Source organism: Pinus tabuliformis, chromosome Q (assembly GCF_031772625.1).
Source record: "Pinus tabuliformis cultivar Carrire ecotype Pingquan chromosome Q, CPIR1, whole genome shotgun sequence".
In the NCBI taxonomy this organism is placed as follows: domain Eukaryota; kingdom Viridiplantae; phylum Streptophyta; class Pinopsida; order Pinales; family Pinaceae; genus Pinus; species Pinus tabuliformis.
The window spans coordinates 126,708,393-126,780,481 of NC_142296.1; positions in this window are offsets into that span (position 1 = coordinate 126,708,393).

Consider the following 72,089-nt stretch of genomic DNA (forward strand, 5'->3'; position numbering starts at 1 on the left):
GGTTATGAATCCATGGGAATGAGGGTTTGACGCATATTTCAATTTCAAAATTTTTCAACAATATTCAACAAAATTCATGCACGTGCTGCAACCTCCACATAGCGCTTTCTTAAGAAAAGCGAGAAGAAATTTTTATTTTTTTCATTTGTTTTGCAGGAATTTTTTGGACGGCAAGTTTACAAATCAAATCTGAAACTTTTGGTGACAAATTTACAAAACCAAGTAACATATATGGATTCCTTGTGAAAAAATACCCAAATTCAAAAATAAAAATCGACTGATTCAGAGTCTGGATGAGGGAGATATTGCTTATTTAAAATCATCTATGTTGCAAAAAAAATTCTGATGGAAATTTGTCGACGACGACTCTCCTATCATTTTTTGTAGTTTTTGTGCAAAATTTCAGAAAACATACTGCAGATCTACACTCCTCTTGAAAAATCACCCAATTTCAAAAACAAAAATTGGTCAAATCAGAGTTCAGATGAGAGAGATATCGTTGATTTATAATCAACTATTTTTTCAGAAATTTTGTGGCAAGACAGTTGCGGCATCAATATGAGTTTCCAGAGTGTCGAGATAGGGATTTAAATCACATGGGAAAATAAAGAATGGTCATTCCATTTCCAAGAAAGGTTATAATAAATATTTTGAGTTATTTTGACCAAGTTATGCCCATTTTAAATTAGTTTTTATATCTGGAGCAACCTTCGGAGCAGATTCCCTTTGGAGACTTTCCCTCCCACCTCGCTTTAGTAGGCACCTGCTTCACATTCATCAGTTTCAACATAACGACATGCAGTTTGGGTTCTTTGGAAACGTCCCGTCCTACCCCATGCTATGTAGGCATCTTCTACTTCATCAACAGTCATCATTACGGTTATGGGTCAACTGTACAAAATCCTTGTCATTGAAGTCCATTTGCTAAGCCACACATTGTCAGAATCACAGTTGGTCATAAGAATTACGAGGTATCTCTATCCTCAGATCTTCGTTTTTCATGGCTATGGGTCATCCACAAACCCACACTTCATCAAATTCCATTTGCTAGGATGCACATTGCCTGTATTATAGTTGATCATAAGCATTACAAAGTGTCTCTATCCTAGGATCTTCATTCATTATGGTTATGGGTTAACCACACAAAACCATTCTCTTTAGCGGCTCTTCTTATTCAACACAGACTTCTTAGGAGGGAACTTCGCATAATGTGAACCATTGCTTCTTAAGGAGGGAGGAATGATCTAAATGGAAAGTGGCATCTACCCATAGTATTCAATCACCCATGGTATTTATCCACCCATGGTATTCATCCACCCATGGTATTGTAAGTGAAATCTATCCATGCTATTCATTCACCCATGGTATTTACCCACTCAATGGGATTTACCTGTGGTATTGTAACTAAAAAAAGACTATAACTAACAAGTCACATTTTGTAAAAGGACGTATTGTCCACCACAATGTATCTTTTACAATTGTTCTCTATTTTCTTCTGACGTTTCAAATTCTTAGATCTTGGGGGCCTCCCCCCCAAGACTCATTTCACTTTTTTAGGTCTTGGGTACCTCCCATAAAGATTTGGATCAAGCAAGGTCCAAAAAATATCAAAACCAATACAAGCTTAGATGCCTCATAATTTCTTCACCGTACCCACAGGTTTTTTCATGTCTCCATCCACCTGTCAAAGGATCACCTGGAGAAAACCATCTCCACCTTCAACCCTTGGGTTTTTCCTAAGACCACCTCACCTAGGATCCAAAACATATTAGCATCTGAAGCTCAACCAAACAAGTTTCAAGGAACCCACTACATCATGGCAATCTAGGAAATGGCATAAGGCAAGGCTATAAATCACTGTCAATCTAGGAAAATATCCATGCCAATGAAAACAAAAATGACTAGCAAACAATTGGATGAACCATGCATTCAAATCCCAACAAGATAATCAAATATGCACACCTACAAAAATCCTCATGTTGGCTGCTCTTTTCTCTGTCCTTTTCTGCCTTTGCTAGTTGTTGTTCACACCTTCTTCTTATCTGCCACATGAATTCCTCTTTTGCTACTTGATTTCCTTGCTTTCCTCTCCTTATGTCTTTCTTGTCCCTTTCTTGTGTCCAAGTGTTGTAGTATTCTTTCTCTTTTCCTTTCTTCCTCTCTTTTTCCCAAAAGAATGCTAGAATGTTCTCTCTCCAATTTTATTTTCTTCTTTCTCTTCAAATTTTCTTTGCATACATATTATTCTAATATTTTTATCGTTTTCTTGTCTCTTTCTCTTGCCCACCTGTTGAAGTGGAATCTCTTTCATTTTCGTTTATTTCTTTTGCATTTTTGCCTCATGTCCTTGTTGGCATGTAATAATTAACTTTCCATTTATTGCATTTTTCCTCTTGCCAACGCCAATTTCCATAGCAAATAAATAATTAACCACAAGTGGATCCCAATGTAATGTTTTTCTCCTCATTCAACTTGGAATACGTGTGATGCAAGGGCATTCAGCCCAAGCAAAATCATTGTAAATAGTAGACATAGGGGATCATGCATTTTAGGAAATAGTTTTCCTAAGTATCAAGTTAAGGCAATATTTATACCTTTAAGTTTGATTTAATTAGATAATGGGAGAATATGTAAATTCTCTCAAAAATAAATGAATGAGAACATGAGTGGTAGAAGTCAAATCCAACTCTTAAACAGTTCCATGATTCTAGGAACATGAGAGAGCTTTTAGGCATTAAATGGGAAGTTGATAAGAAGACTTTTCTGTTTTAAAACAGAGGAAAAGATGGAATGGATAAAGTCTCAAAGAGAGTTATCTACCACATATGTATGCATGCACAGAGCTTTAGGGATTTTTTTAGAGGGGTGATAAGATCCTCCAATGATCCAATCCAATGCATTCTTATAAATAAGTGAACCTGTGCATTCAATAGGAGGAGGCCACCAATAGTAGAATATGGCCTATATATGTGTGTGTGTGCATGAGACCGAAGTATCTCAATGTAATCTATGATTTTTATTAATATATGCAAGATTGGTTCCTATCTGTGTCAATATATTTAAGAAGTATTTCATGTGTGACTACAGTGAAGTTGTAGGCTCTGTACAAGTACGAACATAATTCTAAAGGACGCAGAGGGAGCATATGATTCAGAAGAATCAAAATGGATCATTGAATCCATTAGAGATCTGCAAGAAGGACAGAGATCAAAGGAGTGCGAGGAGTTTAAGCTCAGAAGGAGGAGTGAGTTGCGAATGAGCAGAGGGCTAGAACCTTTGAAGAACCAAGGTTTCCTGCCGCAGGGGCAGCAATTAATTTTGCCCTGTCTTTTTCCTTGGGACGACAATCTTTTGTTTTTCCCTTTTTCTGCATAAGAAAATGGCGATTATTAGCTATTTTGTGTTACATACTAATCTCATAGATTTTTCCATAATTTCTTATTATTTACCTAGTTCATGATGCAAGGGGATTATCAGTTTTTAAAGAAAAGATGACAAAGTAATCAATAAAACATACCTTCTTCAGTACTCCACACACCCCCTTGCTTACTCTTTTTCATGCCCTCATGAAAACATTGTAGTTAACATGTAAGGTAATGAGAGAGTAAGCTAGAGACGAAATCTCATGTGGTGGTCTACAGCCATGATGCCTAACTAGGTGTTCAAAAATATGGCCTGGCTGGCCCTCAGGCATCTCATACAGGGCTTGGTACCCAGGTGCAGGGTGCCAAATAATTGGACTCCTGAACCTATATCATAACCAAGATGGCCCTGCCCTCAAGATAAGTTCACCATAGAGGCTCAAACGATTAGCGACTAGCTTAAAGTTTTCATAATTAAATGGTTCCCTGAGTTGGATATTCGGATTAGAGGTCTGATATCCAAATTTAGCAGCTGCAATGGCAAGGTCCTTAATGGTAAAGAAGTATTCGATCCCTTGTCGATTGATTGCTGCATGAATGGGTCCTAATGCTTCAATCACACCCTGAGTCCTCATGAGACTCCTGTGTTTATTCCATAACTATAATGGATCTATAGGCTCAGCTCTTACCCATAAGTCTAATCTGTTTTCTTTTCTTTGGAAGGAATTATAGGCTTTAAGCCATTTAATTTGATTAACTCCAAATGAAACAAATGCCTATAGTTGGATATCCCCAACGAAAGGGTCGGGGTTCTGCTCTGTCTCTTGATCTAACACGAGGTTATGCAGATAGAATTCACACAGTAGTCTTTGAACCTTTACTCCATAGTGCTTACAACAATTTATAAAATCATCAATAGTATTAATTTGTATAGGGGCTCCTGCTTTGACAGCCTTAATTTTCAATTGCAAATATCATTCCATTAAAAACAAGGCATAATTCTTAGCAGGGGCTCTACATGCTAGGACGTCAGTGTACAAAGAGCATAAGGTATCCATCTGCTTGATAACTACATCTAACCTATGAGTTACCTTTGCAACTTTCTCTTCTTCCTTTCACCATCCTTCAAAATCCTGGCTTTTGGATATATTGACATTCCTTAGCTGTTGTTGTAATTCTTCATACTTTTCTCAAGAAACCATTTGTTCTGTGAGTTTTTCTACCACTTGCTGAGCTTGCATCAAACCCTCTTGTAGGGTTACTATCCTTGGATCACTTTCCCACGTAGTAGTGGAAAGTGGAAGATTTACTTGAATATTTTTATTGCGTCGCCTCGTGTTTATAGTCTGCATTCCTTTAGAGGACTATTCCTCTGTCTGAACTTCTTTGTCACAGGTCGACATATTGTCTGTTTGCACTTCAACATGGGCAATAGTTGAATGTTGTTCCTTTTGCTTTTGAATGGAAGTCTACACTTCAACAGGGTTTTGAACGGCAGACTGTTCTTCAATAGTGTTTTGAACAACAGACTGTTCTTCAACAGGGTTTTGAACAACAGACTAGACATGGGTCCTCCGAGACTTTTTCTTGGGGGGTCTCACCGGAGTGGTTGCATGTCTTACCCCTGAAGTCCTTTTTGCTCTCTTTCTCATTTTCAAAACCTTGATTTGTTGTTGAAGTCGTGCTATCACATTCAGCAATCTTTGCTATTCTTTTTCGTAGTCTTCTAATTTCTTCTGTTTTCTTAGAAAGAACAATTTTCTGTTTAGTTGGGCCTGGGCTATCACCTTGGCCAATTCCCTGGTTTTCTTCTTGGGGTGCTCCTTCACTATTTTGTTCAGGTTGCTCAGGAGTAAAAACCCTAGCTGGCTCTGTTATTTCCTGGGTGACTTCTTTTTCCACCCCTTCTTCTTCCTGGAATTCTTCTGGTGTAGTCTGGCTGGGAATAGATTGTTCCTCCTCTGTATCACTTTTCTTTCATGTCATCCCTTCATCATGAATAGGATGATTCTCTTCTTCTATTTCCCTGTCGCGTAATTCTTTGGATGCATTCTTGTCCTAAACATAATGCTCTTTTGGTTTTTCTTCAATATGGAGTCCTAGCGGGCTGAGAGGTTAGGCATTCTCACCCTTATTGGCTAGAATTTTGGCCAATTCATCCTCTTGCAATGGGTTTTGAAATGGGTTATCTTCATGTTGCTATGTTTCTTCCTCCTCCTGCCCAGGCTGCTCAGCCTCTTCCTCCATTTCTCCTTCCTCATTTCCTTCCAATCCTTTCTCATTCTCTTCTCCTTCCAATTGCGGAGGTTGCTTATCCCCTTAATCGTCTATCTCCACTAGTTGGCTAGTATCCCCTTGAGAATTTTCCAGCCTCCCTCTAATCCATGCCAATATGATTGATTTTCTCTGTTTCAATGGTCTATCTGGTGTACTAGTGGCATGCTTACGTTTTGGGGCTAGCATAGTCAGTCCCCCTTCTATCATGGCAATTAGCTCTTCCCAGCTGCTCTGTTGCTAAGCAAGACTGTGGCTAACTATTAGCCGTATCAACCCATGGTGACTTACTACCAATTCTACATGTTGTGATTTCCCCATGCTTTAGGTGACATCATGAAGTAATGAATTTAAAAATGTAGGTAAGTTCACAGAGAATTTTTGTTTTAATATAGCTAAGAGTTTAAGGTGTCATGGTCTTACCACGTCTTTCCTGCCTTCACAGGTGATGTAGCTTTGGATGATCTTCACCAATTCTACCCACGACTCACCCAATGTTGCTGGTAGAACTCCCTTTCCTCTGATTGTCAGGTTCTGGCCTTCATCTTGGAAGATCTTCATGATCTTTTGCAGTCGCTCCTTCTTTAGAGTCCACATAGGTTCAGTGGCTGGCAGTCCCGAGACCTCTACAATTACATCATCGGTGACTGCTATGTGTCTCCCCCTTACTGTGGAGTGATATTCTTGCAAATTTTGCAAGAATTCTATTGCTATGGTCTCATTAGATTCCTGTAAACGATTAAGATAAACTAGCCATCCTGCCCTTGCCAGGATTTCCTGTGCAGCATTGGACATTATCAATACCTGTGGTTCTTTCCAAATTGATCTTCCTCCCATGCTTTAACTCACTGTAAAAATGTAGAGACGACAATGGAACAGTAGGCTGTTCAAACTGTTAGAAATAACGAAATAGCAAGGCTCGTTCGAATGCTGGGTTACTTACTAATTGCTACAGGGTATAATACAGAAATGGCTTAGGAACAACAAGCCATGCAGATTGAGAAACAATATACTATTGAGCCTTTCTATTTCCAAGTAAACAATTTTCCGAATAATAGTCTAACACGTATACGAGTAAATTATGAGGTCACCTGCCTCCCCCCTGTAATGCGATAGGCCGCCCTCGACCATCAAATGAGGGAGCAGTGTGCCAACTTGCCATAGTACAGAGTCATAAAGGAACAGCGTATAGCAAAATGCCATGTTTTACAAAAGGAGAAGATTGTCGACATCAAAATGGAGGCCATTATGCTGGCTTGATAACCAATTAAACCATAATGCCATTCACCAGGAAGGAGTGAAAGGTGGGCAAGCCGGCTCATGATGAGACCTCCTGTTCCAAGGACTCTTTATTTTTTCTGATGTGCCTCTTGGATCATATCCCTGGTGTGGTGGCCATAGTGGGAATGCCACTTCAATTTCTTCCTTATGATCATGGTAGGCTGGCTCTTGATGAGACCCCCTATCCTACATTTGACAACCCATAAGTTATATAATCATTTTTCTCTTTTTTTTCTTTTTATAAAGTACTTTCCTATGTATACACAAAGGGTGGTTCAACACTCCTTAAGAGTAGGAATGGTGGAAGAAGTCTTAACATCTCAATAGAAAAATATACCCTTTGTTCTTATTCCTTAATAATGATGAAAGAAGATTATGGGATTTTTTTTTAAAAAAGAACCACCATGATAAAGATAAGTAATCATATTAGTATTAGTAGGATAATGACAACAAAAGTGGTTGATAATTGTGTCCTTTCCTCTTTCCTCTTATCAATTCAAAGCAATTTCCTGTAAAAATAGTGATTTCATATGATTTACTGATTTCGGTATGCTCTAGTTTTGTATCCATTGCATAAGCGTATAACTATGCTCCAAAAATATTCGAAATTATCATATCATAGTTGTCCTTTAATTAGAACAGCAAGGAGAACAATCATCAATAAAAGGAATACGAGAATGTTGTTATTTCAAATAGGAAGAGCAAAAATTACAAGTGTTGTTCCTTTGGAAAAGGAACAGCAAAAAATGCCATTGTCATTCCTTTGGAGAAGGAACAGCAAAAAAATGCAACTGCTATTCCTTTGGAAAAAGGAACAGCAAAAACACAAGTGTCGTTCCTTTGGAAAAGGAACAACAAAAATGAAACGTGTCGTTCCTTTGGAAAGGAAACAACAAAAACCGAAAGTGTTGTCCCTTTGGAAAAGGAACAGCAAAAAACGCAAGTGTCGTTCCTTTAGAAAAGGAACAGCAAAAACCAAAAGTGATGTTCCTTTGAAAAATGAACAACAAAGTGAAAAAGGAACAGCTAATAAAAAAAGTGATGTTCTTTTGGAAGAGGAACAACAAAACGAAAGTGTTGTTCCTTTGGAAAAGGAATAGCAGAAAAACAAAAGTGCACACAAATGTTGTTCCTTTGAAAAAGGAACAGCAGAAAAATAAAAGTTGAAGGAAAGGAATCAACAAGATAGTGAAGGTGCTATTCCTTCTAAAAGGAACATCAAAGTGCAAAAATATGTACAGAGAATAATTTATGCTAACAAAGCAAAAGAATTATGTACAAAATGTAAAAACAGTTAAACCACTTTAATGAACCAGAGGTGAAGAAGATTTCTCTTCCTCCACCAAAATTTTCATGTCGGAATCTTCACGGAGTTGCTGGTAGAAGGATTCCTGAGTAAGTGGTTTGTGGTATAGTCGAACTCGGTGGTCGTTTTCCTTGAAGGTATGTCCAGATCCGTCAATGGTGATTAGGGTAAGGGTGCCATTATCATGTACCTTTTGGATTTCATATGGCCCCAGCCAACGAGTCTGAAGCTTCCCGGGAAATCTTGAAACCTGAAATCGTATAAGAGCACCTAATCTCCTTCGCGGAAGACTTTCTTTTTAATGAGAGCTTCATGCCATTTAGCTTGCTACTGTTGGATTAATGCAGTGTGTTGAAGGGTAGAGAGCCTGATCTCATCTAACTTATTGATTTGTTGTAATCTATTAATATGTGCCTCGTTTAGATCTAGACCAACTTCTTGTGTTGTTCACAATGTTTGGATTTCGAATTCTATGCGAAAAATGGGTTCCTTTTCGAATACCAATTGGCATGGTGAATAGCCAGTAGTGCTTCTCCATGTTGTTTTGTAAGCCCACAAGGCTTCTGGTAGTCTTACAGCCCAATCGCGTCTATGTGATGCAATGGTTTTTGTCAAGATTGCTTCTATTATTTTATTGTTGTTTTCTACTTAACTGTTTTCCTGTGGGTGGTATGGAGTAGTAATTTTATGCTAGATATGGTAGTTCTTTAGTGTTGCGGCACTCTTGTTACTAGCAAATTATGGTCCACCATCAGTAATTATGTCTCTTGGAAGCCCATATCGCACGAATAGGAACTGTATGACGGAATCCTCTGTAGCTCTCGGCAATGCCTCTGCTTCAACCCATTTGGTGACATATTCTGTTTCCACCAGAATATATGTTTTTTGGTTCGAGGATGGGTTAATTGGACCAACAAAATCGAGTGCCCATCGCTTGAATGGTTCAATAACCAATTTTGGATTCAAGGGCATTTCGTCAGACTGACCAGGGCGTCCTGTTCTTTGGAAACTGTCACAAGCTTGGACGAACTTCTTTGCATCTTTGAAGATCATAGGCCAATAATACCCTGTTTGGAGCACCTTATGTCTAGTTCCATTATCGGCAAAGTGTCCTCCACATGGTCTGTCGTGACAAGCTTTCAAAATGTCAAAAATTTCATCCTCGTGGATGCATCTCCTAATGTGCATATCTGCTCCTGTATGGAACAGGTAGCCCCCAATCCAGGAAAATCGATCACTTCGCTGGACAATATTTTTTCATTCATTGGGGGTCAGATATTTCAGTAATTTCCCTACTGCTAAGTAATTTGCAACATCAGCATACCATGGTGTTTTAATAGTGACAGCAAACAGATGCTCATCTGGAAATTGATCTTCAACTGCTGCTGCATCCACAGGTTTGGGCATCCGTGAGAGAAAGTCAGCTATAGGATTTTCTTTTCCAGGGCGGTCCTTGATTGTGATATCAAATTCCTGCAATAAAATCAGCCATCTGGTTATTCTACCATTTGTGATTGGTTTATTTGCTAAATACTTTATGGTAGAGTGATTTGTATACAAGATAACATGATATCCAGTAATGTAATGCCTAAACTTATTGACAGCATGTATTACAGCTAGAAATTCCTTTTCAGTAACGGTATAATTCAATTCAGTAGGGGATAAATTCTTTCTAATATAATAAATTGCATATGGTTTTCTTATCTTCTTCCTGCCCAAGGATTGCTCCATAGCTGTATCTGAGGCATCTGATGAAATTTGAAATGGCAGGTCCCAATTTGGTCCTCTAAGGACTGGGGCTATTGACACAAGCCTCTTCAGATCTTGGAAAGCATGGTCACATGTTTCTATCCAAAGAAAGTCAACATTACCTGTCAATGCATATAGAGGTGCAGCATTATGCGAAAAATGTTCTATAAATCTTCTATAGTAACCAGAAAATCCAAGAAAACTGTGTACCTCTGTTTGAGTGGTAGGAGTGGGAATTAGTAAAATTATTTGAATTTTCGCTAGGTCTACCTATATGCCAGCTGCTGAGATATAATGGCCTAGAATAAGTCCTTCAAACATCATCATATAGCATTTTTCATGGCTCAAACAAAGCCTGGTGGCAATGTAGTGCTGCAAGACCTTTTCTAGTGTGTCCAACGCTAGGTCAAAATCATCTCCGTATGGTGTAAAGTCATCCATGAATACTTCGAGCCCTTCATTTATTAAGTCTGAAAAGATACTGAGGATGGCCCTTTGAAATGTGGTAGGAGAATTTCATAAGCCAAAAGGTAGAACTCTATAGGCAAATGTTCCCCAAGGACAAGTAAAAGTGGTTTTGTCCTGGTCTTCAGGGGCAATCTAAATCTCATTGTATCCAATGAAGCCATCTAAGAAAGGAAAGAATTTCTTTCCTGCCAGAGTGTCTAATACTTGGTAAATGAATGGAAGGGGAAAGTGGTCTTTTTGTGTTGCTTTATTTATTTCTCTATAATCTACACAAATCCTCCACTTCCCATTCTTCTTTGGTACCATGACAAGTGGAGAGACCCATTTACTATCAGAGATAGGATAAATGAAGTTCACATCTAAAAGTTTTTGAAGTTTAGCTTTTACGATGTCTTTTAGGTGAGGATTAAGTCTCCTTTGTGGTTGGCAAACAGGTCTCAGATCTTTTTCTATGTGAATGTGGTGTGTACATAACTGGGGATCAATTCCTTTCATATCAGGGTAGTTGGATGAGCTTCTTTTCTTGCTCAGAAGTCAGGTTGGCATTAATGTTTAAAGTCTTTCCTAGCTCAATTTCTACAATTTTACTATTTGAGACAAGGTAGTAGGTATTGTTTGATCGTGCGTATCTTTAAGAGGATCTTCTTATAATTCATTATCAAATGCTGCCTCTATCAGTGAAATTGTATGCGGGATCTGGTTTTAGTTTGGCTAATAAAATTTTTAATGGCATCATCTTCTGTTTGATCTTTGAAGTCAAGGGCCTCTTCTATGGTTAATGGAGATCTAATATTTTCACTGAGGTATGATACAGGATGCTTGTTAGTTTTTATTATTGTGACACTTGGCTGCGCTGGGGGATATAAAGCTAGATTCTTGATATTTGTCCCCCTAGCTATGGCCATACTGCCTTGTTGGCAACCAATATAAGCATCGGCAATTGCAAGCCAAGGTATGCCTAAAATCAACGGATGTCCATCAAGTCGGTTTTTGGGGTTTATTATCAGAAAATCGGCCGGATACTCCCAAGAGTCAACGGATACCATGACATCATGTAGTGTGCCTTCTGGCTGAACCATAGATCGGTCAGCCAGTTCTAATAAAGTGGAGGTCGATTCTACTGATGTAATGCCCAGTTTTTGGCAAGTGGTGGTTGTTAAGATATTAATTGCAGCTCCTAGATCAACTAAGGCATTTGAGAAGGTTTTTCCATAGATTTGTACAGTTACTGTTGGATTTCCTGGGTCTTCATATTTAACGGGTGTTTCTTTTCTTGATAATAAGTCGGATAGAGTGCCAACTACTTGGACTTTTGGGTTATTTGTTATTTTCCTCATTGGTTTCTTTATACATAGCTCTTTGATAGTCTTTGCATATATCGGAATGTCTTGAATGGCTTCGAGGAGTGGGATTTTTATGTACAAGTTTTGTAGTTCTCCCAGAATGTCAAAATCAGAGTATTGTATAGGTCAAGGTATAATCAAGCATTCTGGGAATGGAGGAGAGGATGTGGTTGCCCCGGATTATGAATTTGTTGTCTAGTCACTTCCTCTTCTTGTGGCGGTTGTTCCATAGGTAATTGATTTTCAACTTGAGCTATTTTATCTCCCTTTATTTCAATGATATGCCGAGATCTTAATTGAAGATCATTACACTCCCTTAGATCAGTTCTTATGTCTGGTGTCTCAATTATTTGAATGGATTGGACCGGTATATTATTTGGATTGGGGTTGGGTTGGGCTGGGAGTTGTGGTCTTAAGTTAGGTGTGGGGTTTTGTTGTAATGCTAGAAGTATAGGTTGAGGGAGCGGGATGGTTCCTACTGGCTGATTCATCGATCTTTGCCAGTTTGTCTGCCAGGCTTGATTCTGTGAAGTAGGAGGAGCCCATTGTGCTGGATATGCATTGTTTTGCCAATATGGTGGGGTATAGGGAAAATTTGGCCAATTGGGTTGGCTTGCTTGATTCAACCATGGAGATGATGAAGGAAATGATTGTTGTGACCAATTCAGGAAGGGAGGTTGATTTTGCCACATTATATTATATTGTTGAGCATGATATTGTGGAGGCTGAAAAGAAGAAGCTGGGTCTAAAAACATACCTGATTGTCGTGGCTGCCATTGACGACACTGATTGAGTAGATACACTGGTTCTGGTTCTTCTTCTGCTTCCTTGTATACTGCTTTCAATCCAGGAAGTGAGGGGCAGCTCTCTGTGGAGTGGTCTTTTGTACAAATGGCACAAAATTGGACTACATCTAATGGACACTCCTTATGGTAGTGTTTCTTTCCGCATCTGGGACAGAAGATTGCCAAATTCTGTTCTGCTTCCGCTTGCTTTTCTTTGGCCTGCATAATATCAAGTTGTGTTGTCAGTGTCCTCAATATGTTAGTTTTAAAATTTCTAATAAATTTCCATTTTCTGCACGAGTTACTCCTTCTGCCGAAATTCTATTATATCTTACAAACTGAAGCGAACAAAGTTCCTTCTTAAGATTAATTACTCCAGAGTACTTGGAATATCAAGATATCCATCAAGATATAAATATTATATATTAAAATGAATAAGAATGAATATGATAATAATTTACAATGAGAACAAGAGGCTTGCTTATATATCACGCAAGCGTCTCTTCATGAAGATTCATGTCCTATTAGACATGCCTCTTCAACCTAATTATTAGTTTAACTTAACTATTATTTATGATTATTATCTTTTACATTGTATTTATATTATTTATATATTTTATTCGTTACATTGCCTCCTTCCTCAAAAAGATTTGTCCTCAAAGCTTGTCGATGAAAAAAAATCTTGATCTCTTTATTGGCTTTGAAATTCTTTCTATTTTGGAATAGTCATCCTCGTCGATACAAGTTGATATGATCTTCTTAGTGACAAAAAAAATTGTCACACCGAGAAGGGATCAGACCATCCCAGATTAACCTTCTGTATAGCATTCTGATCACTGGAATTTTGTGACGACTTGTTAGCATAAGACTGGATTGAGATTACATCACTATTATCCGGAACATCAGTTTGTTGTTTCGGTTCTGACTTGTTCAAATATGTAGCATGGTTGATTCGTCTGTTCTCATGATTCAGATGCCGATATGGAACCTTTTTTGTTTGGTTTTTCCTTACTCGGCATGCAACAATTTTTATAATTTCTTCTGGCAAAGATGTTGAGTTTGTTATGAAACATTCATTGGGGATGTTCATCATTTGAATTGCAACATCCACACGCGTCTTTTCTTCAACTTGCTTGTCTTCTTCATGAGTTGTGACATTCACTGAATTGGTATGTGTTGTTTTGTCATCAACTTGAATTCCTACATTTGATGCTTCCTTCTTGATAAGTTGTTGTACTTGTTTTTCTAATGACTCCTTATCCTTCTTTAGTATCTTAATTTGCATCAGCAATTTTTCACTATGGTTTTTAAGTCGAGAAACTTCTTCATTTTTTTCAATAGTGATTTTGTCAATTTCATTTTGCATATTTTGTAATACTTTTTTACCTTCTTGAGAAATTACTTTTGAAATATCCGATATATCTTCTGGCATTACTGAATTAGGTTTCAGTGTAACATCTTGGAGCGTTATTTTCTTCTTCTTGTAAGAAAATGTTAAAAACTTAAATTCTTAGTATTTAGAATAAAGGAACGTAGAGTTTTCATCCATGGTGATCCCAAAACAATGTCACTATCGTTAAAACATAGGGTTTGCACGGTGAATTGTGAGGTAAAAGTATAATCTCCAATATCTAGGTGTAAACTGCTTATATCGTATTGTTTGCCAAAAAAATTTGTTTCAACTATATTTGATTCAGGAATCACCAATTGATTAGCACATTTATGACTAACATAATTACTTCTTTCAGCAGGACTGATAGAGATTATGATGTCTCTTCCTGCGAGTGATCCTTTGATGTTAAATAGTGTGCGAACACATGTCCTATGGGTTTCAGGAAACCTTTCATTACTAGTCTCCATTTTTTCGTTGATGTTTTTAGGTAAACAATATGTCAACTGGTGCTATTTTTATTATAAAATATCACTTATTTCTCCTATATATATTTTTCAAATATTCTCCTCTTCTTCTCATTTTTTTGGTTCGCTCTTTTAATAAAAAATTTATATAATAATAATTTATATATATTATAAAATTATAACTATATAAAATTTATATATACTTTTTTGAGACCCACTTTTCCTTTTATATGTAACTATATAAGGCTTATATAGTATCCTTTTTTATAATTCTAATAATATTTTTTTCTCGAAAAATTTGGATGAGACGTGACTCTTGGTATGGTTACAATCTTTAGATTTGAACAATTAAAATTATTTAGATCACACTTTTTTTTCTCCAATGTTATCAAAATATCTTTTACTTTTAAAATACCATGGGCTATTACCATGGGTTGTTTTTAAAAACTCCGTTAAAATGTTCTCCACGTAAAAAGTAAAACGTATTCCTTTTGTTTTTTATTTTTCTTTTTTTCCCTTTAACCTTTTAAAATACCATGGGCAATTACCATCGGTTGTTTTTAAAACCACGGGCTTCTCCACATAAAAAGCTTTAAATATACTTGGTATGAGATTTTGTATCCGTTTTGTTTTTTGTTTTTTTACTTTTTATTTTCTTCTTCTTTTTTTAATTTATTTACTTATATTTTTTTTTGGTTAATTTTTTTTTTTAATGGCCAAAGGCCTAAAAAATGGATAATCTCCCAATATATAGCGAAACGCTTCAATTATGATAGCAACAAGGTTGATGATAGGTTGATAGCCAAAGGCTTGGTGATCAGCCAAACGTGGCTCTGATACCAAATGAAGCGAACAAAGTTCCTTCTTAAGATTAATTACTCCAGAATACTTGTAATATCAAGATATCCATGAAGATATAAATATTATACATTAAAATGAATAAGAATGAATATGATAATAATTTACAATGAGAACAAGAGGCTTGCTTATATATCATGCAAGTGTCTCTTCATGAAGAGTCATGTCCTATTATAGATGCCTCTTCAACCTAATTATTAGCTTAACTTAATTATTATTTATGATTATTATCTTTTACATTATATTTATATTATTTATATATTTTATTCGTTACACAAACCGATCATGTTCTGCTAGTTTAGTCTTGTGATGCCTCTCGAGCTCCTGATACATAAATCAATAATGTCAGCAAAAATTTTCCTAATAAATATCTCCTTTCCCCATAATGTTCAGCGTTTCAATCCATTGTTCCTTCATTCCCCTAATTAATGTTGTTTTTAACACATTATCAGGTAAGGGCAATGATGCATAAGGAGATCTTTGAAGATTGTACTGGAAGCGCTCTACATATTCTTCTAATATTTCATTTGGTCTAGCTACCATCTAAAATATTTCATATTTTAACTCTTTAGACCTACAATAGTTCTTATATTTTTTTAGAAAAGACTCTTTCATTTGGTCCCAGTTATTTATAACACCACCACCTAATCCCATAAACCATCTTAGAGCAGCCCCTTTTAATGTGGAGGGAAATAATTTCAGTTTCTGGGGTCAATGGCATAGTCATATCCTCTACACAGCACATCAAATTCAAATAGGAATGCATCCGGATCTTCTGACGTAAGGCCATGGAATGTAGGGATGTGCTGAAGATGAATTGCTTTCATAGGTGCATTAGCTGCAGTATCCACAATGGGGTATTGTAGTGTATAGGTTTAGGTGTTTGGCTGGTTCTAGGCCATTTTTTCAAATATATGCCAATAGCCTTCTTGGATGTCTAGGAGGGTATTCCTAGGTTGTCGAGGGGGAATGGCTCTTACAGGAATGGTCTTGAAAACACTTCCTTTATCTGGGATAATGAGAGTGCCTAACGTCTGGGGGGATTCAGGTTCTTGAATTTCATTATAAATGATTTTTGTAGCACTTCCCTTATCTAGACTGCTTAATGGCTGAATTACCCCAAGGGGAGATCTTGGTTCTTCAGTCTCTCCGGTTTCTCCTCTTCCTTCATAGAGGTTGCCAAGGTTCCTTTCTTGTAATGATTTTGGGCTAAAATTTTCAATTTTTTTAAAATATTGCTCTTCGGTTTGACTATGCACCTCAACAAAGGCTACAAATGGTGATCTTGTGGCCTGAAGGGAACTAGTAGGTTGTCTAGAAGTAACTTTTCTAGGTCCTACTGAAGGCTGAGATTCTACTTTCTTAAGGATTTCGTCTATAAAGGTCGATAGGCCAAGGGTCATTGGTCCCTTAGCTTTATTAGGCTTGGGTAGAGGTTTGGGATTCTTTTCAGGCTTTTTCTGCTTAGTCATGCACTCAAATCGACTACTAAGTTCTACCCAAACAAAATAGCAACAAATCTATAGGAAAGTGGGTAAGGGAGCAAGGCTATTACATACTCCACACATAGGTTCTTACCTTTCATTTTTAAAACCCAGTTCTTTCCTAACAGGTTCTTACACTACTCTGGAAAAGAAACAAATGACTACACTCATCCCCGGCAACGGCACCAAAATGTCAAGCCGTGAAAAGGGTCTTTTACCTCACATTAACTTATCAATCCAGGAACGATTTGTTATCTCAAAGAGTGTACTCAGTTTGAGGTGGTCATTTGTCAGAGTAATGCTAGTAGTATAGTGCTCAAGAAAATACGAGAGTAAACGGATGCTTAAAACAAGATCTACTTACAGCAAAGCACTTTAAAGCCTAAATCATGCATTTGGAAAACTAAGCGATTTATTAGTCAAGGGTCCAGTAACAGTAACTCATCCCTCTGTAAACTGATGTAATTAAAGATAATCATCAACCTCGGAACTAGACAACAAATGCCAATGCTCGCTACAGTTTCAGATCGTTCAATGCAATGGCAATGTAAACAACAGGAAATGGAACAGTAATTATAATTGAAACAACAGCTAGGAAATGGAACAACAACTAGTCTTGATAAACAGAGAAACCTTACTCTAAGGAAATAAAGGCAGAAATCATATCCTACAGAAACCAGAGAACAATCCTTACTCTAAGAACAAATTAGACAGCAAATGGAAATAGAACGGCAACCAATTAACAATGAAATATAGAACAACACGTAGAGCCAATTTTGAATGTACAGCAAACCGAAATAAATATCACACACAGCACACCTTGATATTGAGAGAAACAGTAATCTGACTACAATACCACAAATATTAATCTCAGTTATAAAGGATAACGATCGCAATTCGTAATGGAACATCAATGTCAATTGAACAACAATTGTAATTAAGCATAAAACATAGAACAATACTAACTTAAGACTGTTACAGCCCAGTTACTCTATAATTGAACAACAATAGCATTCTGTAAAGAACAATAATATTACATCAATGACTTAAAGGAAAATCAATGCATTATGAAGCCAGAATGAACAATACGACATTCCTGTTACAGAGAACGATCTTGTAAATATAACAGAGCTGTAATATAAAAATAACAAAACACACCAGATTGCCAATCAAAGCTGATAATGAAAACCATGCACGAATTAAAGATAATGGTGCAAGAGCAAGTGTTCCACCGGGACCGAGCCCTTAGCCTCCAAGGATACACTGCTTGAGATTATTCCAAGATCAAAGATGGAACAGCAACTAGATTTATATTAAAGCACCCAAACAAAGTTACAGTGGATCACTTCTCAACGAGAGTCTATGATCAAAGTTTTAAATACAACAAGAAATTACAGAGTAACAACAACCCATCCGTCCCTTGGGCTATCAGTGCTACCCCTTTTTATAACAGATGAGCGGAGATATCAATGATGCAAAAATAGTTAAGATTGTGATCCCTCAAGATCAAAGGATCCTAAGGGATTCGCCAAACTGCTAGTTCCAGTTATCCCTTTGTTTTCTTGCATCGATTCGATATCTCCTTTTCCTTTCCTTGGCTGATACACTTCAGTTTGGATTGCCTTGTCTACATATGGTTTCCTGCCGTAGGGGCAGCAGTTAATTCTGCCCTGTCTTTTTCCTTTGGATGGCAATCTTTCGTTTTTCCCTTTTTCTACATAAGAAAATGGTGATTATTAGTTATTTTGTGTTACATACAAATGTCATAGATTTTTCCATAATTTCTTATTATTTACCTAGTTCATGATGCAAAGAGACTATTTAAAGAAAACATGATAAAGTAATTAATAAAACATACCTTCTTCAGTACTCCAAAATGTGTATATATACACAATCATGTGGTCCCAGGGCTTATGAGGGGTCGACCATGGAGCTAATGTTTTCAAAAACCCATATATTTAATCACTATAATCATACTAGGCCAACCATGTGATTGTCGATGTGACCTTGCCCCTAAATTGGTGCCATAGTCCTTTGGGCCTAACACTCATGTGACCATATGACCATGTCATGTGATCAAGTCCTTATAGGTCCATGTTTGTCGGCATGTTGATGTTAGCATGACATCATCATGCCAGGTTGCGACCCCTAACTAGTGCCACATGTCATGCATTTTTGGCATTTTCACCAATCAAAAATCACCATTTCTACTTGAAACATAGTGGTCCTTTATGGAACCATGTCATCCTATTCACTGTCAAGCCATATCATATTTGATTCCACATCATCTCTTATCATCATGTATCCAGTTTCCACATGTCACTATGTTTCCACCTTGATTTTCCACCTCATTGGGGTGCCATGTGGGACTACCATGTTAAACTTCATTTCCATGTGGACCTATTACAAGACGCCACTTGTTCTAGTACTTCCAATTGGGTCTTCTACCTCTACACCCACTAGTTTCCTTCCATGTGTCAGCGTCTCAATGGTTCCTTAGGGAAGATTAAATGTTGTGCATATTTTCTCATCATCCATCGTTCATGCTTTTTATCACCTTTAGATTTGATGAAAGATGTGCATTGTTTAACTGCATTAAGAAATGCACAAGTTCATGTACCTGAAGTCATTGATTTATCTTTGATCATTGGATCTACCCTCAACATGTGTGACCTTTAACAAATTTAATGACTTTACATAAATTTGGTGTTTTTGGTCCTCATTATAGCTACTATGTTCAAATGCACATAACTTCTCATCTTAGAGGATTTTTTAAAAGTGTGATATACTGTTGGAAAGTCCTAGAGAGGATATCCAACCTATAACACCCCACCCCACATTTACCCACTTTTACATGCTTACTAAGGTAAAAGTGAGATTATAGCTACTATGCATGACCCAACTTCCAAGATGCAATTATGGAAATGGGGTATAACTTGCAGAATTGATTTCAAATACCCAAGGGCACTTGGTCACACTATTATTAGCTTATTTTCCCTGGTGACGATTTTCCCTTAGCTTGAACCAACCTTTGACTTTCTCACTCCTCAACCGAATGGATAAGCTTGTCAGTGCATCTAGATACCTCCAGACACACGAATAACCCATCCTTAGTGCAGTTGTGGCTAAGATATCCTCGTTTAGACAATGCTGCCAAAAACCTTGTTCCAAAATTTTAAGGCTAGCATTCAAGCTAATTGCTCAAACTTTTCCAGAACTCTGTCAACAATATGTATAAGTCTTCATTCTCTGCTCGTAGGCTCTATTGTGGATCATGCTTTCCCAACACATATTATTCATTTATACAAACACTTTGTGGCTATGGTACCTGTAGGTCATGAATGCATAATTTTTTCATTGTTTTCATTAGTTCCATAAGATGTTCATCAAGAAGGCTTGCTTCCCTCTCATACTAGTTAGAATAAAACATAGATTATCTCATGCATCCATATGAATTATCCAAGAGCCTGACAAACCATGAAACAGATCAATAATAAGAGAACTTCATATAACAAGAAATACACTATGCATGTAACATATACTTAACCAATAATGGAGCCATGACAAACTAGTCACATATTCAACACATTAAACCAAAACTTGTGCTCATTAATATTCATTAAAGAATAACACATATTAACATATGCATAAACCAATCCTTTCTTCCAGTCCAATCACCCTTGTGCTATATTCCAAGCCCGAATTTGTTATTACATGGGATAAACCAAAACATAACCATACAGGGAATCCAAATGAAAACCACCTCCACCCTCAAGCCACGATGATTTCACCTAAGGAAAGGTCCACAAATCACCAAAACCAATACAAGCTTGGATGCCTCAATATTTCTTCACCATACCCAAAGGATTTTTCTTGTCTCCACCCACCTGTCAAGGGCTCCCCCAGGAAAAAATAAAAATCATCTCCGCCCTCAATCCTTGGGATTTTCTTGAGACCACCTCACCTAGGATGCTAAACCTATTGGCATTTGAAGCTCAACTAAAAAAGTTTCAAGGAACCCACTATATCATGGCTATCTAGGAAATTGCATAAGGCAAGGTTGTACATGACTATCAATACAGGAAAATCTCCATGCAAATGGCGTAAAAATGACCAGCAAAGAATTGCATGAACCATCCATTCAAATCCCATCAAGGGTAAGCACATGGATCTTGGTTACACTTTTTAGCAAGATAGGGTGCATTTTGGGTGAAAAACAACATCTTGATCGAGCCATTTTAAGCACTTGATCGAGCAATAGCTTCGATCGAGCCATGTTTTTTAAATTTCCCGCTAATATTGGACTTAAAAAGGTGGCTTGATGGAGAGTTAAAGCTAGATCAAGTCTTAAATCTAAATTGAGCTATAGGCTAGATCGAGATTTAAAGCTATATTGAGCCTTTATTTAAACATGTTAAGGGATCGATCGAGGGTTTCTTAAACACTTGATCGAGCTCCTAAAATCTTAAAAATCATAACTTTAGTGCCCCTTCTACGAATTTCTCTGCAACCCCATTTTGTACCCTAGTGAATTTAGGGCATAGTTTGTCCTTAAGTGGCGGAGTTGATCATGTTGGTTTCATGAAAGAATCCTCTATCCAATGGCATATGAGTTTGACACTTTTGAATTCATGTGGTATTTTTCATCTAATTTCTTTTAAAAATAACGCTTGAAATGTTTCTGCATAATTTCAAAGGAGTTGAATAAAAAATCAATAACATAAAATATACACAATGATTTTTTTTCAAAAAATACCACTATCTTCATTTACGAGTCCTATTCAAAAGGTTACTCTTATTTTTTCAATTTATCTAAAGAGTTGAAAAAATTCTTAGGCGAACACATGTTTCTATAAAATGAAATTGAAATATTACTTCGCCAACTTCGAAAAATAATAATAAATATAATTTTGCATAAAAAATAAATGTTTAATATGAATAACTTAGTTCTCTTTGTGTATATCATGCTCATACATATACCTTTTTTAAATTACACATTTTATATTTCGTTATGCCACATGAACACATGCATACCTCTTAATATGTGCAACAATTTACAAGGAGAAGTATTGCATTTAATGGAAAATTGAGAGATTATACGACAGTAAATATTTTTGAAAAAAATATCATTAGGACAACAAAATAATTCTCCACATAACAGGGAAAATTTTAAGAACCCCCCCTAAATTTTTAAATATAATAAATGGGCGAATCTCCATGGTATATAGGAAAAATGGAAGGCGATTTTATCAATAATATAATATGTATATATAATTTTTTGGCGAATCTCTCACCAGGCATGGCGAATATTTTACTCAATTATAAAATCTTGTAAGATCTTGGCGAGTCTTTCACTAAATAATAAAACTTTGTAAAGTCCTAGTGAATCTTAGCATAGGCTACATGTTGGTTTAATTCCCCCATTTAAATAGGCTACATTCCAGGTGAATACCATGGGTCAATACCATGTGCCATTTTTATTTTTATTAATTCTAATATTAGGGTTAATAATGGTTTTTTACATGGTATTAATAACAATCTAGTCCATGGTATTTGTCCCATAGTATTTTGGCCATAGGTTTCACCTAAATATAACCCATTTTTTGAGTGTCCTTAAATATAAGGTGACTTATGGAGTAAATATAAAAAAATGTTTTATTTTTTTACCATACCTCTTGTTTATTTATATTTTTATTAATTTACCATACCTCTTTTACAAATATGGTATTTGGCCCATAGGATTCACTTAAATAAAACCTCTTTCTTGAGCCTTCATAAATAGAACGAGGGTGATGGACTAAATATAAAAAGAGGTTTTATTTATTTACGATACGTCTAGTTTATTTATATTTTTATTTATTTACCATACCTTTTGAGTAAGTATAAAAAGATGTTTTATTTATTTACCATACCTCCACTTTACTTATATTTTTATTTGTTTACACCCTTACATGTATATAACGTGACTTATGGTGTAAATATAAAAAATGTTTTATTTATTTACCATACCTCTCATTTATTTATATTTTTATTAATTTACCATACCTCTTTTATAAATATGGTATTTGGCCCATAGGATTCACTTAAATAAAACCTATTCTTGAAAATGGGTGAATGGAAGGTTGTAAGTCCTAATTTCAAGGGCTAAATTTACCTTTTTTACCCTCTCCCTTAAAATAAGGTGGGCTATTTGAGGTGATTTGTAAAAATGTACTATGATACAAAATATTCGCCCACTAAAAATTTAAAACCCCTTAATTTCGCCAAAGGGCGAACATTCGCCCCTAAAATTATCCTTGCCACATAATATACTTTTACTCTGAGTCAAAATTCACAATGCTTATATGAATTTTGAGGTCTTCAATTTGATAAAAGAGGAAAAACTTGAAATTTCATCGCCACATTTGACCCAAAAGTGTAAGCCATATTCATGAATTCACCCACAAGATAATCAAACATGCACACTATTACCAACAAAAAACCTCTTGTTGGCTACTCTTTTCTCTATCCTTTTCCGCCCTTGCTAGTTGTTGTTCACACCTTCTTCTTGGTTGCTACATGAATTCCTCTTGCACTACTTTTTTTCCTTGATTGTATCTCCTTATGTCTTGCTTGTCTTTGGCTTGTGTCCAAGTGTTGTAGTCTTATTTATATTTTCCTTTTTCCCTCTCTTTTTCCTCTCTTTTTCCCAAAATAATGCTATAATTTTCTCTCTCAAATTTTGTTTTCTTCTTTCTCTTCATTTTTTCCTTGCATGCATATTCTTTTACTATTTTTATCCTTTCTTGTCTCTTCCTCTTCCCCACCCGCTGAAGTGGAATTTATCTCATTTTCCTTTATTTATTTTCATATTTTCCTCATGTCCTTATTGTCTTGTAATATTAATTTTTCATTTATTTCCTTTTTCCCTATGCCAATTCCAATTTCCATAGCTAATAAATAATTAACCACAAGGGGATCCCAATATAATTTTTTTCATCTCATTTCACTTGGAGTAGGTGTCCCATGACCTTGGCTTGACTTTTTCTTGTATAATTTCTATACATTATTTATTACATGGAAATTTAACCTAGGGTTGTTACAAACCCCTCCCCCTTAGGGGAAGATCGTCCTCGGTGTTCTATGACTCTTATGGAAAGACAAAATTGTTGAAAACATGACAAACATATTTTCTTATGGTGCTTTATAAACACAACTCGATACAATATTTATAATGATATATACATATATACATATGCACATTTGCTTCAACCAAGAAATATAAAAGGATACACTACCCCCGATCAGCAATAAGGGAATCCAAAGGCTCACACCTCCACGCTCAACCGATAATAAGGTTATCTAAAGGTTGGCACAACTACCCTCAATCAGCAACAAGGGAATCTAGAGTCTAGCACCTCCATCCTCAATAAGCAATAAGGGAATCCATATTCTTGCCCTTCCACCCTCAATTAACAACAAGGGTATCTAGAGGCTTACACCTCCACCTTCAATTAGAAACAAGGGAATCCATAGGCTTACACCTCCACTCTCAATTAGCAAAAAGGGAACCCAGAGGCTCACACCTCCACCTTAAATCAACAACAAGGGAATCTAGATAGTCCCATGCATGTATGTCCCAACACATTACACAACACATGGACCCAGACAGTCCCATACTTACCTATCCCAACACATACACATCACATGTACATATACACAACATTCAACACAACATATTTACATAAACATGTGATATAACACAACAATTAAACATGTTACAACACACCACATACACAATACACATGGCATGATACAACATGTACACAACAGTAGTATTGCACATCCAGAGACCATGCCATCTATACTTGACAACTTTGCCTCTAATGTCTTTCCTACTCCTTACTGTGTGCATCCACAACAAAAATCTCAGGTTTGTGGTTTCTTTCATTATCCACATTTTTCCCAGCATGCCGCATATTATATTTCTTTCAATCTGTTAATGTATTCTTCATCATTCCATGTTCATAGCATAAACATGGGCATAATTATAACCACATAATATCAAAATCATAAATCATCCAGGGATACCTCTTTCCCAATTGATTCCTCCTACAACCTAGAATATTTTCATGCCATCTATACCATCATTCTCCCACAAGAATGATCCTTGAAAAGAACCTATCAATAACAATGGCTTAACATAACTTTAGTAATCAATCTGTGCATGAATATAACACATATTCATATACATTTCAAGTAAGTTCAAGGTTTAAATAACCTCTTTTGTTCCATTTTCATGGCTTCCATTTCACTATCCATTATTTCCCATGGACCCAGCCAGCCTTCTAAGTGGTTTATCAGCCCGAAGGAGCAACACTTAGTGGCATATATGTACAATCCTTTGACCCGGGATTCTAATTAGTAATTAGTATACTTGCTGACATTATAGTTAGTATTTTATGTTCATAAACATAATATAAACATGGGCATATGAATGTCATAATCACATGATAATATAAATAATTAACACAACGACTTCCCACTTGCTTATTGGATTCCTCACAAAATAGGGAATTTCATCATATAACCATTATTGTGCTATCCCAAACACGCAATTCATATATTCATCAATTTTATAAGCATAAACAATCATCCTTTCACAAGAATGATTCCTAACAACAACCTATCAAATACAATGGCATTTCATATACTCATTTAATCATCAACATGTTCATGAACATAATACATATTCACATAATTCCATACAGAATCAAGGTTAAGAGAACCTTCTGTATTTGTGCAAGCACACATTCAATTGGAACAATAGTTTCCAAACATAGCCAAAGGAATTCTCACCTCATTCCTTTCTTTAACCTTTTTATGTTGCTGCAAATGAGTTTTATTATGTGTTATAACATTCACCCAGATGTCAGTTATATGAACATAAACAAACAATTTTTTATGTTTCCATGATAATACAAAGCATGTTGCTCTGCAACTGTTCACACATGTCAGCCATATGTTTCAAGGATCAAGTCATCATGTATATTAATTTGAAATCAACCTTTTACCAATATTAGCATTATCAAATTAAAATCAGTGTTTTACCAAGACTAACAACCATGATATAGTATTTAATAAGCTCATAGTCATTATTCATTGTGCTACATTGAGCACCCACTTGCATCCATGTGCATATTAGTTGTCTCAACACATATTGTGTTAGTACAATTGTCTTAAAACGAAAACATTCCTTCATGTAGTCTCATGAGAAAATACTCATATCCCACACTTAATCAAACATTCAAAACAATACTTTAAGGGTGCATAAGTTCAAGAGTCATAACCAATAGTTCTTAGAACACATATCTGGAGAAAACCACTTACTAGTATCAAACTCTCATTAATGCATTCACAACTTTGTCACAATATGCATATCAACAAACATAGGTGTCACTTGTGTCATTCTCTCATTAACACCTTATTTTCCATAGCCTTGGTTCCTCAAGGCTACATACAAAACTATTAGTGGTTTCCAAATCGTGTTGTCAACCTACTCATGATTACCTTCTCATCATTAACCACTCTTAGTCATTTGAATCATGTTATGACAATAGAATGAGAGTATTTATGCATGCACATCCATTATTGTATGCACCTAGCATACCTTCATGCATCTACCATATCATTATTTAATATCTATTTGATGGATATGCATCTCTAAACTAATTCATATATGGCATTTTATTATGCATATGCTATTATTCATTAGCTTATGACAACTTCTCAAAACATCAAATAAAATTATAAACTGGTAGGAGTTAAGTTGAGAGATTCCCCCTCATAATTTTGACTGCATCATTCAATCATGAACTTTTGCAATCCCTATTGGACTGCTCTAGGGAATATAGTTAACATTATGCATGTTTATCAAGCTACATCGATCCTGGGAATTCTCTGAGCTACATCCCCAATTGTTTGTGCCTCCTAAGCACTATAGATCTAAGGCCTAACACCCTGGTGCAATGGACAATCCTTCTTGCAATGATCTCCACAACAAGTCCAACACCTCAATGGTTCTTTGCCTCTTCTTTTATTCTATTGTTCCATAGGTTGAGACCCATGTCCTTTCTTAATTACATTTAACTTCTTATGAGGAGCCATATTTTCTTTCTCACTTTCATCCTGAGATCTTCCTCACTTCTTGAGCCATTTCCCTTTAGTCTTCTCTCTATCCTTCTAGTCACACTTGAAATTAGGCTTGCACTTTGACTGTTCATAGTAATGCTTCAACTTTCTAATGGATTTATCAAATAAATGTGGCTCATCAAACTCAATCCGGTCTTTGAATGACAATGGTGATTCACTGATGAACCTTTGGATCTTTTCTTTCTCAGCCTTGAGATATGGAACATATCTCAATACCTCTAGAAATTTGGTTGTATATTCTTCATCTATCTTGGAACTCATCCTGAACTCATAGAATTCCTTGGCCTTTCCATCATAATACCTCTAAAATAGGTACTTTTTTCTAGTGATTCTTTCAAATTCTTCCCTATGCAGCTTCTCTTCCCTAATGCCTCTGACATGATTGACATATTCCCACCAGATATTTGTTTTTCCTTTGAGGCAGAAAGTATCTATCTTGGATTTCATATTCTCTGAGTAATCATTAATTCTAAAGAAAGAAATATCATTCCAAATACCTATTCTTCTACATCTTCTGATTTGGTCATCTCACCATCAAAAGTAGGAGGCTTAGTTTTCTTGAATTCCTTTGGTAAATACACCTTCCCACTTCTCATACGATGATGCTAGTGGTGATGGCAATGATGTCTCCTAGAAGTAGAGCTAAAATAAATCCATGTGTATTAGCCCTCTTCTTAGGTGTACTCAAGGGTCTGTCAATATTTATTGTATCATCGTCGTCCATCTTCTACCTCTTTTTAGATCGACTTCTATCTGACCCATTATTATTTTCTTCTTATCTATCTCCATAAATGGTCCCTATATGTCCATGTTTCTATAAATCTGAAAGGATTTGAAGAATAATTGCATTAACCTAAGCTTGTCTTTCTTGAGCTTTTGCAAGCCTTTCCTAGGCTTCAATCAACTGCTCATTATCATATTTACAACTTTTGATCTTTTCACTCATACTTCATAATGTGTCTTCTAGATTAAGAGAGTCTCCCTCTCCCTGCTACTCAAATGATTTCTCTTCTACCCTATATGGGGATTCATATGAGATGCACTCAACCACTCTACTCTAATTCATCTCTTAGCGTTCTAGTTTCCTTCAACATACCACTATCAGATAAACCAAATAAAAAGAATAATCAAGAGCATTGCCTCAATTTATTTCTAGTGAGGCTATTTCATCTGCACAAGTCAATCCAGATTAGTATGATACATAATATCAAGAGCATATTAGTTCATGCATGAATCAAGATAATGACACCAAAAATGTAACATCATCATGTACATGGATATAACAACCATAATAGTAAAATATCTCACACGCATGCATGATAGAAATAAATATTTGTATAAAAATTTACATTTACCTCGAGATCTAATGTTGTGAACCTGCCCTAATACCACTCTATAACACCCCACCGTGCATTTACCCACTTTTACATGCTTACTAGGATAAACATGAGTTGAAAGTTACTATACATGACCCAAATTCCAACATGCAGTTACAAAAATGGGGTCTAATTTATCAAAATTGATTTCCAACACCCAGGGGCACCTGGTTACACTGTTATCAGCCTATTTTCCCTAATGACCATTTTCCTTGAGCTTGAACCAAACTTTAGCCTAGTTAACTGCTCAACTGCATGGATATAGGTTTGTTAATGCGTTTAGAGACCTCCAGCCACACAAATTACCCATCCTCACTGTAGTTATGTATGAGATATCCTCTTTTAAACAGTGCATCCATGAACCTTGTTCCATAATTTTAGGGCTAGAATTCAAGCCAACTACCCAAACACTTCTAGAACTCTATCAAGAATATGTGTAGGTCCTCATGCTCTACTCTTAGGATCAATTGTGGCTCACACTTTCCCAACACATATTATTCATTTATACAAACACTTTGTAGCTATGGTACCTATAGGTCATGAATGCTTAATTTTATCATTTTTTTCATTAGTTTCATCAGATTTTCATTAAGAAGGCTTGTTGCCCTCTCATACTAGTTGCAATAAAACACAGTTTAGCTCATGAATCAATATAAATCCAAGATCTTCTCAAACAATGAAATATATCAATAACAAGATAAATTCATATAGTGAGAAATACACTATGCATGTAACATACACTTAACCATTAATGGATCCATGGCAAACCAATCACGTAATTTACACATAATTAAAACAAAACTTGTGGTCACTGATCTTCATTAAAGAATAACACATATTAACATATGCATAATACCAACCAATTCAGGGACTTCCATGCTCCACCCGACCATAAATTGGGTTGAACCAATCCTTTCTTCCAGCTTAATCATCCCCGTGCCATATTCCAAGCCTAAATTGGGGATTACATGGGATAAAACAACCCATAACTATACAATGAATCTAGAGGAAAACTACCTCCACCCTCAAGCCATAGTGATTTCACCTAAGACAGTGATCTGAATGGACAATGACATCTACCCATGGTATTCATTCACCCATGGTATTTATCCACCCATGGTATTCATCCCCCCATGGAATCTACCCATGGTATTGTAAGTGGCATCCACCCATGGTATTGTAAGTAGCATCTATCTATGGTATTCATTCAACCATGGTATTTCCCACTCATGGAATTTACTTGTGGTATTGTAACTAAAAAAGGACTATAAGTAACAAGTCACATTTTGTAAAAGGACAAATTGTCCACCACAATGTAGCTTTTACGGTTATCCTCTATTTTAATAAAGAAAATCTTAGTGATTTTCTTTTAATGTGTGTTCTCCTATTTTCTTCTGTCATTTCAATTTTTCAAATCTTGGGGGCCTTCCCCCAAGATCCATTTCAATTTTTTAGGTCTCAGTGACCTCCCCCCAAGATTCGGATCAGTGGCATCTATCCATGGTATTCATTCACCTATGGTATTTATCCACCCATGGTATTCATCTACCCATGGTATTGTAAGTGGTATCCACTCATGGTATTCATCTACCCATGGTATTTTAAGTGCCATCTATCCGTGGTATTCATTCACCCATGGTATTTACCCACCCATGGAATTTACCTGTGGTATTGTAACTAAAAAAAGACTATAAGTAACAAGTCACATTTTGTAAAAGGATATATTGTCCACCATAATGTAGCTTTTATAGTTATTCTCTATTTTAATAAAAAGTTTCCTAGGGGTTTTGTTTAATGTTTGTTCTCCTATTTTCTTATGGAATTTCAATTTTTTAGATCTTGGAGACCTGCCCCCCCAAGATCCATTTCAATTTTTTAGGTCTTGGGGGCCTCCCCTCAAGATCTAGATCAGTGGTATCAGAGCCAGGTTATGAATCCATGGGAATGAGGGTTTGACGCATATTTCAATTTCAAAATTTTTCAACAAAATTCATGCACGTGCTGCAACCTCCACATAGCGCTTTCTTAAGAAAAGCGAGAAGAAATTTTTATTTTTTTCATTTGTTTTGCAGGAATTTTTTGGACGGCAAGTTTACAAATCAAATCTGAAACTTTTGGTGACAAATTTACAAAACCAAGTAACATATATGGATTCCTTGTGAAAAAATACCCAAATTCAAAAATAAAAATCGACTGATTCAAAGTCCGGATGAGGGAGATATTGCTTATTTAAAATCATCTATGTTGCAAAAAAAATTCTGATGGAAATTTGTCGACGACGACTCTCCTATCATTTTTTGTAGTTTTTGTGCAAAATTTCAGAAAACATACTGCAGATCTACACTCCTCTTGAAAAATCACCCAATTTCAAAAACAAAAATTGGTCAAATCAGAGTTCAGATGAGAGAGATATCGTTGATTTATAATCAACTATTTTTTCAGAAATTTTGTGGCAAGACAGTTGCGGCATCAATATGAGTTTCCAGAGTGTCGAGATAGGGATTTAAATCACATGGGAAAATAAAGAATGGTCATTCCATTTCCAAGAAAGGTTATAATAAATATTTTGAGTTATTTTGACCAAGTTATGCCCATTTTAAATTAGTTTTTATATCTGGAGCAACCTTCGGAGCAGATTCCCTTTGGAGACTTTCCCTCCCACCTCGCTTTAGTAGGCACCTGCTTCACATTCATCAGTTTCAACATAACGACATGCAGTTTGGGTTCTTTGGAAACGTCCCGTCCTACCCCATGCTATGTAGGCATATTCTACTTCATCAACAGTCATCATTACGGTTATGGGTCAACTGTACAAAATCCTTGTCATTGAAGTCCATTTGCTAAGCCACACATTGTCAGAATCACAGTTAGTCATAAGAATTACGAGGTATCTCTATCCTCAGATCTTCGTTTTTCATGGCTATGGGTCATCCACAAACCCACACTTCATCAAATTCCATTTGCTAGGATGCACACTGCCTGTATTATAGTTGATCATAAGCATTACAAAGTGTCTCTATCCTAGGATCTTCATTCATTATGGTTATGGGTTAACCACACAAAACCATTCTCTTTAGCGGCTCTTCTTATTCAACACAGACTTCTTAGGAGGGAACTTCGCATAATGTGAACCATTGCTTCTTAAGGAGGGAGGAATGATCTAAATGGAAAGTGGCATCTACCCATAGTATTCAATCACCCATGGTATTTATCCACCCATGGTATTCATCCACCCATGGTATTGTAAGTGAAATCTATCCATGCTATTCATTCACCCATGGTATTTACCCACTCAATGGGATTTACCTGTGGTATTGTAACTAAAAAAAGACTATAACTAACAAGTCACATTTTGTAAAAGGACGTATTGTCCACCACAATGTATCTTTTACAATTGTTCTCTATTTTCTTCTGACGTTTCAAATTCTTAGATCTTGGGGGCCTCCCCCCCAAGACTCATTTCACTTTTTTAGGTCTTGGGTACCTCCCATAAAGATTTGGATCAAGCAAGGTCCAAAAAATATCAAAACCAATACAAGCTTAGATGCCTCATAATTTCTTCACCGTACCCACAGGTTTTTTCATGTCTCCATCCACCTGTCAAAGGATCACCTGGAGAAAACCATCTCCACCTTCAACCCTTGGGTTTTTCCTAAGACCACCTCACCTAGGATCCAAAACATATTAGCATCTGAAGCTCAACCAAACAAGTTTCAAGGAACCCACTACATCATGGCAATCTAGGAAATGGCATAAGGCAAGGCTATAAATCACTGTCAATCTAGGAAAATATCCATGCCAATGAAAACAAAAATGACTAGCAAACCATTGGATGAACCATGCATTCAAATCCCAACAAGATAATCAAATATGCACACCTACAAAAATCCTCATGTTGGCTGCTCTTTTCTCTGTCCTTTTCTGCCTTTGCTAGTTGTTGTTCACACCTTCTTCTTATCTGCCACATGAATTCCTCTTTTGCTACTTGATTTCCTTGCTTTCCTCTCCTTATGTCTTTCTTGTCCCTTTCTTGTGTCCAAGTGTTGTAGTATTCTTTCTCTTTTCCTTTCTTCCTCTCTTTTTCCCAAAAGAATGCTAGAATGTTCTCTCTCCAATTTTATTTTCTTCTTTCTCTTCAAATTTTCTTTGCATACATATTATTCTAATATTTTTATCGTTTTCTTGTCTCTTTCTCTTGCCCACCTGTTGAAGTGGAATCTCTTTCATTTTCGTTTATTTCTTTTGCATTTTTGCCTCATGTCCTTGTTGGCATGTAATAATTAACTTTCCATTTATTGCATTTTTCCTCTTGCCAACGCCAATTTCCATAGCAAATAAATAATTAACCACAAGTGGATCCCAATGTAATGTTTTTCTCCTCATTCAACTTGGAATACGTGTGATGCAAGGGCATTCAGCCCAAGCAAAATCATTGTAAATAGTAGACATAGGGGATCATGCATTTTAGGAAATAGTTTTCCTAAGTATCAAGTTAAGGCAATATTTATACCTTTAAGTTTGATTTAATTAGATAATGGGAGAATATGTAAATTCTCTCAAAAATAAATGAATGAGAACATGAGTGGTAGAAGTCAAATCCAACTCTTAAACAGTTCCATGATTCTAGGAACATGAGAGAGCTTTTAGGCATTAAATGGGAAGTTGATAAGAAGACTTTTCTGTTTTAAAACAGAGGAAAAGATGGAATGGATAAAGTCTCAAAGAGAGTTATCTACCACATATGTATGCATGCACAGAGCTTTAGGGATTTTTTTAGAGGGGTGATAAGATCCTCCAATGATCCAATCCAATGCATTCTTATAAATAAGTGAACCTGTGCATTCAATAGGAGGAGGCCACCAATAGTAGAATATGGCCTATATATGTGTGTGTGTGCATGAGACCGAAGTATCTCAATGTAATCTATGATTTTTATTAATATATGCAAGATTGGTTCCTATCTGTGTCAATATATTTAAGAAGTATTTCATGTGTGACTACAGTGAAGTTGTAGGCTCTGTACAAGTACGAACATAATTCTAAAGGACGCAGAGGGAGCATATGATTCAGAAGAATCAAAATGGATCATTGAATCCATTAGAGATCTGCAAGAAGGACAGAGATCAAAGGAGTGCGAGGAGTTTAAGCTCAGAAGGAGGAGTGAGTTGCGAATGAGCAGAGGGCTAGAACCTTTGAAGAACCAAAGGAGTCGTAGAAACCATTGAAAATGGCGTAAATTATAAGTAAAAGGAATTACAGAGAAGTGAAGTATTGACGCTCAGCAACTATTGGATCTGAGAAGATCAACGGCTAAGATCACATCGGGAAGGAAAACTATCGCATCAGTGGGGTCATTATACAGTTTAACTCCCGTGAATGTAAAACCCGAATTACACTAAGAAATGGTGAAAACCACAATCGGGGTCAAGTGCCGGACTTGAAATATTTTAGGGACTAGTTTATTTCCCTATCGAGTCCGAAAATTTATCAGATTGGCATGTAGAAAGGGAAGGAGTTGGCATTTAGGTTGAGCGAGATGCGATAGCACAACTTAATCTCAACCATCGGATTGTAGATTAGATTGACGGTCAAGATCTGATCGCAAATCGCATATCGACGCTGGCGGAGTTCGGCCTACCGGAGTAATGCCAACTAAAGAGTAGACCCAATAGGGTTATAGTGGCAATTGTATACCATTTGAAGTCTGATATATGTAATTGGAGCAGTTTTCCTATGTAAACTCATGTTGTGTTAAAGTTATATGTTAACGCTCTGATAGTCGCACATTGGAAGAGGAGGGGATACGAGCATATATGTGTGACCGTTGAATAAGCCGACAGCTGATTGCGATTGAGGTATAGCCTCGGGAAATGTGACCGGACTGTACATAAGGCAGATAAAAGGGTATGTTGCATAGTTTTCCTTTGTAAATGGGTTTAGAAGGAAATAGCGCCGAGAAAGCATTTCATGCGCTTAAACACATGTAACCAATGCATAAAAGGGCAAGATTATATATATGTGGCAAATGAAGGATTATAATGGTTAAGAAGGGCTTTTAAGTCTTAATGAGAGAGATTTAATGGAAGGCTTTGTTAAAGGCTTATGTGAAGGTTATAAGAGTGGATAGAGTCTCGATAGAGGGTTTTAAGCGGGGTGATTAAGTTCCGTTACAAAGGAACTACTTATAAAGGGTCCTTGACCATTTATGTTCCGAAGATTTAACTCCATTATAGAGTTAAATGACCTGGGACAATTGTGGATGCATTATATTGATAAATGCATACTATGGGTATGTCGGAGAGGTAAATCCCCTCTACGGATAGAGGCGATCCCTACTAGCCCAGAATGGGTCTAGCAACAATCAGTCAATGCTACTATGCAAGTTCCTAATTGCAAATAAAAGGTAGGAAATGAACACCTACTTGGATTCCAACGCTATTGTTTGATGAAGAGTCATCGCTCTCGCTCCTTCGCTTTGGCCGGTCACGATCCTCCACAATCCTCATGGATAGACACCTGCACACACAAAGAGAAACACAAATACAAGCGTGAAATCTAATAAGTGCAATTATACATCAGTCAGAAAGGACATAACTCACATTAACTATTACAAAGACAAATGAGAGGGGAACCATAATAGTAGTCATCTATTATTAATCAATAACAGAGAAGAGTACAACCAAAGTTCTGACGTTGAGTCCTTCTCAAGAGGGTCCAGCCAGCAAGTCTCTTAAGCATTCACCCTTGGAGGTAGATCTCCCAAGACAAAAACTCTCTCTCTCTCACAAAAGTTCACACAAGAAAGCAACACTTCACAACCTTCCTTAAGCCCTCTAGCAAATCCACACTTGTCACACCAACTACCTACTAGCAACTGCACTCTAGGCACTATCAATTCCACACTGTCAAAAACTAGCTGCTCATGGAAATGGTAGAGACTTAAATAGGAGAAGGAGTCTCCATGAATGTTGGGAGGATGAGCTTATCTCCAAGGAAGGTGGCTCAAATGACGAAACAAACATGCCAGAGAAGGGAGGGCGATATTTACAAGGCCAAAAACCAGGTCTGGAGTCATCTGGAAGGCCGGCTGTTAGAACAAACTCGCCCAAACTGGATCAGCGCGGGTGTATAACTGCACTGGAGCGTTGACGTCGCATCTGGATAACAGAGAAGGTTATGTCAGCGCGACTCAATATAAACAGAGGAAGCGCTGGTTCATGAAATTCGACCAGCGCGGAAAACAGGTGTGCTTCCGCGCTGGCAGCGCATTCGTTGTATTATGTGGCGCCAGTCAGCGCAGTTATTTTAATAACAGTCGTGATGATAAAAAACTTTGGCAAAGTGGGTCAGTTGGCAGCATTAGAGAGCATGAGCATGATTAATTTGAATTCATGACACAGTAGGGAGACTGACAGGGAGACAGTGACAAATTACTGTGTAACAGATGCCCCCTAAAGCATGAAGCCCGAGAGAGTGGGAGGGGTGAAATGCTTTACAAAACTCACTGAACTGGAACACCACCAGGAAGAATCTGCACGTATGTACAACTGATATCTCTGAGAATCTATTACATGTAGTCTAGGCATGGGCGCAGCCATCCAAAAGACATACGAAGAAGGTCTGTGGTATGGACGCAGCCACCCAGCTGAAGAGACCATGATGATAATAAGGTATGGTCGCAGCCATCCCAAAAGACTCAGGTATGGGCGCAGCCATCCATCAACGAGTCATGTAATAATAATCCACAAAATCGCAACCTGGATTGTAACAGACAAAAATCCAGGGTCTTGCGCTCCATCCCGACCCGAACAAAAGTACAATTCCAAGCATGTGAATACATGAGCTGAAGTCGAACATGCATGAACATCGTCTGATTACCAGTCAATAACGAAAATTGTTAACAGACGCGAGAGGTACCACCAATAATGACAATGGTTCTCAAGGTACTTATAGGTACAATCCGCAGCGTGTGAATCAATGAGCTGGTTTCGAACACCCGCAGAATCATTCGATCGGAGGCCAATGATGAAAACCTCACGTCGAACATGAAGAACCTGCCATTGAGGCATGCAGGCTCTAAGGCACCTAAAGGGAGTCTCTAAGTCACCTTCCTGGATAATGAGCTGAAGTCGACAGAAAGTAACCTTGATCGAAGGTGGGCCATAATGCTTCCCACATCATCGACACGAGACAGAGAAGGATAAGATATTTTGTGTGAGGTATCAGAGGGAGGTTGTAATTTTGCAGAGGTCAACTTCTCTTGAACATATCGGCGGCACGACAGTGGATTTGGCAGTATCTGACATCAAATGAGAAGAGGTCATGGTGACAAGGCAATGAGCAGATGAGAGGCCAAATAGGATAACCCAAACCCACGGAGGCTAGTGTAAAACAAGATGAGAAATCCCCACCCAGACACGAATGTAGACTAGTGCCATGTTCAAGAGCGACATACTGCCGACACGACAATTATTACAGTTCCATTTTCCCCACCATTTCTGCCAGGTACCTTGATTATTTTTGGATGACAAGCTTGACGGGGATAGCATATGCTTGGAAAGCGTCATTTCGATGGTGTCCGATGTCATTAAGTTTTAACGAGTCTGACAAAGGAAGAACTCGGCGTCTTTTCCTGTTTAGAGAGTCTGAAAAGACAGCGGAAAAGAAAACTCCAGGGGGGTCCTTTTTCGTAAAGTTGTGTCTCTCGAGCCCGAAAAAGTATAAAACAATGCTCGAAAGAACCGCCTGACCAGTATGATCGAGAAGTACTTTTCGTAAGTAGTGACTTCAACCCGAAAAAGTAGAAAAGTGGTCTGAAGCACGTCATTTTGGAGCCAATTACGAGTTCGAAATGACAAAAACCCGGCAATATTTTTTAGTTTAAACGGTCGAAAAAAGAGCTTTAAAGGCGACCGCCTCTCATTTCTTTAACGAGTCGAGAGGGGGACTCGGCAATCTTTTCATCTTTAAACGGTCAAAAAAGAGTTGAAAGCAGACCTCCATTTTTATTCTTTTTAACGAGTCAAAAAGGGAAAAATACTCGGCAATCTTTTCACATTTTACGAGTCAGAAAATATCTTAAAGGTGACTCGTCCTAGAGGAACGAGTGGTATAAAAGGTAGCAATTGGTTCCATCAATGGTGGAACTGCTCAAAACATGTAATGGTCAAGAGGCTGGATAACAAAACCACTCATCGCTACGGTTCCTCAGGAAAGGATAAACAACCAAGTGAGAGCATATGATCGGCCAAAGAGATGGTAGCAATGGAATGAAACAACCAAGGCTCATCTAGCAGAATTCAGCGAATAAAAATGGCAATCACAAGATGTAAATCGGGTATGGGTTCATTTTTACACAAGCTTGAACCATGGAGAACTTTTCTTGGATTCTATTTCATGTTTACACAAGCTTGAAACGAAAAACTATGCTTGTTATCAGTTCGCATGCCCCCAGCATAATAACGCAAATCGAGGTACATGCCCCCCAAGCTTCATTGCATTCAACAAAGTGGATGGAATGAAGGTTCACTCTCGAGATCTATGAAAGACTCGACTTGTATTTTAATAGATCTTAATCAAAAGACTCGATTTGGAAAGGGAGTTGTTTCATTTTTTAATGAGGTTGACACAGTAAAAGAACTATCCTCATAACCCTTGTTTCATTTTTTAACGAGGTCGCCACAAGATCAAAACTATCCTCGGACTAAGCCTAGTTTCATTTTTTAAGGGGTTTGACACCGGAAAGGAACTATGCTCCAACACCGTGTTTCGTTTTTTAACGAGGTCGACACAAGATCAAAACTATCCTCGGACACCTAGTTTCATTTTTTAAGGAGCTTGACACAGGAAAGCGAACTATGCTCTGACCAGACCCAGTTTCATTTTTTAAGGAGATTGACATAGGAAAGTGAACTATGCTCCACCAGACCCAGTTTGATTTTTTAAGGAGCTTCACATAGGAAAGTGAACTATGCTCCACCCAAACTTCATCATAATGAATAGAAAGTCGGGGCTTCCAAGATTGCCACTCCCAGTGGAAGGGAAACATCTTGGAAGTCAGGGCCCAATGCCCCCAGGACACTATGCACGATGGCGACATCACTGGATCCAGGCATGGGATAGGTGGCCACGTAGTTGATCTGTGGTGGGGTAGATGCAACTGGTGGATGAAAACTAGAGGGGACGACAACGACACAGGAGGCATCGGGGGACTAACGAATACACTTGATTGATAGTCACAATTCTTCCATCGTGCGGAAAGCAAACCACACGGAAAAGCGAAGAAATGAGGGCCCCCATGGCGTAAACATAGTCGCGACCAAGGAGAAGAGTAAAGTCTGAAACACCTTAGGTAACCAAGACGTCTATATAGACGGTTTTGCCTCCCAAAGTAATAGGGAACTTCGAGAGAACTCCTAGAGATGGACAGGCTCCTCCGTCGAAGGCCAACAGATTCTGAGTGACTGGCCCAAGCTGCGGGGAACCTAAAGCTTGCCAAGTAGTGTACGGCATAAGACTGACAGACGCCCCTTCATCCAAAATAGTGTTAGGGACTACCTTAGCACAGGCATGTACCGTGATTTGGAAAGGCATATGGGATGGAAGGTGACCGGCGATCAGGTGATTCCAATCAAAGGAAGCGACCAGACTACTTGGTGGGGGAATTGTATGATTGCCCCCATGTGCTAAAGGAACCAAAGGAGAACCTTCGAGAGCAACTGGGTTAGGAGAGTCATTTCGAGACTCAGGAGAATCTAGAGAGACGAGAAGAACATGGGCGTGATTCTCTTCCAAAACAGAGTGAGCGAGCGGCGGACTCGAGTCGACACTCTTTCCAACCAATGGTTGGTCTGGAACAGGCTCGGGACAGCCAGGTTTGGGAAGAGGGGCCTGGACAAGAGAAGAATTTGAAGCAATCTCTTTGTCAGCAGGGGGATGATCTACAGCTACAGAGAGACGTTGATAACCAGCGGGAAGTTGGGGTGAAGGAGCTATAAGACTTTCCAAGACAACGGAGGCTTTATCCATGAGTGGACAAAGGTGAAGGGGATGATTGCCTTCACAAAGTCTACAAGGGATTCGAATCTTCCCTTTTCGCTTACCATTCCTGACTGAAAAGGTAGCGTCGTCGTGAGCTTCAAAGGACGATGAGGGGCGGGCCGGATCGTGAGACCATACTTCTAGTACCCTGGGAATGCCAGGACAATCGCGAAGAAGATGGTCCTTCTTGCATAATCGACAAGGAAACTTGACCTTCCGCAGAGGAGCGGAAGGGGGCCCAACTTCAGGTATACTTGAGGGGGTAGCCGCACTTGTAACCTCTCCCTTAGGAGCCTTCTTCTTCTTCGTCTTCTTCTTCTTCTTCTTAGCCACCGGGTTACTCGAATCGAGACTTTCACCAGGCGAAGTAGAATATGAGGACGTAGAAGCAGGTGTAGAAGGGGAGAGGTTCACCTTAGAATCAACATGATGTTGTTCAGGTGGAGGGACTGATGGATCAGTGGGTGAGACGGCAGGGACCAAAGAGGTTGAGAACAACCAAACCGGCAACCCAATAGTTAACCCTGGGAGGGACAACGTTGCCATATAAGGAGCACCAACATTTCCAAAAGGAGGGAAATGACCAGGATTCCCATCAGAGGGGATGCCTGGGCCGGTAGACTCGGGGAAGGTTTCCATCACAAACGAGAAAGAAACCTACTCAAACTAACGCAAACAAGATCTAACTGGGCAATGTTAATCGCGGCCAAATAAATTTTAAGACGCAAGGACACAACTTGACCTTTTCATGTTTTAAGAGTCGAGAAAAGGACGAAAAGATGACTCTAGTCTCCTTCGAATGTTTAATGAGCACGAAGTGACAAGACGTTCACTGGCACCTTTTCTTTTAAGGAGTCTGAAAAGGATCAAAAGTGACTACTCTGGAGACTCTAGGCAAAGGGTTTACCAGACAATCCGTAAAACTGCTTATACACCTTGGCAATCATATGAAAACCAAGGACTTTCCGTATTGCAGTCAATCTTCCTGAATACTGTGTTCGGTGCGTTACGGCTTGTAAGGCGGCAGACACGGCTTCTTGTGGATAAAGGATGAAAGCCTAGTGGGGTCTCCCCATATACGCGACAGTATGTGGGAGCACAAGTCCGTGCTAGACCACTATCGAGTCACAAAAGGAGGAATCACCCAACCGTAATGTGAAACAACAGTGACTAGGTTTAACGACGTCAGAGCACGTCTCTAGCCTAGACCTCTAATCAGTGAGCGTTATGTTCCAATGTGTTTTTAAGTTCATTCAGTTCATTTTAAGGTTGATCTTTGATTAGGTTTCAATTTCCAGGTCCTACCATATGTAATCTCTCGCAATTCCCTAAATGCAAGCTATAATGAATGAAGTATCCTTTTCTTCGATGAACACCTACCTATGGGAGGGTAGAAATATCATTCCCAAACCATGACAAGCGAATGCAAACACTAAGAAACACAATGCATCAATACACTAATCTCACGATGCATCGATACTACTAATGAAAGATTTAAATTTTTCTTTTCAATTTCTCAAACATGAAAATTCGTAATGCAAATGCACTTTCACTTTCGTATGCTAAATGCATGCAATTTTTTTTGTGAATTCAAGAAGACAAACAAGCAACTGTGAACTGATCGATCCAAACAATTGTGATCTATGCTTGGTAGTGAAGAAATCGAATCAACATAAAAAAGTGGTTCAATAATCGACACTAAAAATCAACCAGCAACAAGCAGTGAAAAAGCCTCAAGCAAATCAATAAGAGGGTTGTGGATGAACCTTGAATAGACAAGTAACCTTAGCAAATGGTTTCTCGATGAAACTTCTAAAGGGCTAGGTCACATGGTCTAAAAAACACAAGACTCACTCGAATGAAATCAAAGAGAGAGTGCCCCTAACCAAAATTAATCAAAACAAGCTAATGAGAGACAAGAAACAACAGGGGATAAGAAAGATTGATGAATTCAGGAGATAAAGTTATAAAAACAACTTTTCAGGAATCAGTGCAAGTTACACACTGAGAACCCGATATGATCACAAATGTCAGCGCAATTTTTACACAAACAACCCGAGATGTCAGCGCAATTTTTACACAGACAACCCGCGATGGTCGCGGAAAAACACCTATTTTCCGCGATGATGCGATTTCAGGAGTCGTCACGGGAACTAAGCTAGCAACCCAAGATCTTCGCAGGTAAAAAGCTACCAAGTGGCGCTGACATCGCGACTGTACATGTCCTTTCCGCGATGATCTGATTTCCAGGATCGTCGCGACTGTTAGGCGTAATTACGCGATGCACAGGATGTTGCAAAAGGGTGAGCGCGATGACAGCGCGAATGTTAAAATTAAATCCGCGATGGAGCTCAAAAATAGTGACAGGAAAATCAAAACTCCCAAATCAAAACAGCTAATCTTTCAATCAAACATGGGCATTTCCCAAATCAACCCAGGAAATGCAAAAGACTGATAATTAATCCCCAAAACTTCAAAAGAGACCAAAACAAAAACTCAAGGCAAGAATGAACAAAAAGGGACAAAGGCCAGCTCCCCAGTGGAGTCGCCAAATTGTCGGAGAGGTAAATCCCCTCTACGGATAGAGGCGATCCCTACTAGCCCAGAATGGGTCTAGCAACAATCAGTCAATGCTACTATGCAAGTTCCTAATTGCAAATAAAAGGTAGGAAATGAACACCTACTTGGATTCCAACGCTATTGTTTGATGAAGAGTCGTCGCTCTCACTCCTTCGCTTTGGCCGGTCACGATCCTCCACAATCCTCATGGATAGACACCTACACACACAAAGAGAAACACAAACACAAGCGTGAAATCTAATAAATGCAATTATACATTAGTCAGAAAGGACATAACTCACATTAACTATTACAAAGACAAATGAGAGTGGAACCATAATAGTAGTCATCTATTATTAATCAATAACAGAGAAGAGTACAACCAAAGTTCTGACGTTGAGTCCTTCTCAATAGGGTCCAACCAGCAAGTCTCTTAAGCATTCACCCTTGGAGGTAGATCTCCCAAGACAAAAACTCTCTCTCTCTCACACAAGTTCACACAAGAAAGCAACACTTCACAACCTTCCTTAAGCCCTCTAGCAAATCCACACTTGTCACACCAACTACCTACTAGCAGCAGCACTCTAGGCACTATCAATTCCACACTGTCAAAAACTGGCTGCTCATGGCAATGGTAGAGACTTAAATAGGAGAAGGAGTCTCCATGAATGGTGGGAGGATGAGCTTATCTCCAAGGAAGGTGGCTCAAATGACGAAACAAACATGCCAGAGAAGGGAGGGCGACATTTACAAGGCCAACAACCAGGTCTGGAGTCATCTAGAAGGCCGGCTGTTAGAACAAACTCGCCCAAACTGGATCAGCGCGGGTGTATAACTGCACTGGAGCGTTGATGTCGCATCTAGATAACAGAGAAGGTTATGTCAGTGCGACTCAATATAAACAGAGGAAGCGCTGGTTCATGAAATTCGACCAGCGCGGAAAACAGGTGTGCTTCCACGCTGGCAGCGCATTCGTTGTATTATGAGGCGCCAATCAGCGTGGTTATTTTAATAACAGTCGCAATGATAGAAGAAACTTTGGCAAAGTGGGTCATTTGGCAGCATTAGAGAGCATGAGCATGATTAATTTGAATTCATGACACAGTAGGGAGACTGACAGGGAGACAGTGACAAATTACTGTGTAACAGGGTATATGTGCGGGTTTACCTTTACCCTGCACCATTAGTGGTGTCATAGTAGAATTGAGGTCAAAGCAGAATTACTATGAGAGCAGAAATAAAGCAGGGAAGATTTCTGTGAAAAGGAATTTGCACACAGGAAAAGGTAATGTGTTGAATGATAAAGACTACAATGGGAGATTGTAGCAGTTCTAGCAGAGGCTTGGAGTAAGCAAGAACAGAGGATTCCTTGAAGGAAAGAGAAAGCAAGATTGCTTAGTGTAAGTTCTGAAGGAAAAAGGACTTGGAGACAAAATAGAGGACAATCCATTCAAAGGACAGTTGGAATGGTGAAACAATATCATGCTGAGATCTTGGAAGTGAGGTAATGTGTTCTGTTTTAAATTAGGAATGTGTGTTTTTTATACTAATGCACAGGTGACAGCAAGAGAAGCTGTGAGAAGAACATGTGAGTTCTTAAAGACAGAGTAAGGAGAATACTCTAAAGGAGAAGTGGTAGTGAACTTGAAGAATCCAACAAGAGATTGGACAGAGAGGATAGCTGAAGTGTTCTCAAGAGAAAGTGAGAGATTGCAAAAGCCTAGAAGGAGAAGAGGTGTTTCTCAAGAAGAGGTTCCATATAGAGGACCCGTGCTTACCAAAAGGCTGAGTGAGGAGAGCTTAGTGAGGTAAGATTGCAGCCAGGAGGACTAGCTATTGCAGAGGCTTGTTGCAAAAGAGCTCATGAAGAAAGAAGAGAAGAAGATGACTACTGATAGTCATAGCAGAGGTTCAGAGAGAAGCCACAGCAGAAGATATGAGAAGAAGGATGCCAAGGAAAATGGCAAGAAGATGAGTCCAGTGGAAATTGACAAAGAGGTTTCTAAATTAAAAGAACAACTCAATGCATTAAGGAGAATGCTTAAGGAAAGTCAGAGACTAGGTTGGGTCTTGAGGAAGAAGCCAGAAGAATGGCATGAGATGCAGAGAAGGATGCAACAAAAGAAAGTGAAGTGGTTGAAGGGAAAACTCAAGGAAGTTGAGTTAGAAATGAAAGAATCCATTTGTGAACCAGAACAAGGAGAATTTTTGGAAGATAGTGAAGATGAATACTTGAAGACTGAAACTTCAAGTAAGGCCGAAGGGTCACATGGTTTTAAATCTGACAATTTGTCTATGTTTGCAGGTGAAGTACAATTGGCTGATATTGTCATGAAGAAGGAAAAAGACCAGCAGAATCAAAATTCTGTTCTACAAGAAGATGAGGTAGATAGATCTCATATACAGTTGGTGCAAGATGTAAAGCAACTAAGTGAAGGGCTTGAGGAGATTGAAGAAGAGACCATCGAAGAATTTCTGAACCATATGAATGATTTAGAACAATAAGGAGATATGATGGCTGAACCATCAAGTGAGACCATAGGGTCTTATATTTTTAAAACTGATAGTTTGTGTATGATGGCAGATATTGCAGGAGAAAAATAGCCATTTGAAGATATCTTCAGAGGAGATAAATAGCAAGGCACTGAAGGAAAACTTGAGGAAGAGACTATGTTAGCTAAAAACATAGTAAAGGATCATCAATTCACTATGATGATAGGCACAGTAGAGATAGCCATGGAAACTGTTGAGACAGATAGTAGGGAAGAAGGACATCTACTGAAAGATGTTAAGAAGGAGGAACCCTATGCAAAGGATTTAACCTTGGGAAAAGGAACACTAACAAAGGATTGTTTTGAAGAGGATGGACGATCTTTTAAAGATATCAAAAGTCTAGAGGAGTACTCTAGGAGAACAGAGTATGATGGAGAAGACCTCTTGAATGAGGGAAGTAGTGATTTGCTACAACAAAAAGACCTTGAGATTACAAGGATCAAAGGAAGATAATGTTTTAATACTATAAAAAAGCATGTAAAGGATGAATCTAGAAGAAGAGAGCATTGTGATGAAGAAGAGATTAAACTACTGGAGAAACTGATGAGAGAACCTGATGGTAGAACAGAAGTTGCAGTTACTATTTCTGAAGAAGAAAATGTGTCTGAAGTAGGCATGGAGACAGGAAGATGCAATAATTTGTTTACAGGTTCATTAAAAAGCATGAATGAGTATGAGTATGTGATCAGAGAGATTGAGCAGAGAATGTTTGATGATGGTAAAGAGGCGGTAGGAATCAAACAAATTTCAAAGTAAAGATAACCAGCAGCAGGTTAAAGGAGGAGGAGTTCACTACAGTGGACAAGAGCAGGAAGGCATCATTAGAACAAATGGTGTAGAAGAGATACTAATGGATAGTCTCATGAATTCTGCTGAGAATTTGAATCAACATACTGATATGCTGACAAAGGAAGAGGAAATAGAGCAACAAAATGAAATGTTGCCAAAGAAAGAAGAGGCACAAATGCCTCATGTTTTTAATTTTAACAAGTGTTTTGTGAATGTAGGTTTTGTTGCAATTGCTGGAGGAGATTTGGCACATGTGAGCAGCCAAGTAAATATGAAAGAAGAAGACTTCATGGAAGAATTCAATCCATGGAACAAAGATGTTAAATTGCTGGAGAAAATGTTGAACAATCATGATTCAATCATGAAAGATGGTAAGGATGATAGGGAGGTAGCAAAAATGGTAGCAAGTAAAGCAAAATCAAGTAAACCAAAGAATGAAGCAAGTAAAAGAAAAGTCAGCATAGAAGACAGCAATAGTAACTTGAAACAAAGAGAAGAAGACAGAAGTAAGAAGCAGAAGATGGACCAGCCCAAAGATATGTTGGACATAGAAATTGAATAAATATGGCAGCAGATGATGAAGCAATTCAAATGGAGGAAAATGGTAACAACAGTAAGCAAGATCAATCAGAAGTTGAACCTGATTGACAGGAAGAATAAAATGGAGCAAAAGACAGTAGAAGTGCAGTGGCAGCAAAGGAATAAAGCATCTGGACAATTACAAAACAAAGTGTGGGATCCAGGAAGACCAAGACCAGAAGACACATGATCAGGAGATCATGAATATTTTCTACTTTGGGAGTCTGATGCAGGAGCATTCAGCCCAAGGAAAATCATTGTAAGTAGTAGACATAGGGGGTCATGCATTTTATGAAATAGTTTTCCTAAGTATCAAGTTAAGGCAATATTTAGGCCTTTCAGTGTGATTTAATTAGATAATGGGAGAATATGTAAATGATCTCAAAAATAAATAAATGAGAACATGAGTGGTAGAAGTCAAATCCAACTCTTAAACAGTTCCATGATTCTAGGAAGAAGAGAGATTTTAGGCATTAAATGGGACGCTGATAAGAAGACTTTTCTGTTTTAAAACAGAGGAAAAGATGGAATGGATAAAGTCTCAAGGAGACTTATCTGCCACATATGTATGCATGCAAAGAGCTTTAGGGCTTTTGTTAGAGGGGTGATCTGATCCTCCAATGATCTAATCCAATGCATTCTTATAAATAAGTGAACCTGCGCGTTCAATAGGAGGAGGCCACCAATAGTAGAATCTAGCATGTATATGTGTGTGTGTGCATGAGACCGAAGTGTCTCAATGTAATCTGTGCTTTTTATTAATATATGCAAGACTGGTTCCTGTCTGTGTCAATATATGTTAAGAAGTATTTCATTTGTGATTACAGTGAATTCGTAGGCTCTGTACAAGTACAAACAGAATTATGAAGGACGTAGAGGGAGAGTACGACTCAGAAGAATAGAAATGGATCATTGAATCCATTAGAGCTCTGTAAGAAGGACATAAATCAAAAGAGTGTGAGGAGTTTAAGCTCAGAAGGAAGAGCGCGCTACGAATGAGCAGAGGGCCGAAACCTTTGAAGAACCTAAGGAGCTGCAGAAACCATTGAAAATGGCGTAAATTCTAGGTAAAAGGAATTACATAGAAGTGAAGTATTGATGCTCAGCAACCGTTAGATCTGAGAAGATCAACAGTTGAGATTACATCGGGAAGGCGAACTATCACATTGGCGAGGTCATTATACATTTTAACTCCCGCGAATGTAAAACCCAAATTACACTAAGAAATGGTGAAAACCACAGTCGGGGTCAAGTGTCGGACTTGAAATATTTTAGGGACTGGTTTATTTCCCCATCGGGTCCAAAAATTTATCGGATCGGCATGTAGAAAAGGAAGGAGCTGGCATTGAGGTTGAGCGATATGCGATAGTGTGACTTAATCTCAACCGTCAGATCGCAGATCAGATCGACGGTCAAGATCTAATCGCGAATCGCGTATTGACGCTGGTGGAGTTTGGCCTATCGGACGAATGGCAACTAAAGAGCGGACCCGATAGGGTTATAGTGGCAATTGTATACCATTTGAAGTCCGATATATGTAATTAGAGTGGTTTTCCTGTGTAAACTCATGTTGCATTAAAGTTATATGTTAACGCTCCGATAATCGCATATCGGAAGAGGAGGGGATACGAGCATATATGTATGACCGTTGAATAAGCCGACAGCCAATTGCTATTGAGGTATAGCCTCGAGAAATGTGACCAGACTATACAGAAGGCGAATAAAAGGGTATGTTGCATAGTTTTCCTTTGTAAACGAGTTTAGAAGGAAATAGCGTCGAGAAAGCATTTCATGTGATTAAACATATGTAACCAATGCATAAAAGACCAAGATTATATATATGCGGCAAATGAAGGATTATAAAGGTTAAGAAGGGTTTTTAAGTCCTAATGAGAGATATTTAATGGAAGGCTTTGTTAAAGTCTTATGTGAAGGTTATAAGAGCGGATAGAGTCCTGATAGAGGGTATTAAGCGGGGTGATTAAGTTCTGTTACAAAGGAACTGCTTATAAAGGGGCCTTGACCATTTATGGTCTAAAGATTTAACTCCATTATAGAGTTAAATGACCTGGGACAGTTGTGGATGAATTATATTGATAAATGCATACTGTGGGTATATGTGCGGGTTTACCTTTACCCTGCACCAACGTGTCCCATGAACTTGGTTTGATTTTTTCTTTTATAATGTCCATACATTATTTATTTACATGGAAATTTAACCCGATGTTATTACAAAACCATACCATTCATAGATTCGTTAGGCCATCATAACTTTGACAAAAGCTCAACAAACTTAAAACCTCTTTTAATTTACTTAATGAGGGCATGCAATAGATACAACTACCATAATGATTCCTTTCATGAATGACATTGCTGCCTCCTTAGGAATCTCCTTTGACATCAATGACAAATGTTATCAACAATTACAACATTGTGTGTAACATAAGGTTGTAAAGTAGAATTCAGTGAAGCAGAGTGGACCTTTGAAGATTAAGATTACATAACAAAAAACAAAGAGGATCGATGTCTCTTTTATGTTATTTCCTACAAAGCAACGAAGGGGATTCTTGTCTCATATAGGTTAGTGCTCGCAAATTAGAGGGGATTGATATCATGTAGGTTGGTGCCTATAAAAAACTATCATTTAAGGAATTCTTTTGGTTTTTCTACCTAAAAATTTTCCACATGTATCTCATGCTTCATGTTCTACCTATGGGATTGATAACTTATGGTGCTTGAATTTATAAAGAGATAAAAATTAAAATATATTTCTTCACCCCCCCATTCAATATGATTGTGAATCTAAGTATTTAGGAAATATATGAGAAGATGTTGGCCCTTCAAGGGGATATATTTCAATTTCCTATTCTAATTATTCTTCTTTTCATTTGTTTTTGGTATTTCAATATCTTCTTCACCGAATGATAGTTGTAGTGGAGGATGAGTTGTAGGAGTTTGATTTTTAGTCTTAGCTCTTTCATTATGTGTTGCCCACTTATAATTTAAAATTTCTCCTAGTCTTCTTCTAGTTGGTCTTGTGGTAGTTTTTCCTAGTTTTTCTCCTCATATTGTCCTACTTTCCATTGGAGTGGCCCTTACTACACCACTAGCTGGATTAGTGGGAGTTATTAGAGATGATCTTCCTATTTCCCTAAGAAATCTATCTATAGTATCTCTACATATATTCATACATTATAATCAAATTTTGGAAAATGAAAGAAAACTATTTGAAAAGTGTTTTTTATATCTCTATGAAAAATTATTAAATGCAAATTTTGTATGTGTGTGTGTACAAAACAACTAATTAAATGCAGAAACTTCAAATGTAAATCTATAACAAATTAAAATGAAATTGTGCTTAAAACTATAAACATCCTAGTCCTTTGAACACTTCCTCACAATGATGCCAAAAATGTTAGTCAATTTATATGTTATAAATCTTGTTGCATTTATTCGTCAATCTAGGTAGGTAATATTTTGAAGTGTTGACACAATTTTTGTAAGCCTAATTTTTTATAGTTTCCTAACTAGATGCAATTTTACACTTCATAAAATTCAAATATAGTTGTTCTAAGAAAATGATTCCTTTACTACTAAAATATGCCCAAGGACTGTAAAACATCAGGTTGCATAAAAATATTCAATGGAAAAGTCTTCATAGAAGAACCAAAAAGTTTGTGAAAATATCCTCTATTAGACTCATGAGCTTGTGCAATCTTCTTAAAACATTGTACTACTATTTCAATCTAAAAGCATCTTTGTATTATCATAATTATTGATAAAAGAAAAGACCATGTAATTTAATTCCTAGATGTCTTTGGATATTTTGGCTCATATTATCTTCTATCCACTTTTTAACCAAAAATCTTAAGTTTTATTGTGTTAAAAAAGTTTCAAATCCTTGCCAGTAATATTTGGAAGAAGTTGATAATAACTCTCAAAATTACATATTAGTTATCATAGTTATGTTTTAATTTCCTTATATCCAATCTATGTTTCCATATAAACAAATTCCAAATGGTAAATATTACTAATTATAATGAAATGGCATACTTGATCTTTTTACTAAATTAGTAGAATCTTAACTCTAGCCTAAACTAATGGAGATCTGGTTCGATCTCTTCCCTATATTCATGGGAATTTGGCACTTTCCATTCACATACAAAGAAGCAATTGGTTGAAGCGTGGATTTCAAGTTTCTACTTTGGTAAGATTTAGTTGTGGAGTTTGCATCTTAAGGAAAAAAAAAATACTTTATGATTTATTTATTGACCAAGATAATAATTGTTTTTACTTTGTGGGACCATGTAGAATGTGGTAGGATGAGTCTATGCAAGTGGGATGAATAAGTGTTATACTTTCCTATAGTGTTTCATACACTAAAATATGGATATATTTTTATTAAATCTGTGGAACTATGTGGGATTGTGAGTGCAAAGAGAGGATACCATGTAAGAGTCAACTTTGTCGAAAGCTTTCTTTGCATCAATATTGAAATTTATTTCATGGTAAATTCCACATAAATGGGGCTTGAAATAAAGATAATAAAATAATATTTATTTTGGGAAATTATCCTTTAGTTTAACTTCGACATAAATAATAGATTAATAAATGGTTTGCGTGATGCATGATGTAGAGTATTATGTCCATGTGGGATGATCTTTGTCAACATGTTTCTTTGCTTCCACATTGCAATGCTTTGCAAAGTGTTAAGATGGTGGAAGTGTTATAGCTCCAAATCTCACTCTTATGGTTTGTGATGCTCCACTCATGGCCTAGGGCAACCCCTCCTTCCAGACCTGGTCCTAAAATTTAAAAAACAGTGTTTTATCCCCTATATGCGACATTACCCTGAGTTAAACGCATGTACACGCGGGTCTTTGTATACCCAACCCGCGTGTATGTATTAAAACACTTAAAAAAATAAATAATTCCTTATTTTCGAGCGGAGATCGCGGGTTTTACCTGCTGATCACCTGTTAGTGCCCGTGGCCCAACTGTTCCCAACCAACTCCTAACTAAAAAACTACTTTGGAGATGGTATAAAAAGACATCAAAGGGAAGGCCTAAGGGAGAGAGAAAAGAAGAGCAAGATTATTATGCTGAGATTTTCCCCTTAGACCAGGTCTGAAGTCCTTGGTGCCTTCTGCACTTCCCCCATTTTGCATAGGAAACCCTTGTTTCCATGTGTATTGGTGATCATTCATCTTTTATATCACCATTGAGTAAGACTTGGAAGGAGCTCTTGTTGGAGGCTTGAGGCTGGAACGAATCCGGGAGGAAGCTTTGCTTGGAGCCTGATGAAGGTGTTTCAGGTGAAATCTTTCCGTTATTTGTACTTTACTTGCCTTTATATAAAGAAACACGTCTTGGTTCCCGAAACAATCTTTCTTTGTGCTTATGAGATTCTTGTCTTTAATTCTTATGCAAGTAGTTACTTAAAGATTTTTATAACTAACTTTTTAGCATGAAGATGGTTTGTGCATAAGTATTTGTCCATGTACTGTTGTGTTCTTTGATTTGTTTGTTTTACAGGTCAAAGGAGAAGAAGGGAACTCCAAGAAGGGTTTGGACCCTAAAGGCCTTCTCGAACGTGGGACCTTAGGTACGTACCCTAAACATTAGAATTTGCTTACAGTAAAGATAATGGCTGTGTGTGTGTTTCTTTGAATAAGCAATTTTCAGTCTGGTAGAGTCTTAACCCAAAGGACCCTAGGGGTACTTTCCCCTCAACCATAATTGGCGACCATACTGGGGAACAACACTCTTGTTGTTCCTAGTTTGGGTAGTCTTCAAGCCAATCAAGGCTCAGCCTCTCTGTTTGCTGGCTCTGACTGTCTGATCTGTTCTTGAACTCTAAGCTTTTCCAGTTTTTCAGTCTGTATTTTTTTTATTTTTCTTGAAAATCTTCAGATACACTGTTTTTCTGGATTACAGAAGCGTATATACGCAAGTTGTACTAAGTGAACCCGCGTATATGCAGGTTTCCTCAGTTACAGTCGCGTGTACACGCACTCTGCACATCACTGCAGGCGCGTATATTATCTAATTTTCAAGATTTATAAATTTTCTTTTTGCTGAATGTTTGTCTGGTGGTTTGGGTCAGTTTGAAGTAGTCATTTTCCAGTAACAGTCCTCTTTTTAACAAGGGGCATCTTGTTCTGAACTCTCTCTAATTATAAGGAGTATTAGTCTTGTTTTCGTTGATTGCAAGCGTCATTGTTTTTGACACACAAGATTTCTGGTTAAGAATCTTGACTGCTCTATTTTGGCAGAGTAGGAAGATTGGATTCAATCTTTGTGTTCATTTTGTTTTGGTGACCCTTTTGTTTGCTTAACGAAACCATTTTTGTGACCATTTGCTCCTTCGTTTCGGGAAAGTTGTTTGTTACCATTTTCTTGAAACTTGTCTTTTGATCTCTTGGACTTTCATTGCTGCTTTTGATTGTCAAGAGCGATTTCAAACGCATTTATTTTTGTTCGGTTTTCATCATTTGAAAGGTGTCAATTCAAAAAAGTGTTTGGTTGCCTATTCATCAATCATTGGTGTCAGTATTTTTGAGAGCATTCTTTGAAAAAGACTTCTTTGCTTGTTGTTTGAAAGAAAATCTTTTGAAAGTTTTAAGTTTCGCTTTCTTAAACTTGCTTTTCATTTGATTTCCTTTTTTGCGAAGTGAAAGTGCTTTATGTTTATCTTAGAACTTGTTTTTATTGTTTGGACGAAATGATGGGTAGCACATCATATTCTATATAAGCATTTTAGTGGCAAGACAAATTTGATAAGTGAGCAACTTTCCTTCTTTGTTTGCAGAGTAGTCTTAAAATCTTGCATTCACATATAGTTGTTGCATTAGGATAGGTTTGCATCCCTTTTTATGCATACATAGTTTTGTTAGTTTTTGTGAGTGTGGAGTCTGAAAAGAAAAGGAAAATTTGTTTATATTAGAAGTACCTCTGAACCTCATAGAAATTGCTCTTCATCGAAAACAAAAAGTGCATGTGCATGTAGCTAAGTTTTATTAATTTCTTTTGCGTCCATAAAAACACCACAAGTTTCATCTCCATTACCTTGTGACTTAAAGAACACCCTAATAAAATCAAGCGCTAATTAAAATCCACTAGAACTTTTTGTTTTAGTCAGTTACACCAACAAGTTTAGGATTTTAGGGCCTTGGATTAGGCGAGTGGAGAGTTAACTCTCCAAGGCCACATAAAACGTCAAACATAAGAGTCTGAATAACGAGAGAAAATCCAATAGCGTTAGGAAGACCAGGAAAGCTCCGGATCTGAGAGTTAAGCAGGAGGGTCCGTGAAGACAGGGAAGAGAGATACCCCCTCTCCTACTTGTCCGAACTTACCTCACGACTGTTCCGCCTGGCTTCTGCGACGAGTTGGTGCCCATAGTTGCCTCTCCTAGGGATCTACACAGGTGGCTGCGGAGGGGAATCCCGTGGCACCTGAGGTTGACGTTGCATCACTCTCGACAGTACTACTGGAGGGCACCCTTGCGAAGCTTGGGGGCTTGCACCGGCGCATGCTGTTTTTAGGAGGTCAACGTAACTTCCTTTGATACCTTCGCTGATAGGATTGGGCCGTCATTATCCCAGACTATCTTCGGAAGGCCCCTGACTCCACTTTCTTGTATTTTGGTGTCCGATCCTCATCACCCGGAGCGGAAATACTCGGAAGTTGTTTGACTGGCTGTATCTTTAGGGACTTTATAGTGTGTGCTCTTTGTTCCTTGTATATAGTTGGCTTTAGGTATTTTTGTCTAGTCACCTTTGGACTTTGTGGTCTGAGTGACTGGCTTACCACTCTACCAATCTTGAAAGGCTTTTGGTTGTTCTTTCAGAAGTTGTGGAGTTGCCTCCTCAAGGGCAAAGGTTTTGATTGCTTATCCATATTCTTTGAAAAGTTATTTCTATATTCCCGCAAGGGAAAGGGTCTTTGGATTAGTTTAGATATGGCTAATATTCCTGTGGAAACCAACCAAGGTACCCTTCCAAAAGGGGATCCTTGTGCTTTTCCTTTCTTTGGAAACGTTGGTACTCCCTTGATGGCCACTTTGAATATTCCTGGGTTGAATGTTGGACTACCCGTTTGGTTGTGGTCCACTCCGAATATTCCAAATGCTCTTGAAACCTCTCAGTTGAATGCTTTATTTCAAGGGCATCACATGGGTGCTAATTGTTCATCTTCTTTCAAAGAGAAATCTGGGATTCCTTCTTCGCCTCCTTCTTGTAACAAGAAATCTAAAAAGAGGAGAAAGAGGAAGTCAAAGAAGAAGAATAATTCTATCCTTTCATCCTCAACCTCTGCCAGTCATGTTGGAGATGAGTCTTCAGCCACTACTAGTCATGCTAGGGGCACAAGTCTAGTCACTGCAAGTCACACTAGCACTTCATCTTCAACCTCTGCGAGTCATGTTGGAGATGAGCCTTCAGCCACTGCTAGTCATGCTGGGGGCACAAGTCTAGTCGTTGCGAGTCACACTAGCACTTCATCTTCAACCTCTGCTAGTCATGTTGGAGATGAGTCTTCAGCCGCTGCAAGTCATGCTGGGGGCAGGAGTCTAGTCACTGCAAGTCATACTAGCAAAGAGTCATCGACCTCTGCAAGTCATGTTCAGGACTCTCCACAAACCACTGCTAGCGATGTTGGCAGAATGGAGGTTGATAAGAAACCTGGACGTAGAAGTTTTAAGCCTAAGTTCCCTTGTAAGATATGCAAGGGAGACCATCTTACTCATTTATGCCCTGGTATTCCAGAGGTTCAAAGGATATGGTCTGAGTCTGAAATTACTTCTACTCCTAGACCTGACATGGTTTCTCATCAATCCCATCAACCATTGGTTGATAATGTGGTAAAGCCAGTGCAATCGCTGGCCGATTACACTCCTCTTTTGGGGGGTGAAGTGCCTAACAAAAGAGTTTGTTTGATCTCTAGTACAGATTCTTCTAGTATAGGGGGCATTCCGGTTACTTTGAATGTTCCCCCTCCAAGTGCTAAGAGTGTTTCCTTTGATTGGGATAGTCTTGTTGAGCCTCGTCTTCCTTCCGCTGCACCTTTCCAAATAAAGGTCAGAGTTAATTCCACAAATGTCTATCGATGTATGGTGGATGAAGGATCCTCTACAAGCATTATATCCTCTTTGACTTGGAAAGCTTTGGGTTCCCCAAAGTTGTTGACAGCTCAGAGTCAGTTGTTAGCCTATGATAGAAGGCCTGGTGAATCTATGGGTGTTCTTCCTCAAGTGCCTATCACTTTAGGTGGGAAGACTGTCTTAATCGATATGATGGTGGTTGATAGCCCTTTAGACTTTAATATGCTACTTGGGCGTGATTATGTCTATGCTATGAATGCTGTGGTGTCTTCACTCTTTTGAGTAATGTGCTTTCCTCATAACGGGAATATTGTCACTATTGATCAGCTTGCATCTGATAATCACCACCCTAATTCGACTTTACTACAGAATGCCCCTTGGTTTGTTCCAAGTTTTCAAGTAGACTCTACCCCGCCACGGGTCAATTATGTGGCATTTAATCCTCAATCTTCAATCGCTTCTAAGAAGGATCCTTTGACCTATTATTCTCCTTCTTGGGACTTGGTCCCGGTAGTTGACCGAGAGATTCATCCTATAGGGACATGGGACCCTTTAATTCCCTCTTTTGATCCTTGTAGTTCTCATGATTTCTTAGAACTTGTTTTGCCTTCACAGGAGGAACTCTTTGAAGCCATGAGTTATGACTACCAAAGGAGTCCTTGGTCCGATCCCTGCAAGGGGTTTGTCCAGAAGAACTATTATGCGTAAGCTGCAAGGCTGTGTGGTTCCCTGTACCATATTGTACATATGAGGTACGCATTTTCAAGTTTTGTATTCTATAACAAAAAGATTTTATATGAAGTTTATATGTGGGATGTATTAACTTCGTGTCTAGTGTTCCTATTTATGTTTACAGAACTTGGAAGATTTCTCCTTTGGAAGTTTATGGTTGGTCCGTTCTGACAGGTATTGGCTCTCGAAACTGGCATATAGGTTAGGTTTTTCCACCTGCATTGTGCATTTATCAGTTTCCTTTCCCATTTTTCCTTAGGATCGACCCCACCAAGTTATGGTGCGGAACCTTCTCATTGCTTAGAAGTATCATGACTTGTGTGGTAGAGCCTACCTTATCATGGGTGCCCTAGTTAGTACCTTGTTGTCACTTGGCACTCATGCAGATTTTTGTCCCTAGGCTCGGGAGTCCTCTTTAGTCCTGCCATGACTTATGCGATCAAGACTCATTCCTCTTTACTTCTTCGCTTCGTTCTGGCTTTATACCCTAGAGGCTCCTTTGTGTTGAGTTGTACTATTGCATTGCATGTTGACCATTTGCACCTTTTGGCCTAGAGCCGGCTTCACTTGGACTCGTGTTTAAGCCAAATTTTGACCATGACGTCTGCAAAATCAACCTTGCATACCTTTGACTTCTGCAGCTTGACACACCTTGACCCGTAGAAGGAACATACCTCTGAGTGTCACTAACCAGTTTTCACCTCCCTGCATTGAGCATAGGAACGTTCCTTTCCCAGGAACTAGATCATCTGTTTCACCGACACTCGTTCTTTCCACTGTACCATAGCATTCTTTTATTCTTTTTCCAGCTTAACAGAAAAAGACAAAAAAATTAAATATTCCAAAAAAGAGCGGGAACAGGGACATTATTTCCATTTATTGTTGGCAGCTAGAGTCAGTCGAGTTGCCCTTGAACAAAGCACTCAAAACAAAGTCTCCTCCGCATGGGTGGGATTTAGTTTGACTTAGGTATGCCATAACCTTGTTATTGAGTCAGTTCTCCCCGATTGGTTATCTCTTCCAATCATATGGAGGGTTCGTTCGTGCCTCCTGCATGGCGAACTTATACAGAGTCATCATATGCTGCCACATAGTCACATTGAGTCGTGCTTTTGTTCAAGGGAAGTTAGCCTGAGTCAGCCTCTCTGCGGTGTCTCTTGACTCATTTTTCAGTTGGCCATCCCTGGTTGTCAGTGTCATGTCTATCATCACATCAGTTATATTGGTCCTTTACTCGTGCCAGTTTGAGAAGGTCCCCATTGACTTCTTGCTGGTGGGTCTTGTCCTTATCGACGACGACACCTTGCTCTGAGGACAGGCATAGAGCCGCACCCTGGCCCTATTTTCATTATTGATAGGTCACCTTGTGCTCAGCATCGATCAGTATCATGGGTCTTTGACTGAGTGGTTTCCCTTGTGTTCGACATCAGCATACATTATCACACATTGGGATTCGTGCAGTACCTTGGTTTCCATTTGACCCTATTGGTGGACACCTCACCTCTGTGTCAGCTTTCATTATTGGTTGGTCCAGAGGGTTTCTGCCATGCGCTAGCCACATCTTGTGTACGCCGGAAACGTACTTCGGTTGGGTTCCTGCATCTTTTTTCGTCCGATTCCTTCCACATTATTGGCCTACGGGTTACACTCGCACTGGATTGATGGAGGATGCCTTAATTCCTTCCTTCTAGCGGATCTTTCCCTATCGACTCTGACTCATTGCTCTGGGGCAAAGATCTAGAGTCCATTTGGCAGTACCTTGGGGTTTGAGTCATTAGTGGCAGATCCTTCGCTATCGACAGTGGGAAACCATCATTGTCTCCTGATCGATAGATTCTTACAGGTGTTCGACTTCAGCTCATCTATTCACACTTGTTAGATTGTAATGGGTACCTTGACGCTCATTATCATTATCGGCGAGTAGTCTCGCGTTTGTTAACGGTATACATCAATGACCGGTAATCAAACGATTTCTCACATGGTCGACTTCAGATCATTTATTCCCATGGTGTAGAAATGTACCACGGCGGTCGGTGAAGACCTCAGGTTGTATCAGCATTCATTGGTTCACTTGACAGTTGCTCCTGTTGCTGCTAGTTGATACCACTTCACCTTATATGTTGCAGTCAGTCATGGCGACATTCTATATGCTGGCACCTGAGTTTGCAGTGTAGTACCATCCTATTCAATCATGTTCAGTTGGTACCTTTTGGGATCAGTCTTTGATATCAGTGATCCGTTGCATCTTTTAGCATCATTGACAGTCTTATATGTGATATTCAGACATGTACTTGCTCCTTATGATCAGATGATCCATTATGTATCTTCCAGTCATTTATACTTGTATACTTAGTGGATCCGCTTGTACTTGATATGCGGACATGCTTTACTTTTTCTGAGCATGGGTATGCCCGCCTCAGACAGTGTTTCTTTCTGATCTCCTTTTGGTGGCTTGGCAGGCTGAATTCTGGTGAAGTCCTCCTCGGTTTCTCGACAAGACTTCCTTTCCATGTTCTTACATAATATATTTAGGCCATCATGTTCCCCTTATGACCTCATATATTAGGGGGCATCTGTTATAGCTCCAAATCTCACTCTTATGGTTTGTGATGCTGCACTCATGGCCTAGGGCAACCCCTCCTTCCAGACCTGGTCCTAAAATTTAAAAAACAGTGTTTTATCCCCTATACGCGACATTGCCCTGAGTTAAACGCGTGTACACGCGAGTCTGTGTATACCCAACCCGCGTGTATGTATTAAAACACTTAAAAAAATAAATAATTCCTTATTTTCGGGCGGAGATCGCGGGTTTTACCTGCTGATCACCTGTTAGTGCCCGTGGCCCAACTGTTCCCAACCAACTCCTAACTAAAAATCTTAAGTTTTATTGTGTTAAAAAAGTTTGAAATCCTTGCCAGTAATATTTGGAAGAAGTTGATAATAACTCTCAAAATTACATATTAGTTATCATAGTTATGTTTTAATTTCCTTATATCCAATCTATGTTTCCATATAAACAAATTCCAAATGGTAAATATTACTAATTATAATGAAATGGCATACTTGATCTTTTTACTAAATTAGTAGAATCTTAAATCTAGCCTAAACTAATGGAGATCTGGTTCGATCTCTTCCCTATATTCATGGGAATTTGGCACTTTCCATTCACATACAAAGAAGCAATTGGTTGAAGCGTGGATTTCAAGTTTCTACTTTGGTAAGATTTAGTTGTGGAGTTTGCATCTTAAGGAAAAAAAAAATACACTTTATGATTTATTTATTGACCAAGATAATAATTGTTTTTACTTTGTGGGACCATGTAGAATGTGGTAGGATGAGTCTATGCAAGTGGGATGAATAAGTGTTATACTTTCCTATAGTGTTTCATACACTAAGATATGGATATATTTTTATTAAATCTGTGGAACTATGTGGGATTGTGAGTGCAAAGAGAGGATACCATGTAAGAGTCAACTTTGTTGAAAGCTTTCTTTGCATCAATATTGAAATTTATTTCATGGTATATTCCACATAAATGGGGCTTGAAATAAAGATAATAAAATAATATTTATTTTGGGAAATTATCTTTTAGTTTAACTTCGACATAAATAATAAATTAATAAATGGTTTGCGTGATGCATGATGTAGAGTATTATGTCCATGCGGGATGAGCTTTGTCAACATGTTTCTTTGCTTCCGCATTGTAATGCTTTGCAAAGTGCTAAGATGGTGGAAGGCTTACCATGAGTATGGTAACAAGTCAAGTTCCATAGACGAGGCCTAAAAAGAAAATAATAAAATAATATTTATTTTAGGAATTGGACTAAATTTAACATAATTGGTGAATAATAAAGATTTTGTGAAAGGACCCTAAAAACATTTATCATTTTCCTTAAATGATAAAAAAAATCCGTTAAACAAGGAGGGGTTTTGTGTAATGGAACTATTTAGTAATATGATATTATTGCGAAACTGAAACATGTTTCTTCGCTTCGACATTGCAATGCTTTGCAAAGTGTTAAGATGGTGGAAGGCTTAACCTAAGTATGGTAACAAGTCAAGTTCCAATCCGTTAAACAAGGAGGGGTTTTGTGTAATGGAACTATTTAGTAATATGATATTATTGTGAAACTGAAACATGTTTCTTCGCTTCGACATTGCAATGCTTTGCAAAGTGTTAAGATGGTGGAAGGCTTAACCTGAGTATGGTAACAAGTCAAGTTCCAATCCGTTAAACAAGGAGGGGTTTTGTGTAATGGAACTATTTAATAATATGATATTATTGTGAAACTGAAACATGTTTCTTCGCTTCGATATTGCAATGCTTTGCAAAGGGTTAAGATGGTGGAAGGCTTAACCTGAGTATGGTAACAAGTCAAGTTCCATAGGCACTCCCTATGGACAAGGCCTAAAAATAAAATAATAAAATAATATTCATTTTAGGAATTGGACTAAATTTGACTTAACATAATTGGTGAATAATAAAGATTTTGTGAAAGAACCCTAAAAAATTTTACCATTTTCCTTAAATGGTAAAAAAATCTTTTAAACAAAGAGGGGTTTTGTGTAGGGGAACTATTTAATAATATGATATTATTGTGAAACTGATTACTTTAATAATTAGTTAATTCATGATTACTATTTTATTTTTATTTTTATTTATTAGGATAAGAATTTATTTAATTATACATGTGATTAATGAAGAATATAAAAGAAATCTATGTAGACACTGGAAAATGACATGGTAGGGTTAGTTGGCACTCATGCGAATACGGCAACATCATAATGGTGACACATGGACCTAGGGATTTAGGGTACCACATCATCTTCCATGTGCCAATAGTATGTTTATGTTGATGTGACACAAAAGTATAGAAACTTTTCAAGGTTCTAATTAGTTGACATGGTAGGGTCAGTTGGCATTAATGCGAATAAGGCAACACCATAATGGTGACACATGGACCTAGGGACTTAGGGTACCACATCATCTTCCAATAGTATGTTCATGTTGATGTGGCACAAAAGTATAGAAACTTTTCAAGGTTCTAATTAGTTTCCTTGAACTTGATGAAATCCATATTATTGGAAATTCTTGATGAGCAAAAAAAATGTGCTAGCCTCAAAAATAGGGTTTGAGTTCTCTGAAATAAGAAAACATATTATGATCATGTCACCTTAAGGTGAATTAGGAGGTTAAGTGCGTTACAATAATATATCTTGTTTATGAAGGACCAAGAAACATATTCTTTTGCATCTTAGTATGATGGGACTTCATGTACATAAGATTCATTATATTAATTTGGCATACAAAAGCCTAATAATAGCGTTAGACTCATGCACTAAAAGGAATTATAGTCATTGTGCAAAGCATTGAATAAATAACAAATAACCAGCCTACCCTAAAATGGAACATAGAGTTAAACATGTCATTTTATCTCATGTGTATACATGTGTTCTTTCAAGTAGAAAAGATGGATTATCTCTATGAATAATGGTCTCCACTAGTTTCTCATGTTTAGAATGAGATAAAAGGTTCCTTACCTTTAATTATGTCTTTTTTATATAGTTATTATAGTTAAATGTTTATAAAAATGACTAAGTTCGTAAAGTCTATACATATGCACTTAGCTTGTAAGCCTTGAATATGTAATCCCTCATGTAAGGTATTTTCCCTTAACAACCATCTAACCAATTGGAGATTCATTAACAACTCAAAATATATTGAGGGTTTTCTTCCCCTCTAGGAAATTTGCCAACCAATAATCACTGCCCCATTTATTTTCTTTTAGTGTAGCCATTTTATACATGTGTCTGTGGGAGTTCGATGATATAGAGATTTTACCTAAATATATATAACACAATCTTTACAAGCCTTTCCAGCTATAAAGTACTTGGTTGTGCAAAATCTAAGATATGACCATAGTCTAGTGAAATAAATGATTGAACCTCCTCTAACTAGGTTGATTTAACAATTACATGTGGCATTATTTTAAGTAACACATAATCTCATGGATAAGCCATTCTTTTGAGTCAAATCATCCCATTTGCCACTACTACATGGTCTACAAAAACAAGTGTATCTTATTATGTATATTTTGAATCTAAGGTTGTCTACGTTTTAAACTAAATGAAATCCATGAGTTCTAAATATTGTGTTGTAAGGATATGCATGTAACTAATCTACAACAAAAACCTCCCAAAAATTTGCCTATGAATGTTCTCACCTTGTTGAATCCCTTCACCTTTTTGTTCTCATTACAATTACTATATAATATTTTACAATTTCTATACAACACCATTTGACTATAGCATCTACATTTTGAATAGGGGAATTTGTCATAAAAATAATGTTACCAACTTGATGGGGTTTCTTTGTTTTTCTTTTAAGTTGAATTTTGTTGTTTTTACCATTGAATTGAAAAGTGGTGACCTATTGTCACCATTTTTCTTCAAGGTAAAAAATAAAACTTGTTTGAAATCATGACCTTAACCGTTAGTATATTTGTGACTAAAACCTTAAATTCAACTCCTAAATAAAAGTGGTGCTTCCAAAATCACCCTTTATTTTAGGGTTAAAATTGCAATACGTTTGAAAATAAAAACCTTAAAATCAACCCCTATATTGAAAAGTGGTATTCCCAAAATAACCCACACATTTTTAGGATCAAAATGACAACTTGTTGAAACCATAACCTTAACAAATAGAACCATTACACCCAAAACCTTAAAATCAACCCCTAAATGAAAAAAATGTGTTAATAATGACTCATTCTTTTCAAGTTTATTGATACTAGATCTGGAATTTCAAGTGCTAAAATGCTTTATGGAGTTTAGTTTTGAATTCAGGCACAAAAAATTGATCCCACTACTACTGGATCTTACCCCTGGATTGAAGCACTTATTAATCGATCATAATACCAACTTGAAAAATAGAATTTCAAGAATCGCCCTTGTAAAATTGGGAACTGCCCAACTTGAAGGAAACAAAAACGGACATGAAAGAAAATTTGAAGCTCTTGGCGTGTTATGTAGCTCCATCACTAAAATGCTAGTGCAAAGACTACATGAAATTTTTACTCGGTAGAACTGTACAACAACGTTTCTGCGACTTTCTTTGGTGATATTGCATGCCATGGTATTCACTTCCTCCCCACTCTATGATTATAATTGGGACATCATAGTCGAGCACCTTAAGGTCCTCTCCTCTCCTTATCAGTCGAGCCCCCTAAAGGGTCCTTAACAGTCGAGCCTGCTTACGCATCCTCTCCTTATCAGTCGAGCACCTAAAGGTCCTTTTTTTTGCCAAACATTCTTCTAACTTATATGATAAATGTTCCTCTCATTGATGAGATTCCTGTCCATGTAACTTGATTCTATATGAAGTTGATGTTTCATATTCCTGTCATAATATGTAACAGAAGTGTTATAATTTGTAACAGAGTTGCTAGGAAGTAAGAGATGTAAGAAAATATATACATGTGAGAAAACCTAGGATGTGAATCAAAACACTACAGAGTTGAGTCCATGGAGAGTTTAAATTTTTATGAGATGGGTATATATATTTGTATTCATATGTTATGACAATTGAATTAATATAAGTGTGTTAAAGGACCTCTTGTTGTTCTTTATTTGTAAATATCTTCCAAACATCTTCTCTATATGATTTCATGAGGTATTTCTTGGTCTACTTAACTTCACTTGACTCAACACTCTAATACTCAACCCTGGACACTTAGTTAACTGACTCGCTAATTACAATTTCTAACACTCCCCCTTAATTACGATTGTATGACTCAACATGACTTAACTATCACAGAAACATCTTTGTTGGTCTATGTCTCAGCTAGGCTTACAATGGCTCAAGAATTTTGCAATTTTGCATTTTCTTTTTCTTTACTTCTAGATTTTATATCCTCGAAATTGCTTCATTCTCTGTTGAACTTTCTTTTTGTAGGCTTTATTCACTTGTTGTTGCTGCAATTTTTCTTTGACTTGTTTTGAACTTGTAATAAAAAACAATTGGATCATGTCTTCTACACCTTCTTCTTCAAATATTCGTTCAACCATGCACTGCTGCCAAAACATTGCATCTTCAAATTGTCTTCTTTGCTTTGCTTCACGTGCTTTATATTCATGAGTTTGACTCACTTCAATTTGTCCTATTGGTTTCTGAATCCATTATTCAATGACCTTCAAATCTACATGAAACTTATTAACAACCTCGCTTTCAACTTCTTTTCCCATGCTATTATGAACACCTGCATATTCAAAAACAATGTTAAAAACATCTTTAATATGATTCTCTTCAGTGAAAGCTTCCTGCTCTACATCTGCCTTCGTTTCAACTGCATGGAGGTTGTCTTCCACTGTTATGCTGTTAGTGGATATTCTCATCAAAAACTCTTCAATCACTTTATCATGTTCTTGATCATCAACTGTTGCTAGATGACATACTGCTTCATGAGCAGTTCCAACTGCTTCATATCATGTTGCTACAGTGGCAGCTTCAACCTTCAATATTTCATCAAACATTGTTCTTACCATATTGTCACAATAAATCCCCGTTTCAAAAAAGAAACCACACATATCATCAACATAATGTTCATCCACACTATGGTGGAATATCCGAGCATGCATGTGCTCATTGTCAATTTCATTGACAATTTCTACTTCACCAAATCCATCAGCTGCGGCTGGATTCACCAATTCAAATATAACTTTACAGTCATCATCCACATGTGTCTCATCACAGTGGGATTCACCATCATCTGTATCATCAACATTACAGTGGAGCCCTTAAGCATTTATTTGCCCTTGCTCTGTTCCGCACACAAAGGCTTCAATTTCTCTCTCTGCAATCTTTGTTGCATATTCTTCATCCATGTGCATGCTTGCATAATGGGTTTCAATTTTATGGTCTTGACAATCATAATCCACTTTTGAGTGAGATTCTCCAAGCTTTGTTTTCCGCTCAGGGTCTTGCTCATATACTCTCAGATCTGCAACTGACTTCTTCGCATGTGACATAACCTGTTGTTGCATGTCACTTTCCTTTGTGCCAAACTCTGCTTCCAAGATCTTCCATGCTTCTTTGAAAGTTGTAGGTTTTGCTACTTGGCACAAACACTTCTCATCCAATGCATATTTTATAAAATTCAATGCTAAAACATCACATACTGCATCATATGGGTTATTTGATTCATACTCAATTAACTCTCTAACTCAAAGAAAAGTTAACATCTTGATAACCCAATGATCAAAATATTCACATGTAAACATAGGAGGTGATAGCAAATCAAAACTACACCAATCACCCTCAATTTCTTCTTTATCTTTTGCTAGACTTCTCAGTTCCTCTACGGCCTAAACATCTCTAAACATGGCAATGATCTTTGCCTCTTCTTTACGATTTCTTTTCCTCATATGCTTCATTCGTACTTCGCAACCCATGACTGCAGTCTTTCGTCTGTTTTATAGATTCTTTCATGATTGCATGAAGCTATCTTCCATATCGCCCCTTAAAAAAAATATGATTTTCAATATGCCCCTAATTTTAACTAACGTAATTAAAATTTCTAACATTTCTCAGTCTAATTTAGCGTGCCCCTTTGCTGACTTGTTTTATTTCCTTAAAACAAAGTTGCCTCAAAGTTCGAAGAAGTATTCTTGTCTGAAGAGTGCTCCGCTAAGTTTCCCGCGTTTGTCATTCTATTTGTTGTTTTTAATCCAATGTATTACATAATCTTTTGCTACGCAGTTGCAATGTGAGAAGGTATTTCATTAATTTCAACATGGCAATTTTAAACCCTGATTTCAACCTGAATGTGAGTTACTTACAGTAAAAAGATGGTGTTTTTCATTACAAGGGTTTATTCGACATTGTTATTCAGAAGAAGAATCCCTTTCTGACAGTAACTGTTGGGATGTACATAAGTATATGCTCAGGATATTGGAAACTAAGGGGCTATTTAAGATAATTAGTAAAGACCATATTCTTCTCGATATCAGGGCTTTTCATATTGTCTTTCAACATCTCAGTTATGTTAATATTGCTGATTGACCAAATCAACAGGAAACTCAGCCAATTGAAACCTGATAATTTTGACCTTTGAAAAATTAAAGTAGCTGAAGATTCAGCTGACTGAAGCAAAAGATAAATACGTTAAATTAGACAATAATTACATCAATCAAGTTTATCCTCATGTTTATCAGTACTTCTATTTTTTTTCTTCCCGTGTACAATAGTTTCCCTGATTATATAAATTATTTTCCGTGTACCATTTAGTTGAGAAAGATGGTAGCACAACTTTACTCGTTCAGTAGATTCCCTCTTTACTTTTCTGGAATAAAAATTTAGTTAAAGTAAGATTACAAAGGCAGATAAGATCATAGTTTACCCCTATATATTTTTATGTAAGCCAAACAACTCAACATAAAAATTTATTAGTGCTAAAAGATGAGTCTATTTGTTATTTGCATTTGCAATACTTGCTCCATAATATTCTAGTTTTTTTAACTGAAATCACAACATTTAAATGGTTTGATAAAAATCTAAATTGAGAATATTGAAATAGGAGTAGATTGATTGCAATAATAGCAAACAAGTATGAGTAAAATATTTTTTAGATTTGCCCATAATTTTTGTATCTTGTGTTTTGAAAAAGCACTCATAAATGGAATTTGGATAGTTTGAAAGCCAAAGATCTTATCAATAAGTGAATAAAATTGACTTCAAATTATTTGTGTTTTATGGTCATGTTTTTTCTTATAATAAATATGTAAAAAAAAAATTAACATTGAAAAATAATATTTTATATAAACTTTTATTGATGAAAGGTTAATTTATCATCAAAACATTATAGTTGAAAGAAAAAATTTTAAACATATTGTTCTTTCAATAACAATATAAAACCCAAAACATTTATAAAAAAATATAAAACTAATATTAAAAAATCTAAATATCTAAATTTCTACTACCTCCACCCTCTCTCATTTGCAACCTTCCACCCTCTCTCATTTGCAACCTTCCAATGACTGCTCCTAAAAAAATCACTAAATTCAAAGATTTCCTTAAATTCAGATATTTCTTTCCATTTCAATGTGTATTTGAGAATTGGGGTGTTTTGGTTCCAACTCCTTGACAAAGACGAAAGGGACTCTCTAAAAATCATGTTTGCATAATGCAAATCATTTTGAATTATATACATTGTATTTTTGTCTTCTCTAAAAGTTATTCACAAATATATTGGAAAGAAAGAATTTATATAAAAAATATCAAAATCAATTATATATAAAGTTAATTGAATTTAGTTTACGTGAATAAAAAAAATATCATTTTCTTTTTTATGTGATAGGTTTAATTTATTAATTATATATATAGTTTAATATATATATATATATATATATATATATATATATATATATATATATTAATTTTAAAAAATAATTAAAATATTAATTAAATAAATTATATATATATATATATATACTAATTTAAATATTAATAAATTTGGAATCAGGGTTTATGTAATTCATATTTTGTAAATTGAAATTTTTCTGTAAAACTTATAATAGTATTTTTTTTGGTCATAAGTATTTCGAACTCTATAGTGTGGATAGAAAGCCTAATCTAGGCTAGAGATTGAATAGGAAAGCCTATGTACAGAGAATAAAGTCAAACAAATTTAATACCATTCCTTGTACATCACTTTCACCTCTCAATCTCTTAATCAAATTAACTTTGACGATGAATCATACTAAATAGTTCGTAAACGAATTAAAAAAATAACAAATTATCATGATTTCTATAATTATAGCGGCACAAATAATTAAAAAAATAACAAATTATTATGATTTCTATAATTATAGCGGCACAAATAATTAGAAAAAAAAAATTCTAATCATCAATTAACTTATATGGAAGATCATCCTGTCGACATTATTTTATTTAATACGAACAAACTTTATTCGAAAATATTTGATGTATATAATTTAATGCTCGGTACAATGTGTACCTTATTGTTTCATTGTATATATATATATATATTAAAGAAACTTCTTCTTAGTAAAGTAGAGGTGCCGACCAGACAGGTTAAAATTATTGAAAATTAAATTTTAAAAATGGAAACCAAACTTGCTGACTTCATGTACAATGATGTAAGTTAAATTATTTAGTGCGAGATTTTTTTCTTTTCTAAATAAGTGCTTTCTTTTAAAGTAATCATGTGATGCGTTACGGATTTGCCGCAATGTTCTCTTCCATCATTAATTAATAATATATATTGGAAAACCCAAAACTCAATAAAGCAACCACGCTAGCACATCGAACTTTCGCAACTTGCGATCAAATCATTTAAAAAATAATTGTTTAGGAAATAGCCATAGTTGAGGATAAGGAGAGCAGTAATATTCTGAGCCACATTGCGCTGTCCTTCAACAGGCGCTTTCGTAACGTGGACCCTAAATATCAATCAAGCAGGCGCTTCAGCTTGTTGCAGAAAACTGTCTAATTTAATTGCAGGAAACATGGCCGAAAACAATGTTCACACTGGGGGGTCTGCAGTGGCATGAACGGAAAGTTTCCACGAGAAGACACGCTTCAAGTCAATCTCTTTAAACACAAGTCTGAGTCCATCGCCCAATTTTTTCGCATTATACTTAGATTCTTCCCGACTTCTCGGGATTGAATTTGACTGGCCATACATAATACATGCATTATTGGATTTGGCGTTACAGTTGATACCAACTCCATAGTTATTTAACTCTCTCCATTCTCTGTACTGCCTTTCACATTTCATCCATTAATGAGATCCTAACACAGGAGAATATATAAAACGCTTCGCCATTGTCATCCTGAGTATGGTTGCTGCAATTCTGTGCTGGTTAGTGTTTTGGCCTGCAAATTTGTTACTGCCCCATCAGCTTATAATTCTTTTCAATGCTTCCAACACTTTCTCCATGTTCTTGTTATGCAATTCTATCATAGTCGTAGTTATTCTGACCACTTACTTGGGGTCGCCATGGAATTCCATCGTGTCACCGGAATCCTTTTGTGGGCAGCGAATGCTTAATTCTGAGAATGAAGATTCGACTGAACAGATGAAATATTAAATAAAATAATAATAATGAAAGATTTAATTAAAAATAATAAAATTTAGCTAGCTGGATGGTGATGGGTTGATTGTGTGATCAAGGTGATGGGGTGTAGTGTTAAGTCACTTCATGATGTGAAGGTCACCAATTCTAAATTTCATGGGCAAAAATAGGATGGTGTGTCCTAGGCTATGTGTGATCCCAAATGATTTTGACAGGTTAGATGCCCTGGGTCTGGGTTTCTCAAACCAAAGGTTAAGCGATTTCTCCAACCAAAGGATATGCCTGTAGTCATCTTTGGAAGACATAAAAAACTTGACAAAGAAAAAATTATTAATAATAATAAAAACTAATAAAAATAATAAAGGAATTCAATTCACTTTATTATATTGTAATTTTATTTTCTTTAATAAATATATATAAAGAAAAAAAAATTAATGATTAAAAATAAGTTTATTCTTTTATAACAATTTTCTCTTTAGTAAAGTAAGAGTTAAAAAAGATAAAAAAATAATAACAATGATAAAATAAAAATTAATATTTTACATTGTATTTAAAATATATGGCATTCTAATTTTTTAGGGTTACCTTAATTGGTCAAGTTCTAGTATCTTGCTAATGGGAGATCATGAGGTTAATTTTCCTTGACATCTTTGGGATTAAGCTCTGCTAATAAGCCACCTAAATGATAGATTATAAATGAAAAAGATTAACTTTAGATGAAAAAAGAAGTATAAAATGATAAACTATATATAAAAGTATAAAATGTCATTTTCTTGGGTTAACATTGAATTTTTGTTTTGAAGAAATAATAAAAAACTTTACTAAAAAAATTAAAAATTACAAAAAATTATTTTAGACAAAAATGAAAACATTGGAAGAAAAATGCATTTAAAAGTAAACTATTAATACATTATACTTAACAAAATGAAAAAAGTCAATAAAATTGCCCCAAAAAAAGAGTTATTACCAATGGTGCACACTCTCTGAAATGGAGGTAAACCAACTACTAAATGCAACCTCCAAAAAATTAAAACCATGAAGAGCTCATGTTGAGTTGTGTTGAGGCCTCGAAAATCGCTGCAACAACATTGGGGGATAACCACCCGGTCCGGACCTTAGTACAACTCCTTTTCCGTTTGGAATGGTGGCTCCGACTGGGGATAATGGGACCAATTTCCCAGAAATGGATAAACGGGATGAATGGATAATTGATTAACTAATCTAATGATAGGCGAATAACTAAATCTATCAACAAAAATACAAGAACTATGACTTATCCCGGGAACTATTGAGTTTTGAAGTGTAGCGCTTGATGATCTGTGTCTATGGACAGGCATATAGATGACTCCATCTAACAGACATAGACATTAATGCATTCAAGGATTACTTTACTTAAATAGTTAAGCAAAGTGATTAAAGCAATATTACTACACTTATCATTTATATCATCGACACATACATGATTAAAAGAAAAGCACACCATAAACATCCAATAGTGGAAAGAATACAGAACTGTTGTTAAAGCACATATATATATTCGATAATAGCAAGGATAATCAAATAACAATTCATATGAAAGGAATGAATTCAGACATAGATAGAAGTACCATATGAGTTGCTTGACACTCCCAATATCAATCGCTACTTGTAATTCTTCCTTCAACGCAGAAACACTTTCAAACAAAGACAATAGTGCACAATTGCATAAAAAGCTTCCTTATCAAATTTAGAATAACTGGTCCAGTTTCATAAAAGAATATGGCTGAAGCACAATAGTGCAACTTCAGTCTTTAAGTCAGGTACAAAACTTTACGACCCTTTCCAAAACAATGAAAGGGTCTATAAATACTTAATTAATCTACCTATCTATAAAACATAAATCCTACTTGATTGGTATCAATAAATTTTGATCCTATTTTCTTTAGCAATCTGGCAGTCGGCGATATGAATCATCAAGTACGTTGCTTGCCTTTAAATCTGAGTTGACTTATCGCAAGCATCGGCTCCACTTCGGGTGGCTTGTTGAGGCGAGAGCTGAGCTGGGCGGCATAGGTGGCATCCTGAATATTGGTGATAATATACCCGATTGCATCCGTAAGGCACTTGAGGGCGGCTCTCTCTGTGTGCGGCTTTACCAAGAAGAAGCAATAGGTGTCCCAGGTTAAACTGTTAATCCCAGCGATTAATCTCCCCTTTTCTTCCAGATCTGGATAACATGATTGCTCCAATGTTTTCATCATTGTCAACTTTCCTGGTGTGCATTGGGAAATCATGTTTGATAAGTAGAGAGTGTTATTGACCAATTCAACTAAATTGCTTGAAGTTGATTTGCATCTTGAGACCGCCCTCTCTGCTTTTATTAACTGGGACTGCCATTCTGTAAAGAGTATATCTTTATGTGATTCTAAGATCTTGGGTAAATTCGCCGCTTGTCCTTGATCAGAATCTTGCCAGTCGAGAAATGCAGCTACTGTTTCTTCAGCTTGATCCAATTCAGTCATGGCCTTGTCTACTTGCTTACTTATGGATGTCGTTAATTCACATAGTGGCTCTGCCTAGGCAATTGTTGACACAGAAGCTTAATTTGGGATATTAATGCAGTATTTATTTGTAATGCTTCTGCTCTAAATTCAGCCACTTGTGGAACGCCCTTTGTTTTCTCGAGCTGTGATGATAATTGAACAATTTGCTCATCTTTTGTTTTCACCATTTGCTCATTTGCTGCCTTCAATTGTGCCAATGCCTCTGATAATTCTTTCTGCTTCTGGATTGCGCTTTGGTCAATCCTTTGTTTTTCTGCCTGCAATTGTTGAGTTAGTTGACTGTTTAACTGTTGTTGCGTCAACAATTGCTGCTCTGCCTGCTCCGCTTTCTGCTTTGCTTCAGTTAGCTGTGCCTGTAATGAGAAAATCTCTTGATCCTTTGTTTTTAGTAAAAGGCTTACCTCCGATGCCTTATCTATTGTCGCTGCTGAATAAGCTCCAGCATATTGTGACAGTTTTGTCAGGTCATCGGAGGGGTCAAATTCCTCCTTCCAAACCACATTTCCCGTGACAGTTTGCTCTGGGAAAAGGGATGGTTGATCAGTCCTTCTTCTTTTCCTTTGTCGTTTAACTACAGCTTTATGCCTTGGGCTGTAGAAGACATCCAGGGGAGGAATATCTTCTACCTACAAAATGATTTGGTCGGAGGGGTCCTTTGGTATTATCTCTACCTATTTAGAAATGGGTGGGCCGCTGGTTCCACTTAGAACCTGTGGTGAAGTGATTTCCTGTGTGTCTATTGCCTTTGAAGTGTCTGTGTCC